The following is a 72089-nucleotide window of genomic DNA, read 5'->3' on the forward strand; positions in this document are numbered from 1 at the left end:
GATTTCCTGCTTTATAGCTAATCTAAATCTCCCGGCACAGCAGAACAGCTGATGGTCGGAAAAGGAAAAATAGCAACTTAGCAGGCATGTTTGCCAGGTAAGGAGTGAGTGCAGGGAGGGCAGATCATGTGGGTGGCGCAGCCTTGTGTTCCTGCACAGCCTGGATTAATTGCCTTGAAGGGTGCTCTGGGGGTGACATTTCTCTGTGGACCACCAAAATTTTCTCACGGCCCTGTACCATTTCAGACAAATAGTTGACCAATCTCTTCTTAAAAATCTTCGGTGTTCACAAGCACCCACAACTTCTGGAAGCAGGTTGTTCCATTCATCAATTGTTCTCCTTGTCAGAAAATTTCTCCTTACTTCTAGGCTGCTTCTCTGCTTAACAGAACAACAGAATAACAGAGTTGGAAGGGACCTTGGAGGTCTTCTAGTCCAACCCCCTGCTCAAGCAGGAGACCCTACACAATTCTGAACAAATGGCTGTCTAATCTTTTCTTGAAAACCTCCAGTGATGGAGCACCCACAACTTCTGAAGGCAATTAGCCTCTTCCACTGGCTAATTGTTCTCACTTTTAGGAAATTCCTCCTTCATTCCAGGTTGCTTCTCTCCTTGATTAGTTTCCATCCATTGTTTCTTGTCTTGCTTTATGGTGCTTTGGAGAATAGCTTGACCCCCTCTTCTTTGGGGCAGCCCCTCAAATATTGGAACATCATGTCACCCCGGTCCTTCTTTTCATTAAAGTAGACCTACTGAATTCCAGCAACCATTCTTGATATGTTTTATCCTCCAGCTCCCTAATAATCTTTGTTGCTCTTCTCTGCATTCTATCTAGAGTCTAAACATCTTTTTTATATCATGGAGACCAACGGACACCATATCTTTCTTTCTAGCTATAAATTTATCGAGTGACATAATTCCCGGCAAACATTCCCCACCTATACAAATAGCACAGACATAAGTATGGAACATGGATATTTAACATTTTGTATCCCTTCTACACATTTCAAAAGCATATATCTAGAGCTCCAAATTAAATGATTTTTGTGTTTGCTTCTTTATAACCTTTGTAAGCAAATACTTTATATTTCTTTCCTAATCATTTAAATGCATGTTGAAAGAACAGCTACTTTCACTTTCTTGTTTTGTTTTTTTAAAAAAATAAGCAATCAGCATTTATGTCTATGTATACCAGAGGTCAACAAACTTGGCAACTTTAAGACTTGTGGACTTCAACTCCCAGAATTCTCCAGCCAGCATATCTGGCTGAGGAATTCTGAAAATTGAAGTCCAAAAGTCTTGAAGTTGCCAACTTTGGGGACCCCTGATATAGATTCTCAGTAAAAAAAAAAAAAAAAGGAGCCTCGAGGGGGCGCACAGCACCCCCTTCACTCCATTTTGGGGTCTTCTGGGCCTCAGAGGAGCCTCCGGAGGGCATTTTTGCTCCCAGAAGGCTCCTCTGGGGCTCAGGAAGGCAAAAAATGGAGGGGGAGCTGTGCCCCTCCCTCCATTTTTTGCCTTTCTGGGCCTCAGCAAGGGGAATCCTGGCACAGCTGATTGTATGAACAGCTGATTGTCGGGAGGGGAAAAAAAAGAAATACCTTAAGGGGCCAGCGTCAGGCGGGCGGGGTGAGCGAGCATCCGGTGAGTGGGGCAAACGAGCCAGTGACGACCAGGCGACCAGGTCGAGGGCGTGGCCAGTCAGAACTTATTACCGGTTTGGCGACCCCCACCAAATCCTTGCTACCAGTTCGTCTGAACCGGTGCGAACCGGCTGAATACCACCTCTGGACTGGATTTTGTTTTTCCTTGAAGACATTTTTATTTTTATTCAAGAAGCTTCTTCAAATCAGTCAGAATTGAAGAAGCTTTTTGGATGAGAAGTGAAATATCTTCAAGGAAAAAGAAAAAAGAAAAAGCACCTTTGGGACAATCCATTTTAAGATAGATTCATTTTAGTCATGGACATGGCAAAACAATACAAGGTTGATTTATTTATTTTTAATCACCATGTTGATTTTATAAGCTTATAATGTTATATGTTTGAGAGAGTAAAGCATTTTAATAACATTATTATCAATTCATTAACCACATTACTTCTCATCCTGAAAATCTGTTGGGAACAAGTACAGGTGAAACTCGAAAAATTAGAATATTGTGCAAAAGTTCATTTATTTCAGTAATGCAACTTAAAAGGTGAACCTAATATATGAGATAGATTCATTACATGCAGAGCAAGATAGTTCAAGCCGTGATGTGTCATAATTGAGATGATTATGGCTTACAGCTCATGAAAACCCCAAATCCACAATCTCAGAAAATTAGAATATTGTGAAAAGGTTCAATATTCTAGGCTCAAAGTGTCCCACTCTAATCAGCTAATGAAGCCTTAACACCTGCAAAGGGTTCCTGGGCCTTTAAATGGTTTCTCAGTCTGGTTCAGTAGGAATCACAATCATGGGAAAGACTGCTGACCTGACAGTTGTGCAGAAAACCATCATTGACACCCTCCATAAGGAGGGAAAGCCTCAAAAGGTAATTGCAAAAGAAGTTGGATGTTCCCAAAGTGCTGTATCAAAGCACATCAGTAGAAAGTTATGTGGAAGGGAAAAGTGTGGAAGAAAAAGGTGCACAAGCAGCAGGGATGACCGCAGCCTGGAGAGGATTGTCAGGAAAAGGCCATTCAAAAGTGTTGGGGACTTTCACAAGGAGTGGACTGAACCATCATCATCACAATTATGAGAAATCACAGCTTGAACTATCTTACCTTGCATGTAGTGAGTATCTCATATATTAATTTCACCTTTTAAGTTGCACTACTGAAATAAATGAACTTTTGCACGATATTCTGATTTTTTTGAGTTTCACCTGTATGCCTAACTTGAACTTCCAGATTGTTGGAGTATGTGGGGTTTTATGGAACAACATTTTTTCATTGTTGCATCCAACATCTATGGGAGATTCTCAGCCATCAAGTTCATGTTTGTCCCAAAGATGTTTTTTTTTCAAAAGGCGAGTGGACTTTCTAGTTTTTCCTTGAAGACGTTTCGCTTCTCATCCAAGAAGCTTCTTCTGCTCTGACTTTTGAATCCGATCTTCTTTATTAGGAAAAAGGAAAAGATGGAAAGTAGGATGGCTGCTTTGCTCAGGAAAAGCACGATGCAGAGAACATAGATGGGTAGTTGCGATGGGGAGTCTGTGGAGTCTGTGGAGAAAACACAGTGCATTGTTTTGATGTGATCATAATCTTAGCTTGAGTAAGATGGGCGGCCAATACATTTTACGAATAAAATGAAATAATAAAATAAAGCCTTGTTCCATCATACGTATCCCAGATTTGCACCAAGGGTTTCATCACAGTAAAACATGAAGATGGCAGGCACTTTTCACTCCTCTATATGTTTCATGAACTCCATTGTATTAGACCCTAACTGTATATAGCAATAGCATTAACTTTAAATGATGCCTCAAGTGGTTTGTAGATAACCCTGTATGAGCGGTTTACAGGTCAGCCTCTGGCCCCCAATAATCTGGGTCCTCATTTTATCAACTTTGGAAGGGCGGAAGGCTGAGCCAACCTTGAGCTGGTCAGGATTGAACCCCTGGCAGTGGGCACTGTTAGCCTGCAGTACTGCACTCTAACCACTGCGCCACCGTAGCTCTGATAGTCCTTGTTAAGACCATACCTGGAATCCTGCATCAGTTTTGGTCACCCACATTATAAAAAAAGATGTTGAGACTTTTGAAAGAGTGCAGAGAAGAGCAACAAAGAGGATTAGGAGCCTGGTGGCTAAAATATACAAGAATGGCTGCAGGAATTGGGTAGGTCTAGTCTAATGAAAAGAAGGACTGGGGAGTGACATGATAGCAGTGTTCTTCATTAACAACTTAGATGAAGGACTAGAAGGGAACTTACTAAATTTGCAGGTGATACTAAGCTGGTAGGAATAGCTACACCCAAGAAGATAGGCTCAAGATCCAGATGGATCTTGACAGACTAGAACACTGGGCCATATCTAATAAAATGAAATTCAATGTAGAAAAGGAAAAGTCCTACACTTAGGCAAGAAAACCCAAAGGACACATACAGACTGGGTGAAACCAGGCTCAATAGCAGGAACTGGGAGAGGGATCTTGGAGTCTTAGTGGACAACCAGCTAAATAGGAGCCAGCATGTGTGCAGCTGCCGCTAAAAAAGCTAATGCAATCCTAAGTTGCATTAACAGAGGGATACAATCAAGATCAAGTGAGGTACTAACTGGGGTGGGTTTCTACCAGTTCTGTCCACCTCTGTAGAACAGGTAGCTCTGAAGAGCAGCAGACATAGAACTGGTTCTATGTCTGCTGATGTTTTTGCCTACCTGCCCACCCGGCTCTTACCTGACCTTTATTTCCTGGTTTTTTTCAACTTCAGCTGCCGAACGAGGCACAGCTGCAGTTAAAAAGCAGGAAAAAGGGTGTTGGTACTTACCTGACACGCCCGTTCTCTTTGAGCTGTGAAGAGCATCCAAGATAGTCCTTGTTAAGACCATACCTGGAATCCTGCATCCAGTTTTATAAAAAAGATGTTGAGACTTTTGAAAGAGTGCAGAGAAGAGCAACAAAGAGGATTAGGAGCCTGGTGGCTAAAATATACAAAGAATGGCTGCAGGAATTGGGTAGGTCTACTCTAATGAAAAGAAGGACTGGGGGTGACATGATAGCAGTGTTCTTCATTAACAACTTAGATGAGGGACTAGAAGGGGAACTTACTAAATTTGCAGGTGATACTAAACTGGTAGGAATAGCTAACACCCAAGAAGATAGGCTCAAGATCCAGATGGATCTTGACAGACTAGAACATTGGGCCATATCTAATAAAATGAAATTCAATGTAGAGAAAAGGAAAGTCCTACACTTAGGCAAGAAAAACCAAAAGGACACATATAGACTGGGTGAAACCAGGCTCAGTAGCAGTAACTGTGAGACGGATCTTGGAGTATTAGTGGACAACCAGCTAAATAGAGCCAGCAGTGTGCAGCCGCCGCCAAAAAGCTAATGCAATCCTAAGTTGCATTAACAGAGGGATACAATCAGGATCAAGTGAGGTACTAACTGGGGTGGGTTTCTACCGTTCTGTCCACCTCTGTAGAACAGGCAGCTCTGAAGAGCAGCAGACATAGAACTGGTTCAGGCTCAGGATGAAGGACCACCCGGTCAGAATGGAAAACACAAGATCTTGTCTGACAGACAAAGCTGCAAGTTCCGAAATACGATGAGCAGAAGTGATCGCTACAAGGAAAACTACTTTATACATCAGAAATTGGAGACTTGATGATTTCAATGGTTCAAAAGGGCCCTTAGTGAGTGCAACAAGGACCTTGTTAAGGTCCCAGGTGGGATAATGGTGTACCGCTGGAGGGCATAAATTTGTGGCTCCTCGAAGGAAACTCCATATGCATGGATGATGGGAAAGAGATAGCAGACCTTCACAAGTGGGAACTGACGCCAAGGCCACCACCTGTCTTTTCAACGTATTAGGTGATAATCCCTTGTCAAGTCCCTCTTGCAAGAACTCTAGGATTTGAGCCACAGATGGAGAGATGGGATCAATTCAGGACTTGGTACACCATTTGCAGAAACTGAACCATGTGGCATTGTAAATGCGAATTGTTGAGGGGTCTGGCGGCTTGGATGGTGGCGATAACTCTGTTGGAAAACTTTTCACTCTCCAGACGACTCTGTTCAACCTCCAGATGGTCAGATGCAACCATTGAGGGTCCAGATGTTAAAGGGGTCCCTGGGTTAGCAAGACCCTGACTGGCGGAATTCTCCATGGTGTTGATACGGATAGACTGCAGAGGTCTGCAAACCACGGCCGTCTGGGCCAGTAAGGAGCTACTAGAAGCAGCTCCGCCTCTCCTCTAGCAGTTTCTGGATGACCTTGGGAAGCAGTGGAAGTGGCGGGAATGCATACAGAAGTCCGGGGCCACGACAGCGGAGTGAATTGAAGTTCTCGCTCCTGCGAGGGGTACCTGGAAAAAATCTCAGGAGCTGAGCGTGAGGGGGAGCGAACATGTCCACCACTGGCTGTCCAAATGGCCTGACCGCCTCTTGAAACAGGGTCGGATGGAGGCGCCACTCCGATTGATCGATGGTGGCCCTGCTCAGCCAGTCTGCCTGTGTATTCGATGGGCCCGAACTGTGCTCTGCTCTGATGGAAAGTAGGTTGCTCTCCGCCCAACGCCACAGCGCTCCGCTTCCCGCATGAGATGTTTCGACTGTGTGCCCCCTGTTTGTTTATGTGAGCTTTGGCTGTTACGTTGTCGGTCAATATTATTATGTGCTGATTGCGTACCTGTGGAAGGAAGCTGTGGAGAGCCAGGTGTACTGCTCGAAGCTCCAGCCAGTTTATGCTGCACGACTGTTCTATGGTGGACCAGTGGCCTTGGGTTGTGAGCGATTGAATGTGCGCTCCCATCCAAACAAGCTGGCATCGGTGGTGATGGTAAGTCTGTGTGGCTCTTTGAAGAGGCAGCCTCTGTTGATGACTGGTGTGGTCCACCAGAGGAGAGATATGAGGACATTTGATGGTACCTTGAAGTTGTATTTGGAGTTGCTTCGCCAGAGCGCTGGTACAGGAGCAGGAACCACTGGGGGATCTAGTGTGGAGCTGGGCCCAAGGGATGATAGATATACATGAGATCATCTTGCCTAACAATTTTGATAGTTCCGCTAGGGACACCCTCTTAAGACCCCTGATCTCCTTAACTAATTGCTGACTGCTATTTAGTCTATCTGGTGACAGGTAAACTTTGCCTTCCACCGTATCTATGACTGCCCCCAGATGGGTATACCGAGTCGATGGTGTTAAATGACTCTTTTTCCAATTTATTGAGAACCTGTGTTGTTGTAGGGATTGTAATGTGTTCTGAGTATCTCTGACTACTTGATGATAGGAAGATGACCAAATCAAGATGTCATCAAGATAACACTGGAGTCGTTCGGGGATATCACGGAGATGAGCAGCTAGCGCTGCGAGAACCTTCGTGAAGGTCCTGGGGGCAGAAGCTAGTCCGAAAGGAAGGGCCACATGTTCGAAATGGTGGTTATTATAACAGAATCTCAGAAATTTATAGTGGGAAGGCCGAATAGCAATATGCAGGTACGCCTCCGTCAGATCTATAGACGTAAGGACGTCACCTTTTCTGATGCCAAGTAAGATAGATTGCAGGGTGTGCATTTTAAACTTGCGATATACTAAGAAACGGTTGAGACGTTTCAGATCCAATATTGCTCTCCACCCACCCACCCCAAACTTTTGGGAACAACAAAAAGATGTGAATAGAAACCTCGCCCTCGTTGATTGGTAGCTACTGGTTGGATGGCTCGTATGTCCAGTAGATGATGGATAGCTGTTTCCATAAGATTACGTTTAACCGGATCTCTGGAAACAGGGCATGACATGAAAAAGTCTGGGGGAGTGGATTGAAACTCCAGCGCAAGACCAAATCTGATCGTGTCTCTGACCCAGGAATCAGATGTTGAGGAGTCCCATTGGTCCGTGAATAATTTAAGGCGTCCACCAATGGGAGCCGGGTCCGGAGCGTTATCTTGAACGCCGGAAAGACCTATTTCCTGCTCCTCAAAAGGATCTCTTGGATTGGCCACCCCTTCTGTTCCTATCCCTGAAGTCGGACCTCTCTGGCTGCTGCCCTGGTCTGAATGATGGGGGTCTCTGGGTGCTCGCTGTTGTGCCGCTGGGTGGGTAAAGCTGTGAGGGTTAAGCCAACAATAATACACAGATGGCCTCGAATCTAATAAGAAAACGAGGTGTAATAATTCCTTAGGTCATCAGAAGGAAAAACCTCTGATCGGGAAGGAAAGCTACCTCACTCAGCTCGAGTTACAAATAGCGCGGCCACGCAGTTTTTAAAAACCAAGGCAAAAACAATGGCCGTTACTTTTGGCGCACACACGCTTCCCAGCAACAAACTCCCGCCGTGCGGGGAAATGCCTCCGACGGCTTCTCCTTGCGACTAAAAGGAACGGCGGGGAAAGGGGTGGAAAGAATTCTTACTGCTTTCCATGCCAAGATGGCGTTCTGAGGGGAAAAATCAAACGATACGACTCAGATGAGAGTGAAAACGCCCACGCCGCTATTGCCGATATAGAGAAAGGCAATGCGGAATCACAATGGCAGGGGGTAGAACAAGCAGATGGGAGGGGGGCTCGGAGCAATGCCGAAGCCGCCCACCACTTCGGGCGCGAAACAGCACTGCCCGAAAATGCAAATGATCTCCGATGACCAGATGGAGAGAGCTAACGTCGGGAGATCGTGATGTGATTTGGAGGCTAAAAGCCTGGAAAAATGAACTGGGCTATATCTAAACCTGCTGAGTAATATTCCTGTTTCGACCAAGGAAGAACAAAAAGCAATGCCTATCCACAATGAGGCTGAGCCAAAACTGGGGAACACTAGGGAGAAGTCCCATGGAGGAGGAGGAGTGTACCACAAATTAAGCCCAGCCTAGACATGCAGAGACTGAAGCACCTCCCACTACTGGATGCTCTAAACCGGTCATGTAGGATAAGACCTGCCTTCTTAAGGTTCGGTATCTTAAAACCTTAATTAAGTGAAAGAAAGACCCTTCAAATCAGGGGTCGCCAACCTTTTTGACCTCAGGGACCACCAAACTCATAATTTTAAATCCCGAAGACCAGAGACCCTGGGAAAATCCAAAAAGAGTCTGCAGGAAAATTCCCCACCCTGTTTTCCTACCGATTAATCAATGTTTATTTGGGATTGCAGGATACCGTCTCCAGTTCTGTTCTCGGGGGTTTGACAGAAGAGACTTTTGGCTTCATGCGAGGAAAGCAGCAGAAGCGCAGAAGTCTTTCTTTCCCTCCCCCAAACTCCTCCAGGAATGAATCTTTGCTGGCGCAGCCTCTTGAAGCAGAAGGCCTTGCAGGGTCCCAAAGACTCATTTCTGGTGGAGTTTGGAGGAGAGAAAGAAAGACTTTTGCTGCTTTCCTTACGTGCAGCCAAAAGCAGAAGAAGAAAAAAGTGGAAAGAAGCAGCCCGGTGGCCAGGTGAGGTGCTTGGGGTGAGTGGGGGAAGTTTCCCCCTTCTGCCCTTCCCACCCCCCTCACTACCTTGTGTTGTTCGCAATGCAAGCGACGCAAGCCTTGTGTTCCCGCGGGCCATGTGGGCAGCCCAGCCTTCTGTTCCCACACAGCCTGGATTAATCACTATGGGGGTGACATTTCTCTGCGGACCACCAAAATTTTCTCACGAACCACCAGTGTTTCCCGGCCCACTGGTTGGCGACCAATGCTTTAAATCATGATGTATCAAGGAGCAATACAATCTAATCTTTAAAAAAATGATCTGAAAAACAAAGGGAAAAGCTGCAAAGGGTAAATCAGCAAATTCTCAGCAGAAAACAAAAGACATTTACTTCGTTGAAGTTGTTCCGTAATGAAGAGCGTGATGGTATCGTAGACTAGAGACTGGGAATCCTGCTGGACCAGGCAAAGGAACGTGGAGAAATTCCTGTCTTCGGTCGACAACATCTCGAGGCTGCTGTTGAGGGAAAAGGTCCCGTCGGGATTCGAGGTCTTCATGCCAACCTTTCCTTTTCTGGCTTGGGCATCCTTGACAAACAACTCCACTTTTGCATCTTCTGGATAAAAACTTTCTGCGTTGCAAGTGACCGTCACCGAGGTGTTCAGCTGGACGGGAGAAGGTGGGTTGATCTCAAGATGCACCTTGGGAGGAACTGTGCAAAAAAGCCAAAAAGATCATTCAAAAGAGCCTCAAATTCATGGTTCCTGCATGCAGAATGGGGTGAAAGTCCCAAGTGATTCTGTTCACCCATTGTTGTATTGGGGGAAATAATTCCAGGACAAGTAGGATTAAAATATATCTCTGTCAGGGCTCCAATATATCCACCCCCATTCAAATCATAAGTCTCTAGCCGCATCTCTCAGAGTTAAAAAGAAGATTTATTAGGAGTGGCCATGTTGGTGTTAGCTGGATGCAGCCGATACTAAAATAGATCATTCATTTCCCCCTTTGACCCTGTATGTATATTCTCCAATAGGACACATCCATAGCCAAGAGTCATCAATCATGCTCTCCAATAATATTATTGCGTGCCGACAGCATTGGTCTGCCAAGGCGATTATCTGAGGCATTTAAGGAATCCACTGCTTTCCCCCACTCCCTTTCTGCTAGAACGAAAAGACCAAAGGAGTGTTTTTTAGTTGACAATCTCGCCAATTTGGAACTCTACTCAACTTGACCCAAGTCCCTGCCGAAAGAGCCAGAGGTACCATGTTTCCCCCCAAAAAAGACTCAGTCTTATTTTCTTTTGGAACCCAAAATAAGCACCAGGTCTTATTTTCAGGGGATGTCTTCCCCGCTTCCCTTAGGAGCAGTGTAATCAGGCCTTCTACACCCTGACACCTGTCGTGATGCTGCCAGATGTCTTATGCAGCCGCTCACAGCCGTTCATGGCATGAGGCCTCCTGGCTTACTGTGCTGGTGCTGCCACTTACGGCAGGGCGCTACACAGCCCATTGTGCCAGTGCCACTGCTCATGACAGGAGGCTGCTTGGTGTATTGTGCCATTGTGCACATGAGCGGCGGCACTGGAGCAACATGCCACACAATGTCCTGCTGTGAGCGGTGGCACTTGCGCAATGCACCACGTGTGTTAGGAATAACCATAGTTACCTAACGTTGTTTGGGTAAATAATATATAAACCATGATAGCAAAGTTTAAATGTGTTTTTCACTTTAAACTCTAAATGATATAATTTGGGTGCGGTTGAGAAACCGCCATAAGAGGGAGCTAGAGAACCTGGATTGCTACTGGATTGATGGTTGATTGTTCTGCGTGTTCCCTGTTGCTGACGTCGAAGGAGGAAAGAGTTTTTGAATGCTGCATATCTAATCTACTGTGAGAAGATATTTACTGGACTGATTTATGGATTGACATTGTAAGTTAACTGACCTTTTTTTTTCGACACTGGATTTTTGCAATTGAACAATCTCCGGACTGAACTGACTGAACACTAGTGAATGATATTTGGACTGTTTGACCCTGCTAAACTCTTAATGGAATAAACTATTCAACTAAGACAGTGTATCCATTTTTACTGAGTTTGTAAACTAAAAAACGTTTTCTCTCATATTCGCCTGAATGCCTGACTGCTGTGCACATTCTGCTAGGGTATATCCCTAACACTGGTTATGGGCCCAGGCTGCACAGTCAGACTAACCAGGATACAACAGGCTTATATAAATTGAGAGTTAGTGTAGTTACACAATACTGTAAACCGACAGCTGTGTTTTATTAGTTTATTATAGTTTAATATCCAAAGAAAAATGGCACAAGTCAATTTACCAAGTTTGTCTCTAATATCCAAACTGGATGGAACAAACTATGTTTCATGGTCTATGAAATGCAGTCTACTTCTACGTAGAGAAGGTTTGTGGAGTATAATTCAAAACCCACCAGAGGTAGATGATTGGGATCCGGAAGATGAGAATGATGCCCAGAAAATAAATGAATATAAACTGAAAAATGAGCAAGCTCTATGTATAATAGGACTGACACTCTGTGACCAGCAGCTTGTCCATATTTGTGGAGAAGAAACAGCTGCGAATTGGTTGGGAGAATTTAAAGAAGATTTATGTTCGAGACAGTGTAGGAGCACATATAAATCTTACACGGAAACTGTTCAGAACACATCTTCAAAAGAATGGAGACATGTTGACTCATATAAACACTATGAAGAGGATTTTTCAGGAACTGCATGAAAAAGAACTTATCTTCACAGAACTGCATCAGGTTTATATAATTTTGTCTTCGTTAGATGAGAGCTATGACGACTATGTAACTTCACTGGAAGTACTGCCAAAAGATAACCTCACATTAACTGACATTACTGGCAGATTAATTGAAGAAGCCAGGAGAAGGCTTGAAAGGGATCAACTGAGAAGGGAACAGCCACAAGAAGAGAAATTATCTTCAACAGCCTATACAATTAAAAAATGTTTTAATTGTGGAGGAAAAGGACATTTTGCTAGATTCTGCAAAAAAGGAAAACGCCAGAATGCCAAAAAAGCATCAAAAAGATGAATTTTTTTTTGAAATAGCCATGTATAGCAGCAAAATTGTAAATAATAATTTATGGGTTGTAGATAGTGGAGCTTCGCACTGCATAACAAAAGATAAGAAAAGATTTATTAAGATGTCAACGAGTTCACAACAGATATCGTTAGCTAATGGCTGGAAAATGAAAGCAAAAGCTGAAGGTATTGCACATTGTTAGTGTATAAAAGAAAATGTTAAAATGTTGTATGTACCACAACTTAAGTTTAATTTGCTTTCAGTTAGAGTTTTGATTAAACTAGGTTATGTAGTTACCTTTAGGGGAGAAAACTGCATAATAGAAAAGGAAGGTAAAAAAGTGACTGCAACTTTAAAAGATGAAATGTATGTATTGAATGATAATCAATTAGAGGTGGCTAATACAGTGTATAATAACGTTAAGCCTCATGACGAATACATACATTTGCTACACAGACGTTTAGGGCATATAAATTTTAAAATGCTCAAGCAAATGGTTGAACTGTCTAAAGGTATAAAACTGAAGCCTTCCAGTAAGTATTTGCACTGCAATGCTTGCTGTTAGGAATAACATGGTTACCTAACTTAGTTTGGGTAAAATAATATATATAAACTATGTTAGTGAATTTAAGTGTGTGTATCACTTTAACTGTAAAACATGTATTTTGGGTGCGGTTGTAAAATCACCATAAGAGGGAGCAAGAGAGCTCACTGTTTGCTGGCTTTTACTGGATTGCTGACAATGATGGATTGATGGTGATAACTGCGTGTTTTCCCTGCTATTGCTGAACGAAGAAAAGAGGTTTGATTTTCTTCATATCTCTACTGCAAAAAGAGATATATTACTGGACTGATTATTTGTAAGTTTAATGACCTCTTTTTCGACACTGGACTTTGCAACTGATTAATCCCTGGACGGACTGAACTTAGTGTATGATATATGGACTGTTTGACTATGCTATAACTCTTACTGGAATAAAAACTATTTAACTGGCACAGTGTATCTGATTTACTGAGTGTAAGCTACAACAACGTTTATCTTACATATCTGCCTGCCTGATTGACTACCGTTGCACGTTCTGCTAGGGCAGTGATGCCCAACCTTTTTTACGCCGTGGCCCGGTACCGGCATCAGCTGGGTGCCACGGCCCGGTACCGGCATCAACTGGGCGCCGCCATCTTTTTCCGACCTCACGAAGCACTTCGATGAGGAGGGGCGCTAGCGCTCGGTGAGCTTTTTGGTAGAAATGGCTTTCTACCCGGAAAAGCTCACTGAAGCGCTGGCGCTGCCATCTTTTTGGATGAAAAGTGCTTCCGGTGAGCTTTCTACCCGGAAAAGCTCACCGGAAGCACTTTTTTATCAAAAAAAGATGGCGGCGCCCAGCAACCAGCGGCCCGGTAAGACTTGCTCCACGGAACGGGACCGGTCCGCAGACCGGCGGTTGGGGACCCCTGTGCTAGGGTGTATATCCCTAACACTGGTTATGGGCCCAGGTGCACAGTCAGACTAACCAGGATATAACAGGCTTGTATAAAGTGAGAATTTGTGTAGTTACACAATACTGTAAACAGACAGTTGTGTTTTATTAATTATAGTTTAATATCCAGAAAAAGATGGCACAAGTCAATTTACAAAGTTTGTCTCTAATATTCAAACTGGATGGAACAAACTATGTTTCATGGTCTATGAAATGCAGCCTACTTCTACGCAGAGAAGATTTGTGGAGTATAATTCAAAACCCACCAGAGGTAGATGCATGGGATCCGGAGGATGAGGATGATGCCCAGAAAATACAAGAATATAAACTGAAGAATGAGCAAGCTCTCTGTATAATAGGACTGACACTCTCTGACCAGCAGCTTGTCCATATTCGTGGAGAAGAAACAGCTGCGAAATGTTGGGAGAATTTAAAGAAGATTTATGTTTGAGACAGTGTAGGAGCACATATAAATCTTACATGAAAGTTGTTCAGAACACATCTTCAAAAGAATGGAGACATGCTGAGTCATATAAACACTATGAAGAGGATTTTTCAGGAACTGCATGAAAAAGAACTTATCTTCACAGAACTACATCAAGTTTATATAATTTTGTCTTCGTTAGATGAGAGCTACGACGACTATGTAACTTCACTTGAAGTTCTGCCAAAAGATAATCTTACTGATATTACTGGCAGATTAATTGAAGAAGCCAGGAGAAGGCTTGAAAGGGATCAACTCAGAAGGGAACAACCACAATGTGAAGAAGAGAAAATATCTTCGACAGCCTATACAATTAGAAAATGTTTTAATTGTGGAGGAAAAGGACATTTGGCTAGATTCTGCAAGAAAGGAAAACGCCACAATGCCAGCCAGAATGCTAAAAGGCATCAAAAGGATAAAAAATGCATAGACTTAGCCATGTATAGCAACGAAACTGTGAATAATAATTTATGGGTTGTAGATAGTGGAGCATCGCACTGCATAACGAAAGATAAGAAAAGATTTGTTAAGATGTCCACAAGTTCACAGCAGATATCGTTAGCTAATGGCTGGAAACTGAAAGCTAAAAGTGAAGGTATAGCATATTGTTCTTGCATAAAAGAAAATGTAAAAATGTTATACGTACCACAACTTAAGTTTAATTTGCTTTCAGTTAGAGTTTTGGTTAAACTAGGTTATGTAGTTACCTTTAGGGGAGAAAACTGCATAATAGAAAAAGAAGGTAAAAAAGTGACTGCAACTTTAAAAGGTGAATTGTATGTGTTAAATGATCATTCATTAGAGGTAGCTAACACAGCTTATAACAATGTTAAACCTCATGATGAATGCATACATTTGTTACACAGATGTTTAGGGCATATAAATTTTAAAATGCTTAAACAAACGGTAGAACTATCTAAAGGTATAAAACTAAAGCCTTGCAATAAGTATTTGCACTGCAATGCTTGTAGTCAAGAAAAAAGCAAGGTAATACCAGCAAATAGATTAAATGGATTTAAGACAAAGGAACCTCTAGAGGTCGTATTTGCTGATATTATAGGTCCTAAAAAACCAAGTGTGGGAGGTGCTCGTTATATACTAAGTATAATGGACCATTATTCCAGATATGGTTTCTGTTATTTAATGAAAAGTAAAATGGAAACATATCAAAATTTCTTTAATTGGATTAAATTTGCAGAAAGAAAAACTAAAAGGAAATTAGTAACTCTTATAACTGATAATGGTACGGAATTTATAAACAATAAATTCCAAACCAGACTGAAGATGGCAGGTGTTGAACATAAAAAGTCTGCACCATATAGGCCACAACATAATGCCTTTATAGAAAGACGAGGCCAAACATTACAAGCAATGGCTCGTACTATGTTGTCAGATTCAGGATTACCTGAAACTTTGTGGGGAGAAGCAATAATGTGTGGTAATCATATATTAAATAATGTTGTTAACACAACAACAGGTGAATTACCATTCACATGGTGGCATGGTAGAAAACCTGACCTAAGCTACATGCATACATTTGGAGCACCAGCATGGGTGCATATCCCTACACAACTGAGACAAAAAGGGCAGCATAGGGCTAAAAAGTTATTCTTTGTAGGTTATGCATCTAATCACAAATCATACAGATTCTGGGAAAAAGGTACATCTAGAGTTTACTGTAGTGCTAGTGCACAATTGCTTGAACATGTAGGATGGGAAAAACTGGAGCAAGATTCAAGTAAGGAAGTAATCATAGAAACCTACAAAAGACCAAAAGAACAAATCAGTAATAAGAAGAGCGCAATTAAAGAGGAAGTACATGAAGAGCATATAGGACCAGAACAGGAAGAAATACCAGAAGAGGAAGAAATAGATAACCAGGAACAGGTAGTACATGAAAGTCCACCTGTAAGCCCTGTAATACCTAGACGTTCTACACGTGTAACCAGACCACCTGACAGGTACCAAGCAAGTGTAGTTTGCCAAGTTAGTAAAGTTCCAACTACTGTTGAAGAACTTAGGATGTATCCTGCAAAGGAACAGGAAAATTGGCATAAGGCAATGGAGATGGAATTAAATTCATTAAAGGAAATGAAAGTTTATGAAAATGCCAAATTACCTCCAGGTGAAAAGTCCATTGGCTGCAAATGGATATTTAAATTAAAATCTGGTAAAAATGGGACTGTTACCCATAAGGCTAGGTTGGTAGCTCAAGGATTTAATCAAACTGCATATGATTATGATGAAGTATTTGCACTGAATTTAAAGGCAACAACCTTGAGAGCAGCTTTAGTGTGGGCAGCTAAGAAGAATTATATTATAAATCATTTAGATGTAGAAACTGCCTATCTGCATGCACCATTGCAGCACACTATATACCTTAAAGAAACCTGTAGGAATTAAGAACGATAGTAAAACTAATAATGACTGTTGGAAACTTAAAAAGAGTCTCTATGGATTAAAGCAATCTGGTTATGAATGGAACCAATATATTGTTAAAGAGTTAAATAATATAGGGTTTAAAGCAGGTTTAGCTGATCCATGTTTATTTAAGAGAGAGACTAATGGAACAGTATCATTATTATTGTTGTTTACAGATGATATTGCTTTAATTACAAAAACTAATAATGAAGCTACTGAAATAATATCATTATTAGGTAAGAGGATAAAATTAAAGCAATTAGGAGAAATAAAACAGTATTTAGGATTGACAATAAACAAAACCAAGAGTGGCTTTAAGGTATCTCAAGAGGATAAAATTTACCAATTGCTAAAAACGTATAAAATGGAACTTTGTAAGCCGGCAAAAACTCCAATGAGTCAGGAATTTTGCCGAACTGATGCTCAAAGTTCAAAATTCGATAAGACTATTTATCAGTCATTAATTGGTAGTTTATCGTATATTAGTAATTGGTCAAGGCCAGACATTGCATATGGCGTTAATCAATTGGCAAGATTCAACACTGAACCCACTGAACAACACTGGCAAGCAGCAAAACGAATATTAAGATATCTTAAAAAGACAATGCACTATGCATTGTATTTAGAGCCAAAAGATGATTTGATTTTAAGTGCATATGCTGATGCAAGTTTTGCAACAGACATAAACACTAGGAAGTCAACTTCAGCTATGACTATACTATTAGGTAAAGCATTGATTGGTTGGAGGTCAATTAGACAGCAACACATAAGTATGTCCACAATGGAAGCAGAATTTTCATGTCTATCATTATTATGTACTGATTTAATTCTGTATAAACAGTTGTTATTAGATATGGGAATAACTGTTAATGATGCCATTGTAGTGTATGAGGACAATCAAGCAGCCATACGGTTGGCTACAAATATTGCTGTAAAAACAAGATCTAAGCATACTGATCTTAGATATTTGAATGTAAGGCAATCTGTAAAAAATGGTTTAATAAGACTGGAATATTGCATGACTGAAGAAAACATTGCTGATGGATTTACAAAAGCCCAAGGTTCAGTCAAATACAAAGAAAATTGTGACAACTATGGATTAAAGTTGTAAATAGATATATATGTTATTATATTACCCAAAAGGGGAGAATGTTAGGAATAACATGGTTACCTAACTTAGTTTGGGTAAAATAATATATATAAATTATGTTAGTGAATTTAAGTGTGTTTATCACTTTAACTGTAAAACATGTATTTTGGGTGCGGTTGTAAAATCACCATAAGAGGGAGCAAGAGAGCTCAATGTTTGCTGGCTTTTACTGGATTGCTGACCATGATGGATTGATGGTGATAACTGGGTGTTTTCCCTGCTATTGCTGAACGAAGAAAAGAGGTTTGATTTTCTTCATATCTCTACTGCAAAAAGAGATATATTACTGGACTGATTATTTGTAAGTTTACTGACCTCTTTTTCGACACTGGACTTTGCAACTAATTAATCCCTGGACGGACTGAACTTAGTGTATGATATATGGACTGTTTGACTATGCTATAACTCTTACTGTAATAAAAACTATTTAACTGGCACAGTGTATCTGATTTACTGAGTGTAAGCTACAACAACGCATATCTGCCTGCCTGACTGACTACCGTTGCACGTTCTGCTAGGGTGTATATCCCTAACACTTGCAGTCAAGAAAAGAGCAAGGTAATACCAGCAAATAGAATTAATGGATTTAAAACTAAAGAGCCTCTAGAGGTCGTATTTGCTGATATTATAGGTCCTACAAAACCTAGTATGGGAGGTGCTCGTTATATATTAAGCATAATGGATCATTACTCAAGATATGGCTTCTGTTATTTAATGAAGAGTAAAACGGAAACATATCAGAATTTCTTTAATTGGTTGAAGTTTGCTGAAAGAAAAACTAAAAAAAAACTAGTAACTCTTGTAACTGATAATGGTACGTAATTTATAAATAAGAAATTCCAAAATAGACTGAAGATGGCAGGTGTTGAACATAAAAAGTCTGCACCGTATAGGCCACAACATAATTCTTTTATAGAAAGACGAGGCCAAACAATACAAGCAATGGCTCGTACTATGTTGTCAGATTCAGGATTACCTGAAACTTTGTGGGGAGAAGCAATAATGTGTGGTAATCATATATTAAATAATGTTGTTAACACAACAACAGGTGAATTACCATTCACACGGTGGCATGGTAGAAAACCTGACCTAAGCTACATGCACACATTTGGAGCACCAGCATGGGTGCACATTCCTACACAACTGAGACATAAGGGGCAGCATAGGGCTAAAAAGTTATTCTTTGTAGGTTATGAATCTAATCACAAATCATACAGATTCTGGGAAAAAGGTACATCTAGCATTTACTGTAGTGCTAGTGCACAATTCCTTGAACATGTAGGATGGGAAAAACTGGAGCAAGATTCAAGTAAGGATATAATCATAGAAACCTATAGAAGATCAAAACAATATATCAGTAAGCAAAAGAGTACAATTAAAGAAGAAGTACAGGAAGAGCTCATAAAACCAGAACAGGAAAGAATAGATGAACAGGATGAGGTAGATAAACAGGAACAAGTAGTACATGAAAGTCCACCTGTAAGCCCTGTAATACCTAGACGTTCTACACGTGTAACCAGACCACCTGACAGGTACCAAGCAAGTGTATTTTGCCAAGTTAGTAAAGTTCCAACTACTGTTGAAGAACTTAGAATGTATCCTGCAAAGGATCAAGAAAATTGGCATAGAGCGATGGAGAAGGAACTAAATTCACTGAAACAAATGGAAGTTTATGAAAACGTTAAATTACCTCCAGGTAAAAAATCCATTGGCTGTAAATGGATATTTAAATTGAAAACAGGTAAATATGGAACTGTTACCCATAAGGCTAGGTTGGTAGCTCAAGGATTTAATCAAACTGCAAGTGATTATGACGAAGTATTTGTACTGAGTCTAAAAGCAACAACCTTGAGAGCAGCTTTAGTGTGGGCAGCTAAGAAGAACTATATCATAAATCACTTAGATGTAGAAACTGCCTATCTGCATGCACCATTGCAGCACACAATATACCTAAAGAAACCTGTAGGAATTAAGAACGATAGAACAAATAATGACTGTTGGAAGCTTAAAAAGAGTCTCTATGGATTAAAACAATCTGGTTATGAATGGAACCAATATATTGTTAAGGAGTTAACCAATATAGGGTTTAAAGCAGGTTTAGCTGATTCATGTTTATTTAAGAGAGAGACTAATGGAACAGTATCATTGTTATTATTCACTGATGATATTGCCTTAATCACAAAAACTAATAATGAAGCTTCTGAAATAATATCATTATTAGGTAAGAAAATAAAAATAAAGCAACTAGGAGAGATAAAGCAGTATCTAGGATTAACCATAAATAAAACCAAAGGTGGCTATAAGATATCTCAAGAGGATAAGATTTATACTAAAAACATACAAGATGGAACTTTGTAAGCCGGCTAAAACTCCAATGAGTCAAGAATTTAGCCACACTGATATTCAAAGTCCAAAGTTTGATAAAACTATCTATCAATCGCTAATTGGTAGTCTATCGTACATTAGTAATTGGTCAAGGCCAGATATTGCGTATAGTGTTAATCAATTGGCACGATTCAACGCTGAACCTACTGAATGACACTGGCAAGCGACAAAACGTATCTTAAGATATCTTAAAAGAACAATGCACTATGCATTGTATTTGGAGCCAAAAGATGATCTGATTTTAAGTGCTTATGCTGATGCAAGTTTTGCAACAGACATAAACACTAGGAAATCAACTTCAGGTACGGCTATACTGTTAGGAAAGGCACTGATTGGTTGGAGGTCAATTAGACAGCAACACATAAGTATGTCTGCAATGGAAGCAGAATTTTCATGTCTGTCTTTGTTGTGTACTGATTTGATTCTTTATAAACAATTGTTAATGGATATGGGAATAAATGTAAATGATTCCATTGTAGTATATGAGGACAATCAAGCAGCCATACGAATGGCTACAAATATTGCTGTGAAAACGAGAACTAAGCATACAGATCTTAGATATCTAAATGTAAGGCAATCTGTACAAAGTAATTTGATAAGACTGGAATATTGTATGTCTGAAGACAATATAGCTGATCAATTTATGAAGGCCCAAGGTTCAATCAAACACAAAGAAAGTTGTGATGATTATGGGTTAAGATTGTAAAGAGATGTATATATTTTTATGTTACCCAAAAGGGGAGTATGTTAGGAATAACCATAGTTACCTAACGTTGTTTGGGTAAATAATATATAAACCATGATAGCAAAGTTTAAATGTGTTTTTCACTTTAAACTCTAAATGATATAATTTGGGTGCGGTTGAGAAACCGCCATAAGAGGGAGCTAGAGAACCTGGATTGCTTCTGGATTGATGGTTGATTGTTCTGCGTGTTCCCTGTTGCTGACGTCAAAGGAGGAAAGAGTTTTTGAATGCTGCATATCTAATCTACTGTGAGAAGATATTTACTGGACTGATTTATGGATTGACATTGTAAGTTAACTGACCTTTTTTTTGGACACTGGATTTTTGCAATTGAACAATCTCCGGACTGAACTGACTGAACACTAGTGAATGATATTTGGACTGTTTGACCCTGCTAAACTCTTAATGGAATAAACTATTCAACTAAGACAGTGTATCCGTTTTTACTGAGTGTGTAAACTAAAAAACGTTTTCTCTCATATTCGCCTGAATGCCTGACTGCTGTGCACATTCTGCTAGGGTATATCCCTAACACTGTGTCATCCAGCCACAAGCAGTCAGAAGCAGCCGCAGAAGAAGTCGGGTAGCAAAGATACAGGTGTTGGGGCCTGGCTACGGCAGTCCTAAGGTAACCTGGTTGCAGGGCAAGTGGGGCAGCTCCACCCCCTCTACCCCCACCCTAGCTTGATTTTTATGTATGCGCTTCACCCCACCTCATACAACCAGATGGTGGACGGGACTTAACTGGGGCTTATTTTTTTGGGGGGGGGTTAGGGCTTATATTAGACATAGGCATGAAAATTGGACTAGGGCTTATTTTTGGGGTAGGTTGTTTTTTAGAGGAAACACAGTAGAAGCTTGTTAAAAAACTTCTGGAAAATGGTAAAAACTTGTTCCCCACAACCACAGCCCTGTGAGGGAACTTAGGTTGAGAAAGCATGACTAGTCCTAATGGGCTTCCATGGGTTGAGAAGTTCCTGTTGCTATTCCTTCTACATGAAGGGCCCACTACCAGGTCTGGACTTAATGGCCTTGTCCCTTTCTGCAACCTATGGTTCACCTACTTCTTAGGATATTCCCAAGTGCAAAGGTCTGCTGGAGAGGACCATCCAATGATCTGTGTTGGATCTGGCAGGTTAGCTGAGACTTCATGTCTCCTTCCTCCAGCGGGATTTCCACCCTGCTCTCTGCTCGGTAGGAGATGCTCTGCTTTTCATCAGAATTCAGGATGTTGGTCTGGGCAGCCGGTATGTTTTTCCCATCCTTCAACCAGCTGACCGTGATCTCTTGGGGGGAGAATCCCTCTGTGGAGCAGTTGAAGGAGGCCTGAGACCCTGCTGTGATTCTTCGTGTGGGGCCAAGAACCACAGGCTGGGATGGCTTTGCTGAGAGAGAAAGTAGAGAGAGAGAGACATCAGTTGACGTTCCTCACAGACAATAAAGGAGAACACGAGATGGTTTTTGGTTGGAGAGACTCAACTTTGAACATGGGAATTGTTAGGAATAACATAGGTTACCTAACGTAGTTTGGGTAAAATAATATATATAGACTATGATAGTGAGTTTAAGTGTGTGTCACTTTAACTGCAAAGCATGTAATTTTGGGTGCGGCTGTAAATCGACATAAGAGGGAGCAAGGGAACTTGATTGATTGCTGGCTTACTGGACTGCTTGAAGATGATGATGGATTGTTAACCACATGTTCTCTGCTGTTGCTGAAGGAAGAAAGAGGTTTGACTTCTTCATATCTCTACTGCGAGGAGATATATTACTGGACTGATATTAGTAAGTTTAATGACCTCTTTTTCGACACTGGACTTTGCAACTGATTAATCCCCGGATGGACTGAACTAGTGTTTGATATATGGACTGTTTGACTATGCTAAAATCTATTACTGGAATAAACTATTTAACTAGCACATTGTATCTGTTTTACTGAGTGTAAGCTACAAGAACGCTTGTCTCACATATTTGCCTGCCTGCCTGCCTGCCGTGCACATTCTGCTAGGGTGTATATCCCTAACAGGAATTACTCCCATGTGTCTCATGGGTGACTGGGAACATCTCCCTCCATCCCTAGAAATGAAGGGCAGAGTGCCATTTACCAATTACAGAAACCAGAGTGCCTTTCCCCGAAGCCAGCTCTCTCTCTTGGATTGCTGCCCTGAACTTCACACAATAGTAGGTCCCGGCATCTTCAGGCTGGACATTTTGGATGTTGATGCTGAAGGCCTCATCCCTGCCCATTTTTCAGGCCATTTTCTAGATTTAGTAGTATATAGATATATAGATGCAAATGTTGATAGGCCCAGTTGGGAAAGATGCAAAACAACCCACTTCAAAACCAGAATCTGACACACTGTTTGTATACTTATGGAAAAGTTGGATGTTTTTACATTTTGTTTGTTTTGTTTGTCTTTAAAAAAACAACACCAGAACCCCAAATTTTAAAAGAGGGGAGGGGGAATATACTTCTGCCTTTCATTATGTGAAAGAAAGACCCTTTAAATCAGGAGTCTCCAACCTTTTGGACCTCAGGGACCACCAAACTCATAATTTTAAATCCTGAGGACCAGAGACCCTGGGAAAATCCAAAAAGAGTCTGCAGGAAAATTCCCCACCCTGTTTTCCTACCGATTGATCAATCTTTATTTGGGATCGCAGGATACTGTCTCCAGCTCTGTTCTCGGGGAGAAAAGAGAGAGAGACTTTTGGCTTCATGTAAGGAAAGCAGCAGAAGCAGCTGAAAACTCCGCCAGAAATGAGTCTTTGTGAGACTTTCATGCCAGCGCAGCCTCTTGGAGCAGGAGGCCTTGCAGGGTCCCAAAGACTCATTTCTGGTAGAGTTTGGAGGAGAGAAAGAAAGACTTTTGCTGCTTTCCTTGCGTACAGCCCAAAGCAGAAGAAAACAGAAGCGGAAAGAAGCAGCCCGGTGGCCAGGCCAGGTGCGTGGGGTGAGTGGGGCAAGTTGCCTCCCTCCACCCTTTCCCCCCTCCCCTCACTACCTTGTGTTGTTCGCAATGGAAGTGACGCAAGCCTTGTGTTCCCACGGGCCATGTGGGCAGTGCAGCCTTCTGTTCCCACACAGCCTGGATTAATTACTTTGGGGGTGACATTTCTCTGCGGACCACCACAATTTTCTCGCGAACCACCAGTGGTTCCTGGCCCACTGGTTGGTGACCAATGCTTTAAATCATGATGTATCAAGGAGCAATACAATCTAATCTTTAAAAAAATGATCTGAAAAACAAAGGGAAAAGCTGCAAAGCATAAATCAGCAAATTCTCAGGAGAAAACAAAAGACATTTACTTTGTTGAAGTTGTTCCGTAATGAAGAGAGTGGCGGTTTCATTGACCAGAGACTGGGAATCCTGCTGGACCAGGCAAAGGAACGTGGAGAAATTCCTGTCTTCGGTGGCCATCATCTCGAGGCTGCTGTTGAGGGAAAAGGTCCCGTCGGGATTCGAGGTCTTCATGCCAACCTTTCCTTTTCTGGCTTGGGCATCCTTGGCAAACAACTCCACTTTTACATCTTCTGGATAAAAACTTTCTGCATTGCAAGTGACTGTCACCGAGGTGTTCAGCTGGACAGGAGAAGGTGGGTTGATCTCAAGATGCACCTTGGGAGGAACTGTGCAAAGAAAGCCAAAAAGATCATTCAAAAGAGCCTCAAATTCCTGGTTCCCGCATGCAGAATGGGGTGGAAGTTCCAAGTGATTCTGTTCACCCATTGTTGCATTGGGGGAAATAATTCCAGGACAAGTAGGATTAAAATATATCTCTGTCAGTGCTCCAACATATCCACCCCCATTCAAATCATAAGTCTCTAGCTGCATCTCTCAGTAAAAAAAAAGATTTATTAGGAGTGACCATGTTGGTGTTAGCTGGATGCAGCCGATACTAAAATATATCATTCATTTCCCCCTTTGACCCTGTATGTATATTCTCCAATAGGACGCATCCATAGCCAAGAGTCATCAATCATGCTCTCCAATAATATTATTGCGTGCTGACAGCATTGGTCTGCCAAGGCGATTCTCTGAGGCATTTAAGGAATGCACTGCTTTCCCCCACTCCCTTTCTGCTGGCAACTAAAAGACCAAAGGAGTATTTTTTAGTTGACAATCTCACCCATTTGGAACTCTACTCAACTTGACCCAAGTCCCTGCCGAAAGAGCCAGAGGTACCATGTTTCCCCCCCAAAAAGACTCAGTCTTATTTTCTTTTGGGACCCAAAATAAGCACCAGGTCTTATTTTCGGGGGATGCCTTCCCCGCTTCCCTTAGGAGCAATGTAATCAGGCCTTCTACACCCTGACACCTGTCGTGATGCTGCCAGATGTCTTATGCAGCTGCTCACAGCCGTTCATGGCATGAGGCCACCTGGCTTATTGTGCAGGCAGGGCGCTACACAGCCCATTGTGCCAGTGCCACTGGTCACAAGATGGCTCATCGTGCCAGTTCAACTGCTCATGACAAGAGGCTGCGTGGTGTATTGTGCCATTGTGCACATGAGCGGCAGCACTGGAGCAACATGCCACACAATGTCCTGCTGTGAGCGGTGGCCCTTGCGCCATGCACCACGTGTCATCCAGCCACAAGCAGTCAGAAGCAGCCGCAGAAGAAGTCGGGTAGCAAAGATACAGGTGTTGGGGCCTGGCTGCGGCAGTCCTAAGGTAAACTGGTTGCAGGGCAAGTGGGGCAGCTCCACCCCCTCTACCCCCACCCTAGCTTGATTTTTATGTATGCGCTTCACCCCACCTCATACAACCAGATGGTGGATGGGACTTAACTGGGGCTTATTTTGTATGTGGGGGGGGGCTAGGGCTTATATTAGACGCAGGCATGAAAATTGGACTAGGGCTTATTTTGGGGGTAGGTTGTATTTTAGAGGAAACACGGTAGAAGCTTGTTAAAAAAACTTGTAGAAAATGGTAAAAACTTGTTCCCCACAACCACAGCCCTGTGAGGGAACTTAGGTTGAGAAAGCACGACTGATCTTACTGGGCTTCCATGAGTTGAGAACTTGATTCTTCCTGTTGCTATTCCTTCTACCAGGTCTGGACTTAATGGCCTCATCCCTCTCTGCAACCTATGGCTCACCTACCTCTTAGTATACTCCCAAGTGCAAAGGTCTGCTGGAGAGGACCATCCAATGATCTGTGTTGGATCTGGCAGGTCAGCTGAGACTTCATATCTCCTTGCTCCAGCAGGATTTCCACCCTGCTCTCTGCTCGGTAGGAGATGCTCCGCTTTTCATCAGAATTCATGATGATGGTCTGGACAGCCAGTACTTTTTCCCCATCCGTCAACCAGCTGACCGTGATCTCTTGGGGGGAGAATCCCGCTGTGGAGCAGTTGAAGGAGGCCTGAGACCCTGCTGTGATTCTTCTTGTGGGTCCAAGAACCACAGGCTGGGATGGCTTTGCTGAGGGAGAAAGTAGAGAAAGAGAGACATCACTTGATGTTCCTCACAGACAATACAGGAGAACACGAGATGGTTTTTGGTTGGAGAGATTCAACTTTGAACATGGGAATTACTCCCATGTGTCTCATGGGTGACTGGGAACATCTCCCTCCATCCCTAGAAATGAAGGGCAGAGTGCCATTTACCAATTACAGAAACCAGAGTGCCTTTCCCCGAAGCCAGCTCTCTCTCCGGGACCCCTGCCCTGAACTTCACACAATAGTAGGTCCCGGCATCTTCAGGCTGGACATTTTGGATGTTGATGCTGAAGTCTGTGTTGGATCCTGGGATGACCCTGATCCCCCGGTTGGAAGCTCCTCCTTTATCACTGAAAATGGGGGTCTGTTTTCTGTCCAGCCCTTTGTACCACCGCACGCCTCCAGGTAAATTTCCTCCAGTCACTGTACACCTTAGAGTGAGGGTCTCTCCAGGATTCACCGATATGGTTTCCGGAAGTTGGGTTACCTCTATATTCTGCCCTGTAACAACTGAAACAAAAAAGAGACACTTTTGTACCTGGGTTTCCTCTAGAAAGTGGTCATCGCTCTTCTAGAGACAGAAATCTACTGGGGGAAGAGGTGGGCTGCTGCAGGTTCAGACCGGTTCACCTGAACCAGTTCTGATTCTGTGCAGTTCGGAGAACCGGCAAATCAGACCACCAGCTGGCCCCATCCCTGCCCATTTTTCAGGCCATTTTCTGGGGGTTCATATTCCCCATTCCTATATTTTTAGCAACCAACTTGTTATGAAACTATGAATGGTGAGGCTTATTCTGCTAAATTAATATCCTATAATTGGCCTGAAAACAGTCTGAAAAACTGCCTGAAAATGGCCCAAAAACACTGGCTGTGAGAGGAAGATAAGCTGCAAAAACTGTAAACGTGATATGAAATGATGAAACCTGTTTAATAAAAATATTAATAATAAAAAGAAAAGATATTCTTAAATATTTACAAAATGTGAGGGGGTGTACTCACTTCTGTGATATACTGTATATATTAATCACTGCCCATTTTGAGTACATAGCAAAAAGAGGAAACTTGAGAATTCACAAGGTTGGTGCTATATGGAACAAAACTGTGGCTGAATGTGGATGTTTTGCTTCGGGTACTACAAAGCCCCCTCCCCAAAGGGAACAAGGAAAACAAATTGTGAAGAGAGTGTGTGACAATCCTGCGGAGCCTGCTCAAACATCACATATGCTATTTCCTGGAGAGAAGCGAGTGAACGGCCAATAATCGGCCAATAAATAAGAAGATCAAGAATGCTGAAATTTTTGGCTCAATTAATAGACCGGGAAGCAGAAAAAAATGATTTAGAAATTTATAGCAATAGCACTTAGACTTATGTACTGCTTCACAGTTCTTTACAGTCCTCTCTAAGTGGTTTATTGCCCCGAACTATCTGGGTCCTCATTTTACCCACCTCGGAAGGACGGAAGGCTAAGTCAACCTTGAGCCTGGTGAGATTCGAAGTGCCAAATTGCAGGCAGCCAGCAGGCAGCAGAAGAAGCTTGTAGTACTGCACTCTAACCACTGCGCCACCGCGGCTCACACGGTATATAACATATACAGAATAAATTCCCAATATGCACAATGAGGAATGTTACAAGGGATTTTGAAAGAAAAAGAAAAAGTGAACAATCTTGAGATTGTCACTTTAAATCTAAACTGAAAATTGATAATGTGGACATAATTGGAGGCATAGTGATGCCAAACTGATGGTGCATTTGTCTCCACCTTTACGCCAACCTAGTCAATTCCTACAGCTAGGTGTTTTCACTTCCCCATCTTGGTTCCTCCCTCCCTAAATTCTTTTATAAAATTTACTAAATTTTAATTCCATGAGAGTTAATGGTTACATACATACAAACAGGAAAGATTTAGTACTATATATAGATATATAGATGCAAACGTTGATAGGCAGAGTTGGGAAAGATGCAAAACAACCCACTTCAAAAACCAGAATCCCAAATTTTAAAAGAGGGGAGGGGGAATATACTTCTGCCATGCTTGGGCAGAGGCTAAATCAAAGCATGTTGGATTTAAAGAACATCATGCATGTTCTAGACATGTTTTCTTTCCTCTCACAGAGCTAGAAACTGGGGCTCGCCCCTTAAACTTTTTAAAAGAGTGTTATGACACGTTGCAGAAGTCAAGTTTGAGCAAGTAACAGTCTCTAAATGGAGGATGAACAATATCTGTTGATGATCCTGCCTTCCTGCCTTCCCTCCCCTGCCTTGGCTCATAATACTCCTTTGACAAAGTTGTGAGGTCGGGCCTGAAGGGTGACTTGGAAAACACTGGATTTTCTCAATCTCTTACTTCCTCTTCAACACTTAACAATTTGTCAGGCAGTGGAAGGTGGCAATAACTGGTGGGCTCTGCTTGGGCATTAGTTGGCCTTAAGTTGACCCTACCAGGGAGCATAAGCAGAGATTAAACACCAAGATGACGACCTGGCCAACAACCAAGCAATGAGATGCTCCAATCTCAGACAAAGAAGCTAACTGGAAACAACAGTGTAACCAAAGAAGGTGTGGTCCCAATATCTTCAAGTCACCACCCCAAGGATCAAATCAAACCAGGCGGGTCCAAGTTGATCCCAGAGCTCTGTTGTTCTTCCACACTTGTAGTCATTTGAGGTGGAACCAATAAAATAAATCTTCACCTCCCCCAGGGAAATCTGGTCATCACACAGCACATCAGGCTCAAAGCAACCTTAATATTGCTCTTGCCCTGGATTCTACTCCAGTTGTAAATCTGAAAATGGAACCTGCCTGATCTCAACTATCAACACTCACCCAGATCCTGCAGAAGAAGCAGCAGTAGCAGCTGAAGAGGACCAGGGATTCTCTTGAAGGACCTCAAGGCAGCCATGCCGATAGTAGCAGAGGAACATCTGGGGTGACTTTCGTTTTACCCACTAAGATTTCCCTACAGCAAGAGGAGCAAAAAAGGAACTTTCATTTCCTCCTTGTAAATTTGCATGATTTCCCAAATCTGAGTTACGAAGGAAATGACCAATATCCAAATCAAGGAGCTCATAGACTTTCATAGGAGTCCCTTTGACTGATTGATTGATTGGTTGACTGCAGTGATTTGGAGGTTCGACCAAATAACGGTCGGACCCGGGCTTGGAATTAGTATTTAGTGTATGACGATCTCTAGAAAGCCAGGAGTCTACTGTGTCGGAGACAGTTGGTGTTTGGCAGCTGATGGGACCCAGAAGTGAACACCAAGTGCATCCAAGTGTCCACCAAGGCATAAATATCCAAGTTGGTGATGTCACCATTGCCTGGAACACCCAATGGGGGCTCTCATCCCTGCATGGGTTCCCACCAAAGTGATGCCTATTTATCTACTTGCATTTTGATATCCTTTTGAACTGCTAGGTGAGCAGGAGCGAGCGGTGGGAACTCATCCCATCATGCAGTATCTGGGTCTTGATTTCGAGCCTGCTGATCATCAAGCCTGTCTTCTAACCATAGAGCCACCATGTCCGTTTATAGTAATAGCAATAGCAGTTAGACTTATATACTGCTTCACAGTGCTTCACAGTCCTTTCTAAGTGGTTTACAAAATCAGCCTCTCACCCCAACTATCTGGGTCCTCATTTTACCCACCTCGGAAGGAGGGAAGGCTGAGTCAACCTTGAGCCTGGTGAGATTCGAACTGCCAAATTGCAGGCAGCCAGCAGGCAGCAGAAGAAGCTTGCAGTACTGCACTCTAACCACTGCGCCACCGCGGCTCACACGGTATATATACTGTATATAACATATACAGAATAAATTCCCAATATGCACAATGAGGAATGTTACAAGGGATTTTGAAAGAAAAAGAAAAAGTGAACAATCTTGAGATTGTCACTTTAAATCTAAACTGAAAAATGATAATGTGGACATAATTGGAGGCATAGTGATGCCAAACTGATGGTGCATTTGACTCCACCTTTACGCCAGCCTAGTCAACTCCTACAGCTAGGTGTTTTCACTTCCCCATCTTGGTTCCTCCCTCCCTAAATTCTTTTATAAAATTTACTAAATTTTAATTCCATGAGAGTTAATGGTTACATACATACAAACAGGAAAGATTTAGTAGTATATATAGATATATAGATGCAAACGTTGATAGGCAGAGTTGGGAAAGATGCAAAACAACCCACTTCAAAACCAGAATCCCAAATTTTAAAAGAGGGGAGGGGGAATATACTTCTGCCATGCTTGGGCGGAGGCTAAATCAAAGCATGTTGGCTTTAGAGAACATCATGCATGTTCTAGACATGTTTTCTTTCCTCTCACAGAGCTAGAAACTGGGGGTCGCCCCTTAAACTTTTTAAAAGAGTGTTATGACACGTTGCAGAAGTCAAGTTTGAGCAAGTAACAGTCTCTAAATGGAGGATGAACAATATCTGTTGATGATCCTGCCTTCCTGCCTTCCCTCCCCTGCCTTGGCCACTGCTCATAATACTCCTTTGACAAAGTTGTGAGGTCGGGCCTGAAGGGTGACTTGGAAAACACTGAATTTTATCAATCTCTTACTTCCTCTTCAACACTTAACAATTTGTCAGGCAGTGGAAGGTGGCAATAACTGGTGGGCTCTGCTTGGGCATTAGTTGGCCTTAAGTTGACCCTACCAGGGAGCATAAGCAGAGATTAAACACCAAGATGACGACCTGGCCAACAACCAAGCAATGAGATGCCCCAATCTCAGACAAAGAAGCTAACTGGAAACAACAGTGTAACCAAAGAAGGTGTGGTCCCAATATCTTCAAGTCACCACCCCAAGGATCAAATCAAACCAGCGGGGGACCAAGTTGATCCCAGAGCTCTGTTGTTCTTCCTCACTTGTAGTCACTTGGGGTGGAACCAATAAAAGAAATCTTCACCTCCCCCTGGGAAATCTGGTCATCACACAGCACATCAGGCTCAAAGCAACCTTAATATTCCTCTTGCCCTGGATTCTACTCCAGTTGTAAATCTGAAAATGGAACCTGCCTGATCTCAACTATCAACACTCACCCAGATCCTGCAGAAGAAGCAGCAGTAGCAGCTGAAGAGGACCAGGGATTCTCTTGAAGGACCTCAAGGCAGCCATGCCGATAGTAGCAGAGGAACATCTGGGGTGACTTTTGTTTTACCCACTAAGACTTCCCGACAGCAAGAGGAGCAAAAAAGGAACTTTCATTTCCTCCTTGTAAATTTGCATGATTTCCCAAATCTGAGGTATGAAGGAAATGACCAATATCCAAATCAAGGAGCTCATAGACTTTCATAGGAGTCCCTTTGACTGATTGATTGATTGGTTGACTGCAGTGATTTGGAGGTTCGACCAAATGATGGTCGGACCTGGGCTTGGAATTAGTATTTAGTGTATGACGATTTATAGAAAGCCAGGAGTCTACTGTGTCGGAGACAGTTGGTGTTTGGCAGCTGATGGGACCCAGAAGTGAACACCAAGTGCATCCAAGTGTCCACCAAGGCATAAATATCCAAGTTGGTGATGTCACCATTGCCTGGAACACCCAATGGGGGCTCTCATCCCTGCATGGGTTCCCACCAAAGTGATGCCTATTTATCTACTTGTATTTTGATATCCTTTTGAACTGCTAGGTGAGCAGGAGCGAGCGGTGGGAACTCATCCCATCATGCAGTATCTGGGTCTTGATTTCGAGCTTGCTGATCATCAAGCCTGTCTTCTAACCATAGAGCCACCATGTCCGTTTATAGTAATAGCAATAGCACTTAGACTTATATACTGCTTCACAGTGCTTCACAGTCCTTTCTAAGTGGTTTACAAAATCAGCCTCTCACCCCAACTATCTGGGTCCTCATTTTACCCACCTCGGAAGGAGGGAAGGCTGAGTCAACCTTGAGCCTGGTGAGATTCGAACTGCCAAATTTCAGGCAGCCAGCAGGCAGCAGAAGAAGCTTGCAATACTGCACTCTAACCACTGCGCCACCGCGGCTCACACGGTATATATACTGTATATAACATATACAGAATAAATTCCCAATATGCACAATGAGGAATGTTACAAGGGATTTTGAAAGAAAAAGAAAAAGTGAACAATCTTGAGATTGTCACTTTAAATCTAAACTGAAAATTGATAATGTGGACATAATTGGAGGCATAGTGATGCCAAACTGATGGTGCATTTGACTCCACCTTTACGCCAGCCTACAGCTAGGTGTTTTCACTTCCCCATCTTGGTTCCTCCCTCCCTAAATTCTTTTATAAAATTTACTAAATTTTAATTCCATGAGAGTTAATGGTTACATACATACAAACAGGAAAGATTTAGTAGTATATATAGATATATAGATGCAAACGTTGATAGGCAGAGTTGGGAAAGATGCAAAACAACCCACTTCAAAAACCAGAATCCCAAATTTTAAAAGAGGGGAGGGGGAATATACTTCTGCCATGCTTGGGCGGAGGCTAAATCAAAGCATGTTGGCTTTAGAGAACATCATGCATGTTCTAGACATGTTTTCTTTCCTCTCACAAAGCTAGAAACTGGGGGTCACCCCTTAAACTTTTTAAAAGAGTGTTATGACACGTTGCAGAAGTCAACTTTGAGCAAGTAACAGTCTCTAAATGGAGTATGAACAATATCTGTAGATGATCCTGCCTTCCTGCCTTCCCTCTCCTGCCTTGGCCACTGCTCATAATACTCCTTTGACAAAGTTGTGAGGTCGGGCCTGAAGGGTGACTTGGAAAACACTGAATTTTCTCAATCTCTTACTTCCTCTTCAACACTTAACAATTTGTCAGGCAGTGGAAGGTGGCAATAACTGGTGGGCTCTGCTTGGGCATTAGTTGGCCTTAAGTTGACCCTACCAGGGAGCATAAGCAGAGATTAAACACCAAGATGACGACCTGGCCAACAACCAAGCAATGAGATGCCCCAATCTCAGACAAAGAAGCTAACTGGAAACAACAGTGTAATCAAAGAAGGTGTGGTCCCAATATCTTGAAGTCACCACCCCAAGGATCAAATCAAACCAGGGGGGTCCAAGTTGATCCCAGAGCTCTGTTGTTCTTCCTCACTTGTAGTCACTTGGGGTGGAACCAATAAAAGAAATTTTCACCTCCCCCAGGGAAATATGGTCATCACACAGCACATCAGGCTCAAAGCAACCTTAATATTCCTCTTGCCCTGGATTCTACTCCAGTTGTAAATCTGAAAATGGAACCTGCCTGATCTCAACTATCAACACTCACCCAGATCCTGCAGAAGAAGCAGCAGTAGCAGCTGAAGAGGACCAGGGATTCTCTTGAAGGACCTCAAGGCAGCCATGCCGATAGTAGCAGAGGAACATCTGGGGTGACTTTCGTTTTACCCACTAAGATTTCCCTACAGCAAGAGGAGCAAAAGAGGAAATCTTGTTTCCTCCTTGTAAATTTGCATGATTTCCCAAATCTGAGTTACGAAGGAAATGACCAATATCCAAATCAAGGAGCTCATAGACTTTCATAGGAGTCCCTTTGACTGATTGATTGGTTGACTGCAGTGATTTGGAGGTTCGACCAAATGACGGTCGGACCTGGGCTTGGAATTAATATTTAGTGTATGACGATCTCTAGAAAGCCAGGAGTCTACTGTGTCGGAGACAGTAGGTGTTTGGCAGCTGATGGGACCCAGAAGTGAACACCAAGTGCATCCAAGTGTCCACCAAGACATAAATATCCAAGTTGGTGATGTCACCATTGCCTGGAACACCCAATGGGGGCTCTCATCCCTGCATGGGTTCCCACCAAAGTGATACCTATTTATCTACTTGCATTTTGATGTCCTTTTGAACTGCTAGGTGAGCAGGAGCGAGCGGTGGGAACTCATCCCATCATGCAGTATCTGGGTCTTGATTTCGAGCTTGCTGATCATCAAGCCTGTCTTCTAACCATAGAGCCACCATGTCCGTTTATAGTAATAGCAATAGCACTTAGACTTATATACTGCTTCACAGTGCTTCACAGTCCTTTCTAAGTGGTTTACAAAATCAGCCTCTCACCCCAACTATCTGCGTCCTCATTTTACCCACCTCGGAAGGAGGGAAGGCTGAGTCAACCTTGAGCCTGGTGAGATTCGAACTGCCAAATTTCAGGCAGCCAGCAGGCAGCAGAAGAAGCTTGCAATACTGCACTCTAACCACTGCGCCACCGCAGCTCACACGGTATATATACTGTATATAACATATACAGAATAAATTCCCAATATGCACAATGAGGAATGTTACAAGGGATTTTCAAAGAAAAAGAAAAAGTGAACAATCTTGAGATTGTCACTTTAAATCTAAACTGAAAATTGATAATGTGGACATAATTGGAGGCATAGTGATGCCAAACTGATGGTGCATTTGACTCCACCTTTACGCCAGCCTACAGCTAGGTGTTTTCACTTCCCCATCTTGGTTCCTCCCTCCCTAAATTCTTTTATAAAATTTACTAAATTTTAATTCCATGAGAGTTAATGGTTACATACATACAAACAGGAAAGATTTAGTACTATATATAGATATATAGATGCAAACGTTGATAGGCAGAGTTGGGAAAGATGCAAAACAACCCACTTCAAAACCAGAATCCCAAATTTTAAAAGAGGGGAGGGGGAATATACTTCTGCCATGCTTGGGTGGAGGCTAAATCAAAGCATGTTGGCTTTAGAGAACATCATGCATGTTCTAGACATGTTTTCTTTCCTCTCACAGAGCTAGAAACTGGGGGTCGCCCCTTAAACTTTTTAAAAGAGTGTTATGACACGTTGCAGAAGTCAAGTTTGAGCAAGTAACAGTCTCTAAATGGAGGATGAACAATATCTGTTGATGATCCTGCCTTCCTGCCTTCCCTCTCCTGCCTTGGCCACTGCTCATAATACTCCTTTGACAAAGTTGTGAGGTCGGGCCTGAAGGGTGACTTGGAAAACGATGAATTTTCTCAATCTCTTACTTCCTCTTCAACACTTAACAATTTGTCAGGCAGTGGAAGGTGGCAATAACTGGTGGGCTCTGCTTGGGCATTAGTTGGCCTTAAGTTGACCCTACCAGGGAGCATAAGCAGAGATTAAACACCAAGATGACTACCTGGCCAACAACCAAGCAATGAGATGCCCCAATCTCAGACAAAGAAGCTAACTGGAAACAACAGTGTAACCAAAGAAGGTGTGGTCCCAATATCTTCAAGTCACCACCCCAAGGATCAAATCAAACCAGCGGGGGACCAAGTTGATCCCAGAGCTCTTGTTCTTCCTCACTTGTAGTCAGTTGGGGTGGAACCAATAAAAGAAATCTTCACCTCCCCCAGGGAAATATGGTCATCACACAGCACATCAGGCTCAAAGCAACCTTAATATTCTTCTTGCACTGGATTCTACTCCAGTTGTAAATCTGAAAATGGAACCTGCCTGATCTCAACTATCAACACTCACCCAGATCCTGCAGAAGAAGCAGCAGTAGCAGCTGAAGAGGACCAGGGATTCTCTTGAAGGACCTCAAGGCAGCCATGCCGATAGTAGCAGAGGAACATCTGGGGTGACTTTCGTTTTACCCACTAAGATTTCCCTACAGCAAGAGGAGCAAAAAAGGAACTTTCATTTCCTCCTTGTAAATTTGCATGATTTCCCAAATCTGAGTTACGAAGGAAATGACCAATATCCAAATCAAGGAGCTCATAGACTTTCATAGGAGTCCCTTTGACTGATTGATTGGTTGACTGCAGTGATTTGGAGGTTCGACCAAATGACGGTCGGACCTGGGCTTGGAATTAATATTTAGTGTATGACGATCTCTAGAAAGCCAGGAGTCTACTGTGTTGGAGACAGTAGGTGTTTGGCAGCTGATGGGACCTAGAAGTGAACATCAAGTGCATCCAAGTGTCCACCAAGGCATAAATATCCAAGTTGGTGATGTCACCATTGCCTGGAACACCCAATGGGGGCTCTCATCCCTGCATGGGTTCCCACCAAAGTGATGCCTATTTATCTACTTGCATTTTTATATCCTTTTGAACTGCTAGGTGAGCAGGAGCGAGTGGCGGGAACTCACCCCATCACACAGTATCTGGGTCTTGATTTCGAGCTCGCTGATCATCAAGCCTGTCTTCTAACCATAGAGCCACCATGCCAATTGCAGGCAGCTGGCAGACAGCAGAAGTAGCCTGAAGTACTCCACTCTAACCACTGCACCACCATGGAGTGGTTGGAACTGCCTTAGTCCTAACGTTCATTGGTTGCAGGAAAGGATCTATAGAACATTACAGATTCACCTGCTAGTTTCCTGGGTTTTCTTTTTTCTTTTTGGAAACTGGAGGCTCCGTGATTGTAAAATGGCAAATGGGGGAAATGATGAAATTGAGCCAGGAAGGGCGGCCTGTAACTTCCGTATTTTTAAGTATAGGATGCACTTTCCCAAATGGGCAGAGGCAAATGGGCCACAGCGAACAGGCCGCGGCAAACAGGCAAACGGGCCGCGACAGCGGCGAATGCGCAAGGGTGAATTTGGGATGTGGTGAACAGGCCCTGGCGGCGGCAAATGGGTGGCGGTGAATCCTCTACGGCAAAAGGGCCAGCCGAATACCGGATGTATGCTGGGATGCAGAGGCAAAAATTTTTCTCCTTCTTTTCCTCCCCAAAAGCTAGCTGCGTCTTATATTACGAAAAACATTTCGCTTCTCATCCTAGAAGCTTCTTCAGCTTCTCCATCTTCTTGGATGAGAAGAGAAACATCTTCAAAGACAAACCAGAAAGTCCAGTTGCCTCCTGAAAAAGCACCTTTGCGATAACCGAGACCTGGAGGACGGAGGATCTCCATAGACATTTGACAGTGCTTTGTGATTTTAACTGAAGTTGTTTAATGAGGAATCAACATCTGTCTTAAAACTTCCTGTCTGTGTTGGGATATTTTGCTGTTTAACCAAAAGAGAGTGAAAGACCAGGACATTGCCTGTTCACTTAATAGAATAACACTTGTAGTGGTGCTATTTGAACAAGAGGGAGACCAATGACCAAAAACATTGCCTCTATGCTGTGACTTTAGCAGAATAAACCTCACCATTCATAGTTTCATGACAAGTTGGTTACTAGAAAAAAAGATAGGAAAGAGGAATCTGAACCCCTAGAAAGTATTTTGGAGGAATAATCAAATAAAACTCTTCAAGTGATTTGGCAAACAAATTACAAATTGACCATGTCAGTGTCGTATAAAGAAAACTTATATAAAATGGTTCATCGCTGGCACCTACCTCCTGCGAGACTGGCTAAGATGTTTCCCAACCTACCACCCAACTGTTGGAAATGTAACTACACACAAGGAACATATTTTCACATGTGGTGGACTTGCCCATGTGCTCAGAAATTTTGGAGAAATATTAGAAATTGGATTTTAAACATAACAAAACAAAATTTAAAACTTGAACCCAAAACCTTTCTGCTAAGTATGATAGATTTAAACATGGAGAAAAAAATATCAATATTTAATTTTGCACATCATAACTGCGGCCAGAATAACCTACGCACAAAACTGGAAACTGTCTTTCATTCCTTCAGAGGATATGGTAATTAAAAAAATACATGAATGCGCTGAGATGGATAGCCTAACCAAATTGTTAAAAATAAACAAGATAGTGACTATTATGAAATATGGAACATTTGGTATGATTGGTTAAAGAAAAGGTAATATTTGATATTTGGATAAGTTATGGAAATGACAGAAGATATGCATTTAATCATAAACTATATAGAGAAATTAAAACATTAAAAGAACGAAGGAGTTATTGTAACAAAGCAGATCACGTCAATGATAAAGATACAGAAAAAAAAATTTAACCATTGCTCAATATATGCTGTAAAATGTATATATATGGTATTCAGCTTTGTTCGGGTATTTTCCCACGTCATTGTAGTTGTGCTTTTAAAGTTGTAGCAACGTTTCGGCAGAATCTCATCTGCCATCATCAGGCTTCTGTATTGTTCGTCTGGCGGACGAATGAACACAATACAGACGAACACAATACAGAAGCCTGATGATGGCAGATGAGATTCTGCCGAAACGTTGCTACAACTTTAAAAGCACAACTACAATGACGTGTGAAAATACCCGAACAAAGCTGAATACCAGACATATATATGTGTGCGTGTGTTTGTGTATGTGTGTGTGTGTGTGTGTGTATATGTGTATATGTCTATATATGTATATATATATTCGGGTCTTTTCCCGTGTAAGATTAAGAGTATCTTGATTAAGAGTATACTCTTAATCTTACATGGTTAAAGACCCAAACACACCTAGACCTACATACCTATACCCGTGAAAATCTACAAAAACAAATATATATATTTAAAATATATTTTTATATATTTTATAAAATATATATTTTAAATATATTTAAAAGCACAACTATAATGACGTGGGAAAATACCCGAACAAAGCTGAATACCATACATGTAAGTAGCTGCAAAAACATAAGAAATATATATATATTGATTTGTCTGTTTTAAATGTATCTCAAATGAATGTTTTTTCTAGAATAAAAATTTATTTAAAAAAATACCTCTTCAAGTGATTCAGGGAATGCAGCAAAAACTGAAGAAAAGATTAAAAGGCTCTTAAAGTCCCTTCATTAGGCGATTCATCAAATTAATGGAGAAATCAAACAGACACAGTGAATGGTAGAGTGGATTTTTTTTGCGGCACAAAATGAGAAGAAAGATTTTAGTATGAAGCTGACCTGGACAATAGGGCCCACTTAGAACCAAGGGGTGGGATTCCAATTTTTAAACAACTGGTTCTGTGGACGTGGCTATATGGGCGTGGCTACATGGGTGTGGCCATGTGACTGGGTGGGCGTGGCTTTTTTTCCAGCACACCCCCCCCCCCGCGCTCCATTTTTTTTTGCCTCTTGGGCAGTGGTGGGATTCAATTTTTTTTACTACCGATTCTGTGGGCGTGGCTTGGTGGGCGTGGCAGCGGAAGGATACTGTAAAATCTCCAGTCAGAGGTGGGATTTTCCAGTTCTCCGAACTACTCAAAATGTCTCCTACCGGTTCTCCAGAACCGGTGAGAACCGGCTGAATACCACCTCTGCTCTTGGGCCTCAGGGGTGAAGCCTCCTGGGTAAAGCAGTGAGACAGCGAGGGGGATTCCAGCAGAGCTGATCATCGGAACAGCTGATCATTGGGATGGGGGGAAAAAAAGAAATACCTTAAGGAGGGACTGTGCAGGGGAGAATGCAGTCAGCAATGTGGGGCAAATTCCCCCCTCCGTCCTTTCCTCCCTCCCCTCAGTACCTCATGTTTAGTTTAGTTTACTTTATTGTTCTTGGACCTCGTACAACAAAATCAAACACCATCTCCAGTGCACATCATGACCGTGAAAATAAACACAGACACACATCCTTCACCTTTCACACATTGAACCAGAAACCCCTGACACTGCACCAGCATTGCACTATACAGCAGAATTTAATAGAGTTACTTGCCCTGGGATAGAAGCTGTTTTTCAGCCTATTTGTCCTTGTTTTTATTATTATCCTGTACCATCTGCCAGATGGTAATAGTTCAAAAAAAAAAAGAGGGCAGGGTTCCCAGGATGAGATGGATCTTTGAGAATGTTTTGAACTTTCTTAAGGCAGCATGCTGTTCGCAACGGAAGCAACACAAGTGTTGTGTTGTCCGTGGGCCATGTTGGCGGCGCAGCCTTGTGTTCTCACGCAGCCTGGATTAATTGCTTTGGGGGTGAGATTTCTCTGCAGACTCCCAAAATTTTCTCGCAGACCACCAGTGGTCCCTGGCCCACTAGTTGGCGACTGTGGGAATTGCTATCTGTTTCCTCGCGCACGTGCAAGGACAACGGGCCTTCTGGTAGTTGTTTGTAACACGAGGCGAGGGACAAGGTCGAAATGTTGCCACTTCTTACCCAGAATTGTAGCAAACTTAAACTTTACAGCTTTGTATTCTCATATGGTATTTTGTGTAATGTAATGAGTTTGTAACAACACACTAACAAAAAATTGCAAACGTTAACAAAGATTGCTTCTAATAAAAGAGGGTGTCAGAGCTTGCCCTGGGCTCTCATCCCGATTTGGCTTCAAGACGACTGCCTCAGTGTCTTCATTCATGAGAGACCACCATAACTGGTGACCCCGACGTGATCATCTGCGAGGTGGTACGTCTTTGGACCATCCATACTCATCGGCTGGCATAGCCTTGGTATACCTCATCCCTGATTCGATCGCAGGCGATCGCCGTGGATCCCTCGTGAGTATGGGTGGAGGATTCTCTCGGGACCAGAAATTGCACATTGAGGAACTAAGAGAATCAACCAAACGAAATTTTTTCCTTTTTAAAAGAGGGGCTCTCTTGAAAAACCCCTCAGTAAAGCCTCTTTAGACACTTCCGAAATGATGGCTGCAGCTATCACCAGAGGTAATAAACCATCTGGTAATTGTTACAATTGTGGGAAGCCTGGTCATTTTAAATCACAATGTCAAACCCCGGCGGGGGGGGGGGCAGCAAAGCCCTCCGCCAGCAGAGATGCTCGACAGTAGAGGGGCCGGCAGCTAGCCCCTCTCCCAAGGCTGCCCATATACCATCCACTGTGTATGAATTATCAATGGCAGAAGATGTGTTCATATCCTTTCCCCATCTCTGTCAGCACACAGCTTCCTCCTTCTGCCTCCTTCTTCTCCGATAAAGCTGCTCTTACAATCTCACCCTCATGCCCTTCTCAAAGGAATCTCTGTGGTTCCTGATCTGCTCTATCCTTCCTCAAAACTCTCAGCCTCTCTCTCTCTCTTTTTTTTAACAAACTTTGTTAATTTTTAAAGACATGCAGAACATGGATACACAGAAACACAAAACATAAAAGCATAAAAAATCTGTTTTCTGAAAGTTGCTTAGTCCCAGGTCAAAACTCTTGGTACAGACACAGATTCAGATTCGTGTTCATTTTGCATACCATTGGCATTTTGCATACCATTGGCATTTTGCATACCATTGGCATCTTATTGGCATTTTCAATTTTCTACATAGCTTCTCCTCTCTTTTGAATTTTCTCGGTTTTATTTTGTTTATCTCCTCTCAATTCGAATCATAGTTTGTTATTCTTTGTTCTATTTCCAGCTATCCATTTATCTTTCTTCTTTGAAGAAAAACTTCTCCTGTGCACTGAATGGAGTGTGATGCCTTTAACTCTTTCCCCTATATTTGTAATACTTAATATAGAACACATAATTTGCACTGGGATTCTATCTGGTGCATTCTGAAATTGTGCAGTATTGTTATTCATTAGTGTTGATGTTCATTTGTGTCTTGAACATTTGGTGCATTGCTTTTCAGTTAAACCACATCACATATTATTGATCATTATTTCATTGCAGTGTTCCCCCTTCTCCTACTTCAGATCTCTCATTTCACAAAAAGTTTCGCTGGGATAACATAGTCTAATCATTGATGTTGACAATCATTTATGTCTTAAACATTTTACCCCTTTCGGTTAGATATCATGCCTTTGTGGGAACACTTATGCTTTCCGGGATTGTTTTCCCCCCCCCACATCCCATGTCTTAAATCATTGTTTCATTACAGTACTCCTTTTCTTGGCAAAGGTTTCACTAGATTATACTGAGTGTTTTGTCACATTTTGAATTGCATGTTGTTTCCAGTTTTCTATGGTTATTTCTGGATGTAGGTGTAGAAGTGCGGTCTTGTGTGCCTTTCTGAAATCCCTTTTTCAGTAGAATTTGTCTATTATCTCTGGAGAACTTTTGCTTAAGGCCTCTCATCTCTTCCTTTCTCCCTTGCTTCTTCTTCTCCTTGTAAAATATTGGAAAAGAGTGCCTAGGACACCTTTCCCTTCTTGCTTTTCTTTTTTTAAAATTTTGATATACAAGTTTCAGTCCATCCACACGTGATGCCATTGTGTAGACATCCCTCGTACAATTACAACAATATTTAGGGGCTATTAATTGGACCCGTCCCTATTTTGGCATCACTACACATGCTCAGCCCCCTGTTTGATGTGTTAAAGGGAGGAACCACTCCAGGGGATAAAATTACCATTACAGATCATCAATTAAAAATCACCCAGGACATATAGCACATTATGCAGAAAAGGTGGGTCAACCGATGTCACAACAATGCTCCTATTTCCTTAATCTTGCTCAATACACCCCCTCCTTACCTACTGCTGTATTAACCCAAAAATCTCAGCACACTAGCAACCTCCTTATCTTAGAATGGATACATCTTCCTCAACACTCCTAAAAAATCTCTTAGTCTGTTAAAACTGGTTGTTGAAAATGCAAATGAGGATTGCAAGAGGATTCTGCAGCCTCTAACTGCCCGAGGTGGGGCTTCCCTCTCGGACTATCTAAAGGCTTGCAGAATCGTGGGAACTGAGGACCATGATTGTTTGTTGCAAGTAGGTGGATGGGTCAAGCAGGGTTGAGGAAGGAAAGAGGAAATCAGGATTTGCAGTCATGATAGGAGCAGGGGAGGTCATAAAAGGGCTCCCTCCCTTCCTTCATGGTCTGCGCAGAAATGTGAGTTGTTAGGATTGGAAACCTGAGGAAAAGGAGAAAGATGAGTTGGGAAACTGAGAAGGGGTGAAGGTGGTTTCTGTGAATGCAAAATATGTTTGAAAGTAAACAAGAAAGTAGCAAGGAAAAAAGAAATGGGAGGGCAACCCCTGATGGGCTGGCCTTTCCAGAGAACACAGATTGATTTCATCGAAGTACTAACTCCATACGCATAAAATGCTTTCAACTACTGCCTATCCTTCACTTCAGTCTCTGTCTCTAAAAATCTTCTCTCTCTTTTTGTTACATTGCAACACCTTGTTGCACAGCACCAGCACCCGCTCTTTGTAGCACACATTCGCAGCCACCAACCCTTCCCAGGAATTCTCCAGGAAGGCAATGATATGGCTGATGCGGCAGCTGCAGCTGCAACCGCAGACAGCGCCATCTCTTGCATGATTCTTTCACAACAAACACCCTGGGACAGTCATAGTTATTTTCATCAAAACAAAAAAGCCTTGGCCAGACAGTTTAAATTCAAAAAAATATCACAGGGTTGCCAGGACTCCAGAATGCATTGAATGTTTGCTTGTTTACTCTTAACTTCCTCAATGAGTCCGGATCCCCCCCATGCACAGCAGCATCACGTCATTTCGCTTCCTCGCCTCATCTTGAACCCAGACCAACGGTATCAGCTTCCAGATCCTCAGTGGAAAGGTCCTGCTGAACTTATAACCTGGGGATGAGGGTACGCTGACAACAACAACACCATCTGGGTCCCTGGACGACAAGTAAGGCCTTTTCTACCCAAACCAGCCTTGCCTACATCAACATCATGAAGCTGCCCACTGCATTCATCATTTGCTTCCTGGGTTTCCACATCGTTCCTGCCAATACAACAGCCACCCCATCCTCCTGCGATGCCTGCATCAAAACTACTCGCAGCAGAACAAAGACCCAGTCCACCCTGATCTATCATACTTTGAAGCCTGAATGCAACTCCACGACAATCTCCCCTTGTTTGCATAACAACACCCAATATGCACGATGCTACACCAAACAAGGTATCCAATGCTACGAACCAAAGGCTGTGGGGCCCATCACCGCCTCACTGTATGTCTATGCCTACAAAGGAGGATCCAGCTCTGACCTTGCCTCAATGTTCTCTACCAGTCAAGCAAAAAATGGGTACATTGCCCATAATGTCACTCGGGGGGATACCAACACTTCTCTGTGTTTTGATGCTTGCTTTGCCATCAACAAAGGCCAAGGTCCTAACGACGCTGCAGGAGTCACCTGCGGCTCACACAGCTGGCAAAGATCTTATCTACAGGAAAGGAAATATCTCTTCCAAAAGGTGTCCGGGACTAATGTGGGGGCCACCACTGTTTACAACTACTGATACACCCCACCTATTGACTCTGCTCAAGTAAGAGGCCCTCAAAATATTAATATCACTGTTAAATCAAGCTCTACTTCATGTACCACTGACAAATGTAATCCTATTTGCTTGTACACTCACTTACCTGAAACAAGAGGGTACCGTACCCACATATATATGCTCAATAGAATTATAAGGTTGCAAGCTGTATTAGAAATTATAACCAATGAAACTGCTCTTGCTTTGAAAACATTAGCTAAACAAAGTGCATTGTCTAGAACATATATCATGCAAAATCGTTTGGCGTTAGATTATCTTCTTGCCAAAGAAGGAAGAGTGTGTGGAAAATTTAATCTTAGTAATTGTTGTATTGAAATAGATGATAGTGGAAAAGTTATTCAACAAATTACTGATAGAATGATCAAGATTGCACATGTACCTGTACAAACATGGAATGGTCCTGATTTTAGAGACATGTTTGGATCCTGGTTCCCAAAATTACCTGGTTTGCAAGCTATTGTAGCGCTTTATTGGTATGATTGCTGCAGGATGTATTATATTGCCTTGTGTATTACCTATCTTTGTATGCACTATTTCTAACAGTTTATCCCTTTTGGCTGAGAAAAAAGCCACTGCACAGGTAATGGCTCTCTGGAATCAACAAATAACTAACACATATGAACCACTGCCATCCGAAGAAGAGATGGGAGAGCCAACCTGTGATGACCCAGACGAGGACAAGATGTTTGTGATGGTCGAAGAAGTCACGAACGCCATGGATAACATCAGCATACACAGCACTCTTGCCTACGCGCCTGACAAAGGCTGCTGTTGGAACTAAAACACTCCCTGTCTTTTAAAAAAGAAAAACAGAGGAGATGTGGGAATTGCTATCTGTTTCCTCTCACGCACGCAAGGACAACGGGCCTTCTGGTAGTTGTTTGTAACACGAGGCGAGGGACAAGGTCGAAATGTTGCCACTTCTTACCCAGAATTGTAGCAAACTTAAACTTTACAGCTTTGTATTCTCATATGGTATTTTGTGTAATGTAATGAGTTTGTAACAACACACTAACAAAAAATTGCAAACGTTAACAAAGATTGCTTCTAATAAAAGAGGGTGTCAGAGCTTGCCCTGGGCTCTCATCCCGATTTGGCTTCAAGACGACTGCCTCAGTGTCTTCATTCATGAGAGACCACCATAGGCGACCACTGATCTAGTCCAACCCCCTGCCCAAGTGGGAGACCCTATGCCATTTCAGACGAATAGTTGGCCAATCTCTTCTTAAAAACCTCCAGTGTTCACAAGCACCCACAACTTCTGAAAGCTGGTTGTTCCATTCATCAATTGTCAGAAAAAATTCTCCTTAGGTTGCTTCTCTGGTAAACAGAACAACAGAATAACAGAGTTGGAAGGGACCTTGGAGGTCTTCTAGTCCAACCCCCTGCTCAAGGAGGAATTCTGCTCAAGCAGAATTCAAGCAGAACTCTGGACAAATGGCTGTCTAATCTTTTCTTGAAAACATCCAGTGATGGAGCACCCACAACTTCTGAAGGCAATTAGCCTGTTCCACTGGCTAATTGTTCTCACTTTTAGGAAATTCCTCCTTCATTCCAGGTTGCTTCTCTCCTTGATTAGTTTCCATCCGTTGTTTCTTGTCTTGCTTTATGGTGCTTTGGAGAATAGCTTGACCCCCTCTTCTTTGGGGCAGCCCTCAAATATTGGAACATCATGTCACCCCGGTCCTTCTTTTCATTAAAGTAGACCTACTGAATTCCAGCAACCATTCTTGATATGTTTTATCCTCCAGCTCCCTAATCATCTTTGTTGCTCTTCTCTGCATTCTATCTAGAGTCTCAACATCTTTTTTATATCATGGAGACCAACGGACACCATATCTTTCTTTCTAGCTATAAATTTATCGAGTGACATAATTCCCGGCAAACATTCCCCATCTATACAAATAGCACAGACATAAGTATGGAACGTGGATATTTAACATTTTGTATCACTTCTTCATGTTTCAAAAGCATATATCAACAGCATATTTCAAAAGCATATATCAACATTAAATGATTTCTCTGTTTGCTCCTTTATAGCCTCTGGAAGCAAATACTTTTTATTTCTTTCCTAATCATTTAAATGCGTGTTGAAAGAACAGTTACTTTAGTTCTGTAGTTTGTTTGTTTTTTAAAAAAATAAGCAATCAGCGTTTATGTCTACATAGATTCTCAGCCATCCAGGCAATGGTTGTTCCAAAGATGCTTTATGAAAAAGGCGACTGGATTTTGTTTTTCCTTGAAGACATTTCGCTTCTCATCCAAGAAGCTTCTTCAGTTCAGTCAGACTTGAAGAAGCTTTTTGGATGAGAAGCGAAACATCTTCAAGGAAAAAAAAAGAAAAAGCACCTTTGGGACAATCCATTTTAAGATAGATTCATTTTAGTCATGGACATGGCAAAACAATTGAGGTTGATTTTTTAAAATCTCCATGTTGATTTTATAAGCTTATAATGTTATGTGTTTGAGAGAGTGAAGCATTTTAATAACATTATTATCGATTCATTAACCATATCGTTCCTCATCCTGAAAATCTGTTGAGAACAGGAATTCCTAACTTGAACTTCCAGATTGTTGGACTTTCTGGTGTTTTCTGGAACAATATTTTTTCTTTGTTGCATCCAACGTCTATGGGAGACGTTTCTTGGTTGCATCCAGGTCATGGTTGTCCCAAAGGTGTTTTGTTTCAAAAGGCGACTGGACTTTCTGGTTTTTCCTTGAAGGTGTTTCGCTTCTCATCCAAGAAGCTTCTTCAGTTCTGACTGTTGCATCTAATCTTCTTTATTAAGAGAAAGGAAGAGATGGAAAGGATGACTACTTTGCTCAGGAAAAGCGCTATGCAGAGAACAGAGATGGATAGTTGTGGTGTGTCTGTGGAAAACACAGTGGATTGTGTGTCTGTGGGGAAAACACAGTGGATTGTTTTGATGTAATCATAATCTTAGCTTGTGTAATACATTTTACAAATAAATACATTTTACAAATAAAATAAAATAATAAAATAAAGCCTTGCTCCATCATATGTATTCAAGGGTTTCATCAGAGTACAATAAAAAACAACAACATGAAAATGGCAGACACTTTTCACTCCCCTATATGCTTTTGTCAAGTCCACTGCAGGAAATCGTCTATCTTCATTCCATCCATAGATAGCAATAACACTCAGAATTATATACCGCTTCCCAGTGCTTTCCATCCCTCTCTAAGCGGTTTTGCAGAGTCAGCCTCTTGCCCCCAACAATCTAGGTCCTCATTTTATCGACTTTGGAAGGACGGAAGGCTGAGTTAACCTTGAGCCGGTCAAGATTGAACCCCTGGCAGTGTGCACTGAGTTAGCCTGCAGTACTGCACTCTAACCACTGCACCACTGTGGCTCAGGTAGTCCTTAGTAAGGCCACACCTGGAATCTGCATCCGGTTTTGGTCGCCACATTATAAAAAAGATGTTGAGACTTTCGAAAGAGTGTCGAAAAGAGCAAGAAAGAGGATTAGGAGCTTGTTCTGACCCAAACCCTTTTCCAATAAAAGAAACACGAACCAAATGGAACAGGAACCTTTTAATGATTCTTACGAATCCCCTGTTAAAAGGCTGTTGCAAACTAATTAACTTTGATAAGCACAAGCCTCGCCAAAACTGTGCAAGGCTGCCAAGAATAACAGATAACAAATAACACCTAGAGATATTTTACAACACAAGAGTCTTCAAATAACAACTTAAGATAGTGTAATGTCCATGAGGCTGAGTTTCAAAACATCTTTGCTTCCTGCAAAGAACGTTCGCTTCACAGTTGCCTTTTATCTTCTTGAAGGAGGGGCCATTACCTTGCAGCTTTACTCCTGAGTTGCCTGTGCTGCTGCAGCTGCTCTTTCCTATGAGCAGCTCTGTGTGCACACTTTGACATAAGACATAAGAATTTATTTGTCATTACACTCGCAAGCGGGTGCAACGAAATGAGGTGCTCTTCCACAAAGTAAAACTGGACAAACACCACTAAAAAGAAAAAAAATTAAACTAAACACAACCAACCATACAATAATCTCTATGCAATTTAAAAATGTAAATACCCCATTACTCTCAGCCATTAAATTCCACAAAAATTCTTATGCACTTGGCACAGGCTCCTCAGGAACCTCCTCATCGTTGCTGCCAGCCCCCACAATCTCTGAAGACAGCAGTCCACTCCCTAATGGTCCTGGCCCCTCACCTGAGTCCTCTCTCTCCTCAGCTGTCCACACCTGCTGCCGGCTAACCACAACAGAGCCTGGTGGCTAAAACATACAAAGAATGGTTGCAGGAATTGCGGGTGTAGTCTAATGAAAAGAAGGACTGGGGGTGACATGATAGCGGTCTTCCAATATTTGAGGAGCTGTCCTGAAGAAGATGGGTCAACTATTCTCCAAAGCAACAGAGGTCAGGACAAGAAACAATGGATGGAAAGTAACCAAGGACAAAAGCAACCTAGAACTTAGGTGAAATTTCCTAACGGCGTTAACAATTAACCAGTTGGAATGGCTTGCCTTCAGAAGTTGTGGATGCTTCATCACTGAAGGCTTTTGAGAAGAGACTGGACAACCACTTGTCTCAAATGGTAAAGGGTTTCCTCCTTGAGAAGGGGGTTAGACTAGCAGACCTCCAAAGTCCCTTCCAACTGTATTGTAGCACTGGCACTTAGACTTATATACCACTCCACAGTGCTTTGCAGGCCTCTCTAAGTGGTTGACAGAGTCAGTATATTATCCCCAACTCTCTGGGTCCTCATTTTAGCGACCTCAGGAGGATATCAATCTTGTGCCAGTCAGAATTGAACTCCTGGCAGTGAACAGAGTTAGCTTACAATACTGTATTCTAAGCACCGCGCCATCACATCTTAGATGTAGTTATTTTTTAAAAAATCATCTTTTTACACAGATGTGGTACATACTGATTTTCTTCTCTTTAAAAAACAACAACATCCTCCTCATTCCTAGGCATCATACAAACCTCGTCCTCATCCCATCCAAAACCTATTTTTGCTTACATCCCAGAAGGAAAGGAAATGATAGCTGATTTTTTTTTAGAAATGGTTGATTTTTATAAACCTTTCCCTATTGAAAACTGACTCATTCAGCAGTTTTCGTTCCTTAGAATGAATCTTGCTCCTTTCTAAATCTATAATTCGCTCCCCAAAAGTTCGCACTTCCTTCTCTCTCTCCTTATCTCCTGTTTTTATAACTCCAACCTCGTTCCAGAATGGTTCAGTGGACAAGATCTCCAATTTTCTCCAACATCTTAATTCTTTGATGGGGTTGCAGTCTGGTGCATTGACAGGACTTTGTTATGAAGACAAAATGCAACAGAGAGCACAAAATATTCCCAGGAAGGGGCTCCATATATGACAAGCCCTTGCCTCTTAAGATTCAGTATCTTAAAACCTTAAATGGCAACTCATAAAATATGTCAATGGTCTGTTTAGAGCTGCCAACAGAAAGGGAGGAGGGAGCAGTGTGGCAGCTTGCAACCAAAAGTGCATTCCATAAATAGTTTTCAAAGATAGTAACTAGGTAACCGAAGTTTCTGCCGTGCAAAATTCTAACTGGAGAACATGATTGATGACTCTGGACTATGGAGGTGTCCCATTGGAGAATATGAATTACCATACACCCAGGGCATTGGAGGGGGGGGAAACCAGGCTCAAGGGTGACAATGAATGATGTGTCTCAGAGTCGGCTACACCCAGGCAATGCTGGACCTTTTAACTCCCAATAAATCCTTTTGAAGTTTTGGAAGTTTGGCTTGAGACTCAGGATTTAAATGGGGTTAAGTGCTGGAATGCTGACATTAAGTATATTAAAGAAAGACAGTTTAAATCATGATATATTAAGGAGGAATACAGTCTAATCTTTAAAAGATCTGAAAAAGACAGAGAAAGCTGCAAAGTGTAAATCAGCAAATTCTCAGAAGAAAACAAAAGATGTTTACTTCCTTCTAGTTGTTGCGTAATGAAGAGCGTGGCGGTTTCATTGACCCGAGACTGGGAATCCTGCTGGACCAGGCAAAGGAACATGGAGAAGTTCACGTCTTCGGTGGCCATCATCTCGAGGCTGCTGTTGAGGGAAAAGGTCCCATCGGGATTCGAGGTCTTCATGCCAACCTTTCCTTTTTTGGCTTGGGCACCCTTGGCAAACAACTCCACTTTTGCATCTTCTGGATAAAAGCTTTCTGCATTGCAAGTGACCGTCACCGGGGTGTTCAGCTGGATGGGAGAAGGTGGGTTGATCTCAAGTCGCACCTTGGGAGGAACTGAGCAAAAAAGATCATTCAAAAGAGCCTCAACTTCATGATTCCCACATGCAGAATGGGGTGGAAGTCCCAAGTGATTCTGCTTACCCATTGTTGCATTGGGGGAAATAATTCCAGGACAAGTAGGATTAAAATATATCTCTGTCAGGGCTCCAACACATCAACCCCAGGGGTGGGATTCAAATTTTTTAACAACTGGTTCTGTGGGCATGTCTTAGTTGGTGGCATGGCTTGGGGGTCATGTGACTGGGTGTGACTGGACGTGGCTTGGTAGTCATGTTATTGGCTGGGTGTGGCCAATTCACATATCACTCACATCGAGGCACGCATCTCCTCTCCTGGCCTCTCGTGACTGTGGGGATGCTGCAACAGTCGTAAGTGTGAAAAAGGGTCATAAGTCACTTTTTTCAGTGCCATTGTAACTTTGAATGGTCACTCCACACAAGCAAAGTACCAACAGAGGAGGGGAAAAAACTCCAGAGAAGTTCCTGAGACAGGAAGTCTCGTCCTGCCAAGAATGTAATAAGGGTTAACGGAGAGGCAATTTCTGTAAGCAACACCAGAATGTTTCCTTCCTGGCTCCCTTACAGGATTAGCCCAGTAATTTCTTCTAACAACCGGTTCTCCAAACTGCTTAGAATGTTAACAACCGGTTCTAGTGAATAGGTGCAAACTGGTAGAATCCCACCCCTGATCCACCCCCATTAAAATCATACGTCTCTAGACGCATCTCTCAGAGTAAACAAAAAATGATTTATTAGGAGTGGCCATGTTGGTGTTAGCTGGATGCAGCCGACACTAAAATCTCCCCCTTTCCCCCCACCCCCTGGATGTATATTCTCCAATGAGACACATCCATAGCCAAGAGTCATGTTCTACAGTAATATTCTTGCACTCCGACAACTTTGGACTGCCAAGGCAATTATCTGAGGCATTTAAGGAATGCACTGCTTTCCCCCACTCCCTTTCTGCTGGCAACTAAAAGACCAAAGGAGTATTTTTTAGTTGACAATCTCGCCAATTTGGAACTCTACTCAACTTGACCCAAGTCCCTGGGGAAAAAGCCAGAGGTACCATGTTTCCCCCCCAAAAAGACTCAGTCTTATCTTCTTTTGGGACCCAAAATAAGCACCAGGTCTTATTTTCGGGGGATGTCTTCCCCGCTTCCCTTAGGAGCATTGTAGCCTTCTACACCCGGACACCTGTTGTGATGCTGTCAGATGTCTTATGCAGCCGCTCACAGCCGTTCATGGCATGAGGCCACCTGGCTTATTGTGCTGGTGCTGCCACTTATGTCAGGGTGTCACACGGCCCATTGCGCCAGTGCCACTGCTCACGAGATGGCTCATCATACCGGTTCAACTGCTCATGACAGGAGGCTGCATGGTGTATTGTGCCATTGTACACATGAGAGGTGGCACTGGAGCAACATGCCACACAATGTCCTCCTGTAAGCAGTGGCATTGGCATGATGCACCACATGTCAGCCAGCCGCAAGCAGTCAAAAGCAGCCGCAGAAGAAGTCGGGTAGCAGAGAGACAGGTGTCGGGGTGTGGGAGGCCTGGCTGCAGCGGTCCAAAGGTAAATGGGTTGTGGGGCAAGTGGGATAGCTCCACCCCCCACCCCCACCCTACCTTGATTTTTATGCATGCACTTCACCCCACCTCATACAACCAGATGGTTGATGGGACTTAACTGGGGCTTATTTTGGGGGGGTAGGGCTTATATTAGGCACAGGCATGAAAATTGGAATAGGACTTATTTTGGGGGTAGGTTGTATTTTAGAGAAAACCTGATAGAAGCTTTCTCTAAAAACTTGCTCCCCACAACCACAGCCCTGTGAGGGAACTTAGGTTGAGAAAGCACGACTGATCTTAATGGGCTTCCATGGGTTGAGAACTTGATTCTTCCTGTTGCTATTCCTTCTACCAGGTCTGGACTTAATGGCCTCATCCCTCTCTGCAACCAAAGGTTCACCTACCTCTTAGGATAGTCCCAAGTGCAAAGGTCTGCTGGAGAGGACCATCCAACGATCTGTGTTGGATCTGGCAGGTCAGCTGAGACTTCATATCTCCTTCCTCCAGCGGGATTTCCACCCTGCTCTCCACTTGGTATGAAATGTTCTGCTTTTCATAAGAATTCAGGATGTTGGTCTGGGCAGCCGGTATTCTTTTCCCATCCTTCAACCAGTTGACCGTGATCTCTTGGGGGGAGAATCCCAATGTGGAGCAGTTGAAGGAGGCCTGAGACCCTGCTGTGATTCTTTGTGTGGGGCCAAGAACCACAGGTTGGGATGGCTTGGCTGAAGGAGAAAGTAGAGAGAGAGAGAGACATCAGTTGACGTTCCTCACAGACAATACAGGAGAACACAAGATGGTTTTTGGTTGGAGAGACTCAACTTTGAACATGGGAATTACTCCCATGTGCCTCATGGGTGACTGGGAATACTGGGTGACTGGGAACTCTCCATCCCTAGAAATGAAGCACAGAGGGCCACTTACCAATTACAGAGACCAGAGTGCCTTTCCCCGAAGCCAGCTCTCTCTCTTGGACCCGTGACACGAATATCCCACAAAAGTAGGTCCCGGCATCTTCAGGCTGGACATTTTGGATGTTGATGCTGAAGTCTGTGTTGGATCCTGGGATGACCCTGATCCCCCGGTTGAAAGCTCCTTTTTTATCATTATTGAAAATGGGGGGCTGGTTTCTGTCCCGCCCTTTGTACCACCGCACCTTTCCGAATAAATTTCTTCCAGACACTGTACACCTTAGAGTGAGGGTCTCTCCAACTTTCACCGATATGGTTTCCGGAAGTTGGGTTACCTCTATATTCTGCCCTGTAACAACTGAAACAAAAAAGAGACACTTTTGTAACTCTAGAAAGTGGTCATCGCTCTTCTAGAGACAGAAATCTACTGGGGGAAGAGGTGGGCTGCTGCAAGTTCAGACCGGTTCGCCTGAACCAGTTCTGATTCTGTGCAGTTCGGAGAACCGGCAAATCAGACCACTGGCTGGCTCCATCCCTGCCCATTTTTCAGGCCATTTTCTAGGGGTTCATATTCCCCATTCCTATTTCTTTTATTTATTTATTTTATTTCTTTTATTTTATTTATTTATTTATTTATTTTATTTACTTATTTATTTATTTATTTTATTTTATTTATTTGATTTGCCAATTGTTTACAAGATAATAAGTATAAGTGTATACATAGTTGTGAATACATGAAATGGGTACATATAAGAAAAATAAAAGAAGAATAAGAGAAACAATAGGACAGGGATGGTAGGCACGTTGGTGCGCTTATGCACGCCCCCTACAGACCTCTTAGGAAAGGGGTGAGGTCAATAGTAGACAGTCTAAGGTTAAAATTTTTGGGGTTTGGGGAAGAAACTACAGAGTCGGGTAGAGTATTCCAGACATTGACCACTCTATTGCTGAAGTCGTATTTCCTGCAATCAAGTTTGGTGCGGTTAACTTTGAGTTTGTATCTATTGTGTGCTCTTGTGTTGTTATGGTTGAAGCTGAAGTATTCATTGACAGGTAGGACATTGCAATGTATGATTTTATATACCATGCTTAAGTCAGACCGAAGACGGCGTAATTCAAGGTTTTCAAGTTCTAGAATTTCAAGTCTGGTGGCATAAGGTATTCTACAACGAGTAGAGGAGTGGAGAACTCTTCTTGTGAAATATTTCTGGACTTTCTCAATTGTGCTAATATCAGATACATAATGTGGGTTCCAGACTGATGAACTGTATTCGAGTATTGGTCTAGCAAATGTTTTGTATGCTCTGGTTAGTAGTGTGATATTACCAGAGAAAAAGCTACGTAGGATTAGGTTAACAACTCTTAATGCCTTTTTGGCTATGTAGTTGCAGTGGGCTCTAGCACTTAGATCATTAGAGGTGAGTATTCCAAGGTCCTTTACAGAGCTTGGGTCATCAACAAGATCTTGACTATTCAGCTTGTATTTTATTTTCTGATTTTTTTTGCCAATATGTAAGACAGAGCATTTATTTGTTGAGATTTGAAGTTGCCATTTGTTTGACCATTCTGATACATAGTCAAGATCTTTTTGTAGGGTAGCAGTATTGTCTGTGGTATTGAACAGCTTTACATCATCAGCGAAAAGAATGCAATTGCTCTTAATATGATCACAGAGGTCATTTATGTAGAGTATGAAGAGAGTTGGTCCTAGAACACTGCCTTGGGGGACACCACTATTGACAGGTACAGAATTTGATAGGACGCTCCCAATTTTGACCATTTGTTGTCTGTTTGACAGGAATGCTTCTATCCAGTTATGCAGTTGTCCAGAGATACCATAGGATTTTATTTTTAGGAGTAGTTTGTTGTGTACCACTGAATCAAAGGCTTTACAGAAGTCTATGTAGATTGCGTCTATTGCTTTGCCCTGGTGGAGTTGTGTCGTCCATATGTTTTTGCAGTGTAAGAGTTGCAGATTACAGGATAGTTTTTTTCTGAAACCAAATTGTTTATTGGAGAGTAGGTTGTTTGTCTCTAAGTGGAGGATGATGGATTGGTTAATAATTGATTCCATGACTTTAGAGGTGACGCAGCATAAGGAGATTGGTCTGTAATTTTCAACTAGGCTTGGGTCTCCCTTTTTGAAGATGGGGATGACTGTGGCTTGTGACCATAGGTTAGGCAAGGAGCTGGTCCTGAAAGATTTTTCAAAGATTATGCTTAGAGGTTTGGCTATGGCAGTGGATAGCTTTTTTAAGAAGTAGGCACATATTCCATCCGGTCCAATAGATAGAGATGGTTTTAGATTGCGTAGTGCTTTTTCAACATTGTCTTCTGTAAAATCGATATGTATTAGATCATTGTTGTTATCTGTGGTACGGCTAGGAAATACTGGGCATGATCCATTGCTGTTTACAAATACTGAGCCGAAGAATGTGTTAAAGATGTTGGCTTTAATGGTGTCGTCGTTGCAGTCTTTACCATCAGGTCCTATCAAGGGTGGGATAGACCTTGAGGCTTTTAGTTTGTTGTTTACAAAATTGTAAAAAGCACGGGTGGAATTGGTGCTTAGAAGGTTTTCCTCTTGATAATTGATGCATTCGGTCTTTATCTGGTGGCATAAATTTTTGTATCGGCTTTTGAAATTGGCAACGTGACCAGATTTGTTTTTCCGCCAGAGTGATCTCTTTTTGGATTGAAGTTTCCTTATTGTTATGGGTAATCTGCTTTTTTGTTTTGTTTTGGGAGTTGTTGTTGGTACATATAGTTTGATGACTCTTTTAACTTCAAGTAAAAATATGTTGTAATGGTCTTCAACAGTATTGCATCCAGTGAATAGATATTGCCAATCAAGGGATGAGAGATCGTTGTCTATAAGATCATAGTTTCCGGTTTGTCTGCTTTGCGAGCGGTAGGGATTCACGAAGCTGCGCGATCCCTGCCGCGCTAGCCGTTTTTGGGGCTCCGATCCGAAAGGGTGCGGAGCAAGGCTGCCCTGCAGGGGCAGCTGAAGGTAGGGGGATCCAGGAAAGGGTTTGGGGGTGCTGCAGACCCCCTCCCTAGCTGGCAGAACCTCCTTTTACCAAGACGGTGCAGCGGCGGTCCGTAATGGCCGCCACAAAGAAGCCGGCAGCTGGGCAAGTATGCGCAGGAGGAAGAGGAGAAAGTTTTTAAAAGTGAAAGTCTTCTTGGTCGACCCAGGACTCTAAGATATATTTAATTTAATTCCTGAAAATGATGGCTTTTTGGATGATTTTTTCCACAAGAGAAAATAAGTGGCAATTCTGAGGTGCTGAAAGGAAAGTTTACTCTCCCCCCCGACGGAATTAATAAATGGATATTGAGAAACCTGTTTTTTTTTCAGGTAAAACTAGCTTTTTGGGATAAGTCGGAAGGGAGAGGACAAAAAATATATTTATCTGGTTGGATTTTGTTGGAGGAGATGCCTTAAGGATTTGAAAACAGAAATAAAATCTTAATAAGGCTTCAAAACACAGATTTGAATTTTCTTTTTTCCTTTGTCTGATACTACCCCTGGAAGAGAAAGGGGGAATTTTGGCTTGGCTTGGATTGATTGAGGATTGTGGACTTTGGGATTGTCTTATTTTTCTTTTGGAATATTTTGGTTGGTGTGAGAAGAAAGAGGGAAAAAGAAAAGAAAAGATCTATAATGGCTTTTTCTTTTGAGGAACTGAGGGATGAATATGAGCAAACAAAAGCAGCCTGTAAGGATGGTATGGAAAAAGCTTTTCTTTTTTTAGAAATGGCGCTGGTTAACTATGAACAGACAATGCGACAGATGGAACAACAGCAAGAAGAAGACGAAGACACCATCTTTAATGAATCCCAAAATTTATCTAAGGAAGAAGGAAGGAAGAAAGCGAGGAAAATGAAGGACTTAAGATTTAAAAAAACATTTAAGAAAGAGAAAAATATGATGCAAAATAAATACAATGATAGCAAACAAGAGAAAAAGGGAATACAACAGAGAAGGGATGCCGGCAAGACAGAGGTTAGAAGAAGGGGGGGTAGGAAGATTTGGTGGGGGAAGAAAGAAAGGGGAAAGGCGGAGAAAAGCCACAAAGTTTTAAAATTAGATGAGAAAAGAGGAATCCTTTTTAGGGATAATGGGTAAAGCATAAATTTTTTTAAAAAAGATTCTGCAAGGTACACAAGATGGTATTGTAACATTTGTATTAGAAATAGAAAATTAGAATGGCTTAAGAGTTAATAAGAAATTAAAATGTTGAAATGTTTAATAATGATTGATTTTTAAAATGTAATAAAATATTGAAGGGAAAGGCAATGAGAATGCTATAAGATTTATTATTTAGATTTATTATTTAACTACGTATTTAGGAGGATATTATGTATTTAAACATTTTTGATTTTTTACTCTGTTTTTATTGTTACTAAAAGTAAAAATTAGTAGATAGAATGTACCAAGCAGAATCAAATTGGGTATTAGGTGTTATTTTAAATGTTAATCTAATTAATTTAGGGAGAGGATAGAAAGGCATCATACTCTGATTAGTGATTTCAGGAGAAATTCTTTTTTTATTATTATTATAAGGAATGAGATAGAGGGATAAAGGATGGGCAAAAGATACAAATATAATGATTTAAATTAAGATGGATTGAATAAGATAGAATTATGAAGAGTGAAATGTGTGGAGAAGTTTATATAGAAGATACAGAATGGTAAATAAAATAAGTAATGATCTGTAAGATGAGCATGAATATAATTAAAGCCCATATAAAGAGAGGTACCTGGGGCCAAGTTACTTTACTAAAAGATTTTTTATATGTATGTTTGTGTCTGTTTATGTCTTTGAGAGTATTGGTGAAACCTTGTAGAAACATAGAAAGAGAGTGATGATAATCAAGTCAGAAAGAAATAGATGAAATAATATAGAAATGTATTGTATAAGATAAGGTTTTATCTGACTTGTTAAATCTATAATGGAAAAAGGTTCAAATATGTAATGGTTGATGATGATTTGTTTGTTTTTTGAAATTAATAAAACTTGCTTAAAAAAAAAAGATCATAGTTGCCTTTTTTGAAGTTACAATTGGGGATTACATCATTGTGGTGATTTTTGTGTGGGCGTATGTTGAGACAAAAGTCAATCATATTGTGGTCACTGCTGGAAAAGGGTTCTTTAGTTTGTATTCCGTAAATTAAATTCAAACTATTGCAGAAGATGAGATCGAGGCAGTTGTTTAGTCTAGTGTTGTTGGTTACTAGTTGTTCCAGTCCCAGATTTGTAATAGCATTGTAGAAGGTTGTGTGTATGATTTCAGTTGTACAATCATTTAGGGTCCAGTCAATATGAGGTAGATTGAAATCGCCAAGAAAGATAAAAGGGTATGGGCAGGATGCAGCCCATGTTAGTAATGTATTTAGCTTGTTTACATGTTCGATGTCATAATCAGGTGCTCTGTAACATAGTAAGAATCGAATTGTGATATTTAAGGATAGTTCACAGATGATGGTCTCAGGAAGAGCAAGCTCCTGGGTAACTTGGATATTTTTTAGATGTAAGGACTTTTTATAGAAGATAGCAACACCACCTCCTCTACGAATTTCACGATCTGATCGGTAAACATGATAGTCCCTTACTGTGGTAATGGAGTCAGGGAGAGATGCGTTGAGCCATGTTTCACAGAGAAATATGATGTCGAATTTAGCCGTATTTAGTAAGAGGAGAAATTCAGGTATTTTATTCGCAAGGCTTCTTGCATTGAGTAGTTTGCATTTAAGGCCAGCAGTAGTTGGAATTGAGGTAGTTAGGGGCGTGCATGCCTAGTCTTGGGTGATGGTGGATTGGTTGAGGTAGGGTTGTGGTTGAGGGTTAAAGCTGAGTTTCGGGTTGTGTGGCTTACTTTTGATACAGTCAGCATGGTAGTCAATGTACAGGTCCTTCTCTCCATTGTCTAGACGTTTTTTGAGTTCAGTGCGGAGTACACGGGAGCGGGCACGTTGCTGTATGGTTAGGTCAGGGCGACAACGGAGGTTCTTATGGTTGGTGTTGGTTTTGGCGAGTGAATTTATAGTGTAAATGAATTTACATTTGCTTGATTCATTTTTGCAGATGACCCTGCACAAGCGTGGGGCCACAGAGCTGTCTCTGTTTTTGAGCTCTCGGCCAATGCGGGAAATGTCAAGTATTTCATCAGCGGAGATGGTTGATGCTTGATAATCACTGATGATGTTTCGGACAGTTGTGATGTCATCATTGTCATTGATGTCCTCTAGACCAAATAAGATGGCGTTTGGACGTTTCCGTTCACGCTCAACAGCTTCTCTGATGAGGATTGGGATATCAATATTTGTCTGGGTTGTGTTTATTTGTGGATTGGGTTTTGAATTGGGTTGTGGTTGTTGGGTAGAGATGTGGTTAGTAGCTATTGGATGTTCAGGTTTTTGCGTTGTGTCTTTTTTTTCAAGGTTGGATATTCTTTCTTTTACGGCGTCCAGGGATGCTACTATGGTGTTAAGGGATGTTTCAATGGTTTCAATGATATCAACTCTTTCCAACAGATCCAGTTTGGGTTTGCATGGTTTGCAGAGATATGGAAACTCATTGGATGATTCCAGGTATTGAATAAATTGCTTGGTTAATCCCAAGCAGTCATGATGAGCGTATTTTTACACAGAGAACATTTGATGGAGTTTTCATTATCCTTTAGATTTTTGTAGCATTTAAGGCATGTGCAGGAGTCTTGTGGTTCATTGGTGGGGATTATCTTCTCTTTAGGTTGTGGTTTGGCATTGGATTTTCTTTTTGGCATGGTAGGTTTGTTAAGATAGTACGTTGATTGAATTAATTAAAGGAACAATTTTGGGTAATCTATATAGCCAATATCACACCAATCAATCAATTGCAGTAATCTCTCTAGTCAGATAATATTCCTGAGCAACAATCAGCCTAATCAATTAATTACTCTAATCACTAATCAATTAATTACACTAATCATTAATCACACTGTTCATTTAAATTCACTAAATCATTGGTTTTACTATTCAATTAAATTACATGAATCTTGATCTTTTAAACTAGTCAGTAATCACACTATTTGCACTAAACACTCTAATCACACCAATCAATTAAAACAATAAATCAATTAAACCATTAATAAAATATTTTATAGAAATTGATTATCTAATCGTTGATATAGGTGATGAGGTAGAAAAGTTGTAAGTTTTGAGGTAATGAATTAATCAGTGTTTGATTAAAGTAATGAGGTAGTATTAAGAGTCTGCAAGGAAAGGGTTTTTGAAATAGAGTAAAACTTGCTGAATTAAACACTTTGACTACAATCAATATGTCTCTGAATAAGATTGTTTTGCAATAGTTTCTTAAAGCTCTTCAAGTTGAGTAGTAGTAAAAATACAGTCCAGAAGTTTGGGTTAACCAATCCAATCTGTCCTTTACTTTTAACTAAATCTGACAGTAACTCCAGATCGTTAATCGCAGCTATTTTCCTCCTTAGAGTCCCACTTTCCAAGGAAAATTCCACTGCAGAAATTGGAGTGATTTTTTACCAAGATTAAGCACAAGATCTTTCCTTTCTTTTTTACTTCTGTCACAGCTTTGATTTAGCCATGCTAAGTCTCTTTTTAGTTCGGATGGAGAGGTTTTCTTCGAGTCAGTCTCAAAAGCATTCCTCTGCCGTCCAGGGTGACTTTTGGCTACTAAGAGCCTCAGGGCTTTTTCCTCCCTCGTTTTTTTTTTTTTTTCCCTGCCAGCTGACCGATGTGGCGGTGAAAACTGCGTGGGGGATATTAAAGGAAATGCATTGTCTGGCGTGGAAGATAACTTCTATCAGCTGTGTGAGGGATTTAAATGAAGGTAGGTTGTTTGCACTCCGCAGGCAGGCTCCGAGTGAAGGAAAGGGCTTCACTTCTCTGGGGAAGGAGAGGAGGGCTCCGGATCTGTTAGCAGGAATATTTGGGCTCCACAGCTTCAGAATCTAGTGTTTTTGGGCTTGTTTTTTGGACTCAGGTTTACTCACGGTTACTGGTGTAACAGCAGCTTTAAAAGTGGTTTCTGGTGCAGGTGATGGCTTTATAGGGAGATAGTGGTCCAGGAGCGAGAGCTTCACCTTCCTAGTTGGGCGTCGCCATTAGCAACCAACTTATCGTGAAACTATGAATGGTGAGGCTTATTCTGCTAAATTAATATCTTATAATTGGTCTGAAAACAGTCTGAAAAACTGCCTGAAAATGGCCCAAAAGCACTGGCTGTGAGAGGAAGATAAGCTGCAAAAACTGTAAAAGTGGTATGAAATGATGAAACCTGTTTAATAAAAATATTAATAAAAAAAAGAAAAGATATTCTTAAATATTTACAAAATGTGAGGGGGTGTACTCACTTCTGTGATATACTGTATATATTAATCACTGCCCATTTTGAGTACATAGCAAAAAGAGGAAACTTGAGAATTCACAAGGTTGGTGCTACATGGAACAAAACTGTGGCTGAAGGTGGATGTTTTGCTTCGGGTACCACAAAGCCCCCTCCCCAAAGGGAACAAGGAAAACAAATTGTGAAGAGAGTGTGTGACAATCCTGCGGACCCTACTCAAACATTATTTATATACTATTTCCTGGAGAGAAGGGAGTGAACTGCCAATAATTGGCCAATAAATAAGAAGATCAAGAATGCTGAAATGTTTGGCTCAATCAATAGACTGGGAAGCAGAAAAAAATGATTTAGAAATTTATAGCAATAGCACTTAGACTTATATACTGCTTCACAGTGCTTTACAGTCCTCTCTAAGTGGTTTACAGAATCAGCCTCTCACCCCAACTATCTGGGTCCTCATTTTACCCACCTCGGAAGGACGGAAGGCTAAGTCAACCTTGAGCCTGGTGAGATTCGAACTGCCAAATTGCAGGCAGCCAGCAGGCAGCAGAAGAAGCTGCACTCTAACCAGTGAGCCACCACGGCTCACACGGTATATAACATATACAGAGTAAATTCCCAATATGCCACAATGAGGAATGTTACAAGGGATTTTGAAAGAAAAAGAAAAAGTGAACAATCTTGAGATTGTCACTTTAAATCTAAACTGAAAATTGATAATGTGGACATAATTGGAGGCATAGTGATGCCAAACTGATGGTGCATTTGACTCCACCTTAGCTAAGTGTTTCCACTTCCCCATCTTGGTTCCTCCCTCCATAAATTGTTTTATAAAATTTACTAAATTTTAATTCCATGAGAGTTGTAGGGCCTGGATTTTGGATTCGTTCTGTAAGTTAGTCTAGTCGAGACACCCTGGTTTAAAAACTATCACTCTGTGGTGCACTGTTGCACCCAGTTAATGGTTACATACAGACAAAAGAGAACAGATTTAGTAGTTGTTAGGGATATACACCCTAGCAGAACGTGCAACGGTAGTCAGGCAGGCAGGCAGATATATGAGATAAACGTTGTTTATTTATTTATTTTTATTTATTTGATTTGCCAATTGTTTACAAGATAATAAGTATAAGTGTATACATAGTTGTGAATACATGAAATGGGTACATATAAGAAAAATAAAAGAATAAGAGAAACAATAGGACAGGGACGGTAGGCACGATGGTGCGCTTATGCACGCCCCCTACAGACCTCTTAGGAAAGGGGTGAGGTCAATAGTAGACAGTCTAAGGTTAAAGTTTTTGGGGTTTGGGGAAGAGACTATAGAGTCGGGTAGAGTATTCCAGACATTGACCACTCTATTGCTGAAGTCGTATTTCCTGCAATCAAGTTTGGTGTGGTTTACTTTGAGTTTGTATCTATTGTGTGCTCTTGTGTTGTTATGGTTGAAGCTGAAGTATTCATTGACAGGTAGGACATTGCAATGTATGATTTTATATACCATGCTTAAGTCAGACCGAAGACGGCGTAATTCAAGGTTTTCTAGTTTTAGAATTTCAAGTCTGGTGGCATAAGGTATTCTACAACGAGTAGAAGAGTGGAGAACTCTTCTTGTGAAATATTTCTGGACTTTCTCAATTGTGCTAATATCAGATACGTAATGAGGGTTCCAGACTGATGAACTGTATTCGAGTATTGGTCTAGCAAATGTTTTGTATGCTCTGGTTAGTAGTGTGATATTACCAGAGAAAAAACTACGTAGGATTAGGTTAACAACTCTTAATGCCTTTTTGGCTATGTAGTTGCAGTGGGCTCTAGCACTTAGATCATTAGAGGTGAGTATTCCAAGGTCCTTTACAGAGCTTGGGTCATCAACAAGATCTTGACTATTCAGCTTGTATTTTATTTTCTGATTTTTTTTGCCAATATGTAAGACAGAGCATTTATTTGTTGAGATTTGAAGTTGCCATTTGTTTGACCTTTCAGATACATAGTCAAGATCTTTTTGTAGGGTAGCAGTATTGTCTGTGGTATTGAACAGCTTTACATCATCAGCGAAGAGAACGCAATTGCTCTTAATATGATCACAGAGGTCGTTTATGTAGAGTATGAAGAGAGTTGGTCCTAGAACACTGCCCTGGGGGACACCACTATTGACAGGTACTGGATTTGATAGGACTCTCCCGATTTTGACCATTTGTTGTCTGTTTGATAGGAATGCTTCTATCCAGTTATTCAGTTGTCCAGAGATACCATAGGATTTTATTTTTAGGAGTAGTTTGTCGTGTACCACTGAATCAAAGGCTTTACAGAAGTCTATGTAGATTGCGTCTATTGCTTTGCCCTGGTCGAGTTGTGTCGTCCATATGTTTTTGCAGTGTAAGAGTTGCAGATTACAGGATAGTTTTTTTCTGAAACCAAATTGTTTATTGGAGAGTAGGTTGTTTGTCTCTAAGTGGAGGATGATGGATTGGTTAATAATTGATTCCATAACTTTACAGGTGACGCAGCATAAGGAGATTGGCCTGTAATTTTCAACTAGGCTTGGGTCTCCCTTTTTGAAGATGGGGATGACTGTGGCTTGTGACCATAGGTTAGGCAAGGAGCTGGTCCTGAAAGATTTTTCAAAGATTATGCTTAGAGGTTTGGCTATGGCAGTGGATAGCTTTCTTAAGAAGTAGGCACATATTCCATCCGGTCCAATAGATAGAGATGGTTTTAGATTGCGTAGTGATTTTTCGACATTGTCTTCTGTGAAATCGATATGTATTAGATCATTGTTGTTATGTGTGGTATGGCTAGGAAATACTGGGCATGATCCATTGCTGTTTACAAATACTGAACCGAAGAATGTGTTAAAGATGTTGGCTTTAATGGTGTCGTCGTTGCAGTCTTTACCATCAGGTCCTATCAAGGGAGGGATGGACCTTGAGTCTTTTAGTTTGTTGTTTACAAAATTGTAAAAAAGCTCGGGTGGAATTGGTGCTTAGAAGGTTTTCCTCTTGTTTAATGTGATAATTGGTGCATTCAGTCTTTATCTGGTGGCATAAATTTTTGTATCGGTTTTTGAAATTGGCAACGTGACCAGATTTGTTTTTCCGCCAGAGTGATCTCTTTTTGGATTGAAGTTTCCTTATTGATATGGGTAATCTGCTTTTTTGTTTTGTTTTGGGAGTTGTTGTTGGAACATATAGTTTGATGACTCTTTTGACTTCAAGTAAAAATATGTTATAATGGTCTTCAACGGTATTGCATCCAGTGAATAGAGATTGCCAATCAAGGGATGAGAGATCGTTGTCTATAAGATCATAGTTGCCTTTTTGAAGTTACAATAGGGGATTACATCATTGTGGTGATTTTTGTGTGGATGTATGTTGAGACAAAAGTCAATCATATTGTGGTCACTACTGGAAAAGGGTTCTTTAGTTTGTATTCCGTAAATTAGGTTCAGTTGTTGCAGAAGATGAGATCGAGGCAGTTGTTTAGTCTAGTGTTGTTGATTACTAGTTGTTCCAGTCCCAGATTTGTAATAGCATTGTAGAAGGTTGTGTGTATGATTTCAGTTGTACAATCATTTAGGGTCCAGTCAATATGAGGTAGATTGAAATCACCAAGAAGGATAAAAGGGTATGGGCAGGATGCAGCCCATGTTAGTAATGTATTTAGCTTGTTTACATGTTCGATGTCATAATCGGGTGCTCTGTAACATAGTAAGAATCGAATTGTGATATTTGAGGATAATTCACAGATGATGGTTTCTGTGAACTATCCTCAAATATCACAATTCGATTACTGAGTGTAAGTTGTAGCTTACACTCAGTAAATCAGATACATTGTGCCAGTTAAATAGTTTTTATTCCAGTAAGAGTTATAGCATAGTCAAACAGTCCATATATCATACACTAGTTCAGTCCATCCGGGTATTAATCAGTTGCAAAGTCCAGTGTCGAAAAAGAGGTCAGTAAACTTACAAATAATCAGTCCAGTAATATATCTCTTTTTGCAGTAGAGATATGAAGAAAATCAAACCTCTTTTCTTCGTTCAGCAATAGCAGGGAAAACATGCAGTTATCACCATCAATCCATCATTGTCAGCAATCCAGTAAAAGCCAGCAAACAGTGAGCTCTCTTGCTCCCTCTTATGGTGATTTTACAACCGCACCCAAAATACATGTTTTACAGTTAAAGTGATACACACACTTAAATTCACTAACATAGTTTATATATATTATTTTACCCAAACTAAGTTAGGTAACCAATGTTATTCCTAACAGTAGTATATAGATATATAGATGTAGATATTGATAGGCAGAGTTGGGAAAGATGCAAAACAACCCACTTCAAAACCAGAATCCCAGATTTTAAAAGAGGGGAGGGGGAATAGAGTAATTCTCCTTTGACAAAGTTGTGAGGTCAGGCCTGAAGCGTGACTTGGAAAACAATGGATTTTCTCTATCTCTTACTTCCTCTTCAACACTTAACAACTTTTCAATCAGGCAGTGGAAGGTGGCAATAACTGGTGGGCTCTGCTTGGACATTAGTTGGCCTTAAGCTAACCCTACCAGGGAGCATAAGCAGAGATTAAACACCAAGATGACTACCTGGCCAACAGCCAAGCAATGAGATGCCCCAATCTCAGACAAAGAAGCTAACTGGAAACAATAGTCCAACCAAAGATGGTATGGTCCCAATATCTTGAAATCACCACCCCAAGGATCAAATCAAACCAGGCGGTCTCAGTTTATCCCAGAGCTCTGCTGTTCTTCCTCACTTGTTCCTCACGTAGCCACTTGGGGTGGAACCAATGGAAGAAATCTTCACCTCCCCCAAATCAGAAAATAACCAGAAAATAAAATACAAATCAGAAAATAAAATACAGGCTGAATAGTCAAGACCTTGTTGATGATCCAAACTCTGTCAAGGATCTTGGAGTACTCATCTCTAATGATCTAAGTACTAGAGCTCACTGTAACTACATAGCCAAAAAAAGTGTTAAGAGTTGTTAACCTAATCTTACGCAGCTTTTTCTCTGGTAATATTAAACAAATAACTAGAGCATACAAAACATTTGCTAGACCAATACTCAAATACAGCTCATCAGTCTGGAACCCACATTACATATCTGATATTAGCACAGTTGAGAAAGTCCAGAAATATTTCACAAGAAGAGTTCTCCACTCCTCTACTCGTTGCAGAATACCTTATGCCACCAGACTCAAAATTCTAGACCTAGAAAACCTAGAACTATGCCGCCTTCGGTCCGATCTAAGTATAATATATAAAATTATACATTGCAATGTCCTACCTGCAAATGAATACTTCAGCTTCAACCATAACAACATAAGAGCAAACAATAGATACAAACTCAAGGTTAATCGCACCATACTTGATTGCAGGAAATACGACTTTATTTATTTATTTATTTATTATTTATTTGATTTGCCAATTGTTTACAAGATAATAAGTATAAATGTATACATAGTTGTGAATACATGAAATGGGTACATATAAGAAAAATAAAAGAATAAGAGAAACAATAGGACAGGGACGGTAGGCACGTTGGTGCGCTTATGCACGCCCCCTACAGACCTCTTAGGAAAGGGGTGAGGTCAATAGTAGACAGTCTAAGGTTAAAGTTTTTGGGGTTTGGGGAAGAAACTACAGAGTCGGGTAGAGTATTCCAGACATTGACCACTCTATTGCTGAAGTCGTATTTCCTGCAATCAAGTTTGGTGCGGTTTACTTTGAGTTTGTATCTATTGTGTGCTCTTGTGTTGTTATGGTTGAAGCTGAAGTATTCATTGACAGGTAGGACATTGCAATGTATGATTTTATATACCATGCTTAAGTCAGACCGAAGACGGCGTAATTCAAGGTTTTCAAGTTCTAGAATTTCAAGTCTGGTGGCATAAGGTATTCTACAACGAGTAGAGGAGTGGAGAACTCTCCTTGTGAAATATTTCTGGACTTTCTCAATTGTGCTAATATCAGATACGTAGTGTGGGTTCCAGACTGATGAACTGTATTCGAGTATTGGTCTAGCAAATGTTTTGTATGCTCTGGTTAGTAGTGTGATATTACCAGAGAAAAAGACTTCAGCAACAGAGTGGTCAATGTCAAAAATACTCTACCTGACTCTGTGGTTTCTTCCCCAAACCCCAAAAACTTTAACCTTAGACTGTCTACTATTGACCTCACCCCTTTCCTAAGAGGTCTGTAGGGGGTATGCATAAGCGCACCAACGTGCCTACTGTCCCTGTCCTATTGTTTCTTTTATATTTTTATATTTTTCTTATATGTATCCATGTATTCATAACTTTGTTTTTACTTATACCTATTATCTTGTAAGCAATTGACAAATAAAAATAAATAAATAAAATAAAATAAAATAAATGTAACATATGGGACTGGCTTTTTCAGGGAAATCTGATGATCACACTGTTCAGCAGAGCACAGCAGGCTCGAAGCAGCCTTAATATTCTTCTTGCACTGGATTCTACTCCAGTTGTAAATCTGAAAATAGAACCTCCCTCATCTCCATTATCAACACTCACCCAGATCCTGCAGAAGAAGCAGCAGTAGCAGCTGAAGAGGACCAGGGATTCTCTTGAAGGATCTCAAGGCAGCCATGCCGATAGTAGCAGAGGAACATCTGGGGTGACTTTCGTTTTACCCACTAAGACTTCCCGACAGCAAGAGGAGCAAAAAAGGAACTTTCATTTCCTCCTTGTAAATTTGCATCATTTCCCAAATCTGAGTTACTAAGGAAATGACCAATATCCAATCAAGGAGTCCCATTGACTAATTGATTGGTTGACTGCAGTGATTTGGAGGTTCGACCAAATGACGGTCGGACCCGGGCTTGGAATTAGTATTTAGTGTATGATGATCTCTAGAAAGCCAGGAGTCTACTGTGTCGGAGACAGTAGGTGTTTGGCAGCTGATGGGACCCAGAAGTGAACACCAAGTGCATCCAAGTGTCCACCAAGGCATAAATATCCAAGTTGGTGATGTCACCGTTGCCTGGAACACCCAATGGGGGCTCTCATCCCTGCATGGGTTCCCACCAAAGTGAAGCCTATTTATCTACTTGCATTTTGATATGCTTTTGAACTGCTAGGTGAGCAGGAGCGAGCGGTGGGAACTCATCCCATCATGCAGTATCTGGGTCTTGAATTCAAGGTTGCTGATCTTCAAGCCTGTCTTCTAACCATAGAGCCACCATGCCTGTTTATACAAAAAGCAATAGCACTTAGACTTATATACTGCTTCACAGCCCTCTCTAAGCGGTTTAACAGAGTCAGCCTCTCACCCCAACAATCTGGGTCCCCATTTTACCCACCTCGGAAGGAGGGAAGGCTGAGTCAACCTTGAGCCGGTGACAATCGAACTGCTGACTGTGGGCAGAATTAGCCTGCAATGCTGCATTCCAACAACTATGACCCCATGGCCCTTCCTTCCTTCCTTCCTCCCTCCCTCCCTCCCTCCCTCTCCACCAAACAATAGCACTTAGCCTTATATATCACAGTGCTTTCCAGCCCTCTCTAAGCGGTTTACAGAGTCAGCCTCTTCCCCCCAACAATCTGGGTCCTCATTTTACCCACCTTGGAAGGACAGAAGGCTGAGTAAACCTTGAGCCTGGTGAGATCCGAACTGCCAAATTGCAGGCAGCTGGCAGTCAGCAGAAGTAGCCTGCAATACTGCACTCTAGCCACAGCACTACCATGGAGTGGTAGGAGCTATCTTAGTCCTAACATTCACAGATTCACCTATATTGTATGTTCCCTGGTTTTTTTTTTAAAAAAACTGGGGGCTCTGTGATTCTAAAATGGCAAATGGGGGGAATAATGAAACTGAGCCAGTAAAGACAGCCTGCAACTACCGTATTTTTCAGAGAATACGATGCACTTCCCCACCCACCCAAAAGTGGCTGGATATGTCGTCATCACTTGAGACTTTCAAGAAGAGATTGGACTGCCATTTGTCAGAAATAGTGTAGGGTCTCCCGCTTGGGCAGGTGGTTGAACTAGATCAGGGGTCGCCAAACTTTTGGACCTCAGGGACCACCAAACTCATATGTTTAAATCCCAGGGACTACTAATATGAATTTTGACTGATGGTGGCTTGCTGATGTTGGTGGGAGAGAGAGAGAGAGAGAGAGAGAGATCAATCAAACCTCTCTCTCTCCCTCCCTCCTTCCCTCCCTCTCCCTCTCCCTCCCTCCCTCTCTCTCTCTCTCTCTCTCTCTCTTACACACACACACACACACACACACATACACAGGTAGGGGTGGGATTCAAATTTCTTAACAACTGGTTCTGTGGGCATGGCCTAATTTGTGGGTGTGGCTTGGAGCTCACGTGACTGGCTGGGCATGGCTTATATGTAAATATTATAAATTTTATAAATATTTATATAAATATTGTTTTTTATTTATAAAAAAGGAACAACTTTTACCCAAAATCAGGCAAAGCAGGCAGGCAGATTGAGTTGCTCACAGAACCACAGATTCACTTAGTGATCTGTGTTTCTGCCATCGGCTACCTGAGTCTTTATATATATATTTATTTATTAGGTTTGTCAATTGCTTACAAGATAATAGGTATAAGTAAAAACATAGTTATGAATACATGGATACATATAAGAAAGATAAAAGAAACAATAGGACAGGGACAGTAGGCACGTTGGTGCGCTTATGCACACCCCCTACAGACCTCTTAGGAAAGGGGTGAGGTCAATAGTAGACAGTCTAAGGTTAAAGTTTTTGGGGTTTGGGGAAGAAACCACAGAGTCAGGTAGAGTATTCCAGACATTGACCACTCTGTTGCTGAAGTCGTATTTCCTGCAATCAAGTTTGGTGTGATTAACCTTGAGTTTGTATCTATTGTTTGCTCTTTTATTGTTATGGTTGAAGCTGAAGTATTCATTGACAGGTAGGACAATTGCAATGTAAGATTTTATATACTATACTTAGATCGGACCGAAGGTGGTGTAGTTCTAGGTTTTCTAGGTCTAGAATTTCGAGTCTGGTGGCATAAAGTATTCTGCAACGAGTAGAGGAGTGGAGAACTCTTCTTGTGAAATATTTCTGGACTTTGTCAACTGTGCTAATATCAGATACGTAATGTGGGTTGCAGACTGATGAGCTGTATTTGAGTATTGGTCTAGCAAATGTTTTGTATGCTCTAGTTAGTAGTGTAATATTACCAGAGAAAAAGCTATGTAAGATTAAGTTAACAACTCTTAATGCCTTTTTGGCTATGTAGTTACAGTGGGCTCTAGCACTTAAATCATTTCAGATGAGTACTCCAAGGTCCTTGACAGAGTTTGGATCATCAACAAAGTCTTGACTATTCAGCCTGTATTATATTTTCTGATATTTTTTGCCAATATGTAAGACAGAGCATTTGTTTGTTGAGATTTGAAGTTGCCATTTGTTTGACCATTCTGATACATAGTCGAGGTCTTTTTGAAGGGTAGCAGTATTGTCTGTGGTGTTGAATAGCTTTACATCATCAGTGAAGAGGATGCAGTTGCTCTTAATATGATCACAGAAGTCATTTTTGTAGAGTATGAAAAGAGTTGGTCCTAGAACTCTGCTTTGGGGGACACCACAATTGACAGGTACAGAATTTGATAGGGCGCTCCCAATTTTGACCATTTGTTGTCTGTTTGACAGGAATGCTTCTATCCAGTTATGCAGTTGTCCAGAGATACCATAAGATTTTAGTTTTAGGAGTAGTTTGTCGTGTACCACTGAATCAAAGGCTTTACAGAAATCTATGTAGATTGTGTCTATTGCTTTGCCCTGATCGAGTTGTGTAGTCCATATGTTTTTGCAGTGTAAGAGTTGCAGATTGCAGGATAGTTTTTTTCTGAAACCAAATTGTTTATTAGAGAGTAGGTTGTTTGTCTCTAAGTGGAGGATAATGGTTAAAAATTGATTCCATGACTTTACAAATGACGTAGCATAAGGAGATTGGTCTGCAATTTTCAACTAGATTGGGGTCTCCCTTTTTGAAGATGGGGATGACCATGGCTTGTGACCATAGGTTAGGCAAGGAGCTGGTCCTGAAAGATTTTTCAAAGATTATGCTTAGAGGTTCTGCTATGGCAGTGGATAGCTTTTTTAAGAAGGCAGATATTCCATCTGATCCAATAGATAGAGATGGTTTTAGATTGCGTAGTGCTTTTTCAACATTGTCTTCTGTGAAATCGATATGTATTAGAACTTTGTAGTTTTCTGTGGTTCTACTTGGAAATACTGGGCATGATCCATTGCTGTTTACAAATACTGAGCCAAAGAATGTGTTAAAGAGGTTGGCTTTAATAGTGTCATTGTTGCAGTCTTTACCATTAGGTCCTTTCAGGGGTGGGATCTTTGTTGTTTACAAAATTGTAGAAAGCATGGGTGGAATTGGTGCGTAGAAGGTTTTCTTCTTGTTTAATGTGATAATTGGTGCATTCAGTCTTTATCTGGTGGCATAAATTTTTGTATCGGCTTTTGAAGTTGGCAACGTGACCAGATTTGTTTTTCTTCCAAAGTGATCTCCTTTTGGATTGAAGCCTTCTTATTGTTATGGGTAATCTGTTTTTTCTGGTTTTTGGAGTTGTTATTGGTACATATAGTTTGATGACTCTTTTGACTTCAAGTAAAAATATGTTGTAATGGTCTTCAACAGTATTGCATCCAGTGAATAGAAATTGCCAATCAAGGGATGAGAGATCATTGTCTATAAGATCATA

At 41.6% G+C, this 72089-nt stretch overlaps 2 protein-coding genes across 2 annotated transcripts; both read right to left on the minus strand.

Annotated features, from left to right (window-relative positions):
- Positions 1 to 1454: 1454 nt before the first annotated feature.
- LOC113432120 (signal-regulatory protein gamma-like) lies at positions 1455 to 29154 on the minus strand. The gene is made up of 7 exons (XM_087962342.1): positions 29056 to 29154; positions 26399 to 26740; positions 25893 to 26213; positions 24097 to 24417; positions 21851 to 22171; positions 9442 to 9762; positions 1455 to 3206 (listed from the first exon to the last, which is right to left on the minus strand). Exons 1-7 carry the CDS (start codon positions 29129 to 29131, stop codon positions 3007 to 3009), a joined length of 1902 nt encoding a protein of 633 aa, XP_087818468.1. The 5' UTR covers positions 29132 to 29154; the 3' UTR covers positions 1455 to 3006.
- Positions 29155 to 50077: 20923 nt separating this feature from the next.
- Positions 50078 to 67973, minus strand: LOC113428368 (tyrosine-protein phosphatase non-receptor type substrate 1-like). The gene is made up of 5 exons (XM_087959027.1): positions 67898 to 67973; positions 52985 to 53329; positions 52465 to 52785; positions 50180 to 50483; positions 50078 to 50093 (listed from the first exon to the last, which is right to left on the minus strand). The coding sequence occupies exons 1-5, from the start codon at positions 67971 to 67973 to the stop codon at positions 50078 to 50080; spliced, it is 1062 nt and encodes a 353-aa protein (XP_087815153.1).
- Positions 67974 to 72089: the final 4116 nt, after the last annotated feature.

Source organism: Notechis scutatus, chromosome 3 (genome assembly GCF_049901735.1).
Source record: "Notechis scutatus isolate UNSWTSFEM ecotype Mainland chromosome 3, rNotScu1.2, whole genome shotgun sequence".
In the NCBI taxonomy this organism is placed as follows: Eukaryota; Metazoa; Chordata; class Lepidosauria; order Squamata; family Elapidae; genus Notechis; species Notechis scutatus.

Excerpts from the sequence above, each read along its gene's own strand:
- LOC113432120 (XM_087962342.1), bottom strand. The coding sequence starts at position 29,131 with ATGGCTGCCTTGAGGTCCTTCAAGAGAATCCCTGGTCCTCTTCAGCTG. Across the intron at positions 26,214-26,398 it reads CACTCTGGTTTCTGTAATTG|CAAAGCCATCCCAGCCTGTG; the intron begins GTAAATGGCACT and ends TTTCTCCCTCAG. Across the intron at positions 24,418-25,892 it reads ACTTGGGAGTATACTAAGAG|TTCCTCCCAAGGTGCATCTT; the intron begins GTAGGTGAGCCA and ends TTCTTTGCACAG.
- LOC113428368 (XM_087959027.1), bottom strand. The coding sequence starts at position 67,973 with ATGGCTGCCTTGAGATCCTTCAAGAGAATCCCTGGTCCTCTTCAGCTG. Across the intron at positions 53,330-67,897 it reads GCTTCTTCTGCAGGATCTGG|TTGTTACAGGGCAGAATATA; the intron begins GTGAGTGTTGAT and ends TTTTTGTTTCAG. Across the intron at positions 52,786-52,984 it reads CACTCTGGTCTCTGTAATTG|CCAAGCCATCCCAACCTGTG; the intron begins GTAAGTGGCCCT and ends TTTCTCCTTCAG.